Below are 72,089 nucleotides of genomic sequence, written 5' to 3'. Positions count from 1 at the left end.
GGGAATTATGCAGTCTCATGTCTTTTAGGCAGCCATAATATATGTGAAATGTGCAATGCCATCCTGTTTAACTAGGCATCATATATTTGAATGATATCTTGCCCATCCTTTTCTTCATTACATTTCCATTTGTCGACAATGTTTGTACATTAAACTACTCTTCCTGTGAATCAGCCATTTGGGTGGAAGATGGAAAAATCTGGAGTGAAAACAAGGCCTTCAGAGCAGACAGTGCTACCTGTCGAAGCAGATCTCTTGTTGGGTCCCGATAGCTCCTCAGAGATGGATTCAGAGACAGATGACCAGTCCTATTCCCCCACTGAGATGTATGCTCTAACTTGGCACGGTTATACTGCTCATATCATGCATACGGTGTCTTGCATTGCATAGTTTAGACATCATATACACAATATTTCAACACCATGTTCTTAGTTCAAACATCATATCGAATGCCCTCTCTTTAGCATATAAATCACATATGTGAATTAAATGATGCGATCCTGATTACTTAGATAACATGTAGGTGAATTATGTCATGCGATCCTGTTTAGTTATTCATCATATCTTTGAATTATGTTATGCTATGCTATCCAGTTTAGATAGACATCATATATGTGAAATTATGTCATGCTATCCGTTTTAGTTAAACAATATACATGTGAATTATTTCATGCCCTCTTTTTTCCACACTATCTATTGCATCTGTCTCTCATACAATGTCTGTACATTCAACTATGTTTCCTGTTTATCAGCCATTTGAATTGGAGCGGGTGATGCCAGTATCTAGTGGACTAAAAACACGGTCTTCAAATAAAACAGTGCTACCTCCTGGTGGAGATAGCACCCCGGTTGTACATGCACAAGAACCAGCCCTACCACACATAACCCAAACTCTCGCATATTGCACCCCTACTGCGATGGACATAGAACTAGCTTCACCCAATCTAACCCCAACCCCAGCCGATAGTAACACAGTTCCTGTTGACACAGCACCATCTCCACCACAGAGCTCCCAAACAAGAGCATTTAGTAAGGCAACTCCAGTGCCCAAAGGGCCAGTAGTATCATGGCGAACCCCAACTCCACTAGTTAGTACGCCTATTCCTGTGGAGGAAGGACAACCAGCTAGTTGTAGTTTAGCATCTATCGCATTTGATGTTGTTAAATCATATGTGTGTATCTTCCCATCTTGGAAATATCATACTGAAGATGAAGGAAAATGCCAGTTGCAGGTGTTTGTCTAGGATTTATGTGTAAGTAATGTTATTCATGGCAATTACTTTGCTTCGTCCCATACATCCTACCTCCATGATGGTTATAATACAACAAATTTTCCCATTTTTCTCTATAGAGAAGGACCGATTTGGAAACGCAGGATGAGGTAACCTATGCTAATACCTCTGCTATCTTCAAGAATGCTTGGTGGCAGTATCGGAATTACCTGAAGAAAACGTACTTCACCGGCAAAGAAACTCATCAAATTCCCTTACGTTCTCCTAAGACACATTTACTGGACGATGACTGTGAACGCCTTGTTCTGTACTGGTCCCGAACCAAGAATGTGGTAAGGTCTATGAGCTCATTTTCTATTTTTAAGTATTATATTCTTGCATCTTACTGTACTCTGTTCATGTAGAACAAGTGCGTAAACCTGAAGAACAACTGTTCTAATTTAAGATTCCATTGCTATCATAGTTCAAAAAAGCGCTAGGCGTTAATTGTGCGTTTTGCCACCGCCTTGTGCTTTATTGACCAAAGCGCATGCTTATGCGCAGTTATGCACAGATTATGCGTAGTTATGCGCAATGCGTTTTGCCAACGCCTAGAGCCTAGGCGCCCTTAAGCGCTCGCTTAGGCGCGCCTTTTTAACTATGATTGCTTTGCTCTTGTATCACTGTATTTACTCATACAAACTTATTTTTAAATTGAAGGATCCAATCGAAACTCCAATGGCACAGCAGGTATGCTCACGCATGTTTCTTTAACAGGTTTGATCTTATAAATAGCTCTGTTGATTTCAATTTCAGTTGTGTATACAATTGACTTTCATATAATGCACATTACTAGAATCACAATATAGCCAATAGTGTTGTTGTACATGTAGACCCATGGTACTCATCTGAAATCTTGTTGTGCCGTGTAGTTTCCCACGCTTTGTATTCTTTCACTGCTGCTTTTTCTTGAACTGGTATGATTTGAACCGTGTCTCTATTTTGATTTGGCAAGACAATGCAGTGACCATAGGACATAGATATATGTTTGTTTGATGCTTTTATTATGTACTAGACTTGGTAGTTTAATCTTGTCCACCTTACTACTGAACTGGTTCACCGAAATGAGTTTCATATACTAGTACATGCTAAACTTGTTATGTGTCTGCTTGTTTGTTATTTTAGAATGCTGGCAGAATATTGGGGAAGAGTGCCTTATTAAGTAATGTAAAGGAAGTAGTGCAGATAAGGTTCAGGATAGTGACACATCCTTGTTGGTCTCCAACAAAGCTGATAAAATAGCTAAGGAAGACTATCTTGAAGACAGCGAGACAACCCCAAAGTCCTGTCTTGGTTTAGTGTTCGAGTTACTGGCCAGTACCGCTTGCACAAGCTATTCAAACTCACTGTCCGAGTCAGTTCGGTTTCTTGAGTACCAACTACAAGTTGAAAGACATCGATCAGCTGTGCTGCAACAAGAAGCGGAAGGACTGCGGAAGTGCCTAGAGCATTCAGATGCATACTTTTTGGTGCAACAACAAGCGTTGGAGGATTTTAGCGCCAAACAGGACAAAGCTAATCAGCTTGCTAAGCTTATTGCCAGCATGGTGGATACCCAGGATAACGTTTCTTGAGCTCTTCTGAAGTTGTTTCAGTTATGCTCTTGTTTTGTTGCTGCGTTTATTTGCACTGGTGGCCAATTTTTACGGCCAGTGTATGTAATGTGCTGCTTTGTTCCCTATATTTGCACTGGTGGCGAACTTTGATGCCCAGTGGATGTAATATGTGTAATAGCGGTAATAGGCTAGCGTTAATTGCTTGCTTATTTATTTCCTTATTGTCTTGTTTTGTTGTTTGCTTGTAGTCACAATTGCCTATTTTTGGTAACTAGGCGAAAATAATCATGGCAACACACAGACTGTTGTAACCATGGGCCTCATGCAGGCCGTATGATCCATGGGCCTTCTTCTGGCCGTAGGATCTATCGACCTTCTATACAGGCCTTAGGGTCCACGGGCCTTCTACGGGCCGTAGGGTCCATGGGCCTTCTGCGGGCCGTAGGGTCCATGGGCCTTCTACGGGCCATACGATCCATGGGCCTTCTATGGGCCGTACTATCCATGGGCCTCATACGGGTCGTAGGATCCATGGGCCTTCTACGGGGCGTATCATCATTTCGCTAATCATGGGCCGTACTATTCATGGACCATAACGGGCCGTTAATAGGCCGTATTTGATAACTCTATGAAAATAGCCCAACTGGTTTTTTTTGACATGAAAATGGCACAATGTATTAACGGTCCGCAAACGGGCCGACTGTAACGACAGGCTGAATTTGGCCCACAAGCAGAAAATGACAGTAACAGGCCGTATGTAATCGAATGCTGCAAATGAGCCCAAGAATCAATGGGCCCTGAGAAGGCCAAAAGACAACTTGGGCTGGAAACGGCCCAATGGAATAACAGGCCGTTAATGGGTATAACGTGATACACTGTTTATTATGGGCCAGTTTCACCACGGGTCATTAATGGGCCAAGAGTTACAAAGGGCCTCATATGGGCCGAAAGAAGTCATGGGCCACACATGGGCCGGAAGTTAAAACGGGCTGGAATCATATTGGACGACCCAGATGACGCTACTGGGCCTAATTCGGATAGGGCGTAACGGGCCCTGGGTTAGCGGCCTGTAAATGGGCTATATGCGAACAAGCCGTTAACAGGCTTTCCGTGTTCCGGCCCGCCACCTTTTGACCAAGTCAAACAGGCCGGCCTTTTCACAGGAATGGGCCTCTGTTGGGCCGTGCCATGTGTCACCGTATCATAGCGCCTTCGGTCCAATGAGCAGATGACATATGTCCCAGCGGTGAGCCGACACGTGTTTCCTCCAGCCAATGATGATTTTACATGTGGAAAATCCTCATTGGTCGGGGCTGTTAACGGGTTATCGAATCCAAAACCCGACCCGATAGCTTAACGGCGTTCCGTTACAGTGGATGCCACGTGTCGGTCACCCTTGACGAAAGCACTTATGTGACGCGTGATTTATCGTCATGGAAGTGGACACTTCCGTGATGATAATTTTGGTAATGTCATGGAACACTTCTATGACAACATAGGTATGACTATCTAGATTCCGTCATAAATTTGTCATGGATGTACATGCATGACAGAAAACGCGACCTACTGTGACAAACATGTATCATCACGGAAGTGTATTTTTTTGTAGTGCATGGAGGAGATGGAGATGGACCTCGTCGGGCCGCCTGAGCCTCCCGAGGCCCGGGGTCCCGAGGGCTCATGAGGATCGGCTCCTTCACCCCGCATCGTCAGCTACTCCGACCCTCGCTCTCCAAAAGTATCAGGTGACTTCTTTTTAGTTTTTGCTTCAGCTGGGAGTGCCCCCAGGGATGCATCATTCCCAGCTGGCATGTATCCATTTTGTTATGTCCTCTGCCTACCTTGTTGGGGGCGCCCCTTGGGCTGCATCATCCCCAAGCTGCTCGGGCCTGACCCCGTGGCGGTTTCTTTTTCCGCATCTATCAAAATGGATTTGCTCCTTCATGCTTAACCTACCCATGATTATCGTCTGCTGCCTACCGCGGACCTCTCCACTCTCATGCAAAGCGCTTGCACGTTAAAAGGGGGGCGCCTGAGCATCGCGACTCATGGGATCTTACTGGCTCTCCAGCCCTCACCCCTGGCCTTGACCCACGGCATCGCGACCTGTCATACTAGTGGCGGTTGAGCTCGCTCGAGGGCCGGGACCTAAGGACGTAGATCATTTGCATTCTAACCACCTTGCAGGAACATATCATTGATAAAGGCCGAGAGCCAGGCGCAACCGCCTCGAGGTAGGGCCTCGTGAGTCCTGCGCTGGCTCACGGGTGCCCAGATACACCTCTCCTAGCCCTACCGTGCCGGCCACATGTCAGGGCGGGGCTGTACACGCCCGGGGGCTCCTCCCGGAGGGGAGCCCCCATCCCACGCACCAGTGGAAGCACCATGCTCCGCGCTGGCTGACGACACTACCGAGGAGCGGCTATACCCGTACACATACAGAAGCACTATGCTCCGTGCTGGTGATAAACAACTGAGGGTGGCAGCTGTATCAACCTCAGGGAGCCCAGAGCTCAGTGTCTGGCACCATCGCAAAGCCTCCCCTCGGGAGTGCCGCTCGAGGGTGATGGACACGGGGGCCATGCCCGAGCGCATGCCACCTAGCCAGGTCCCTCGGACCTGGTCATCGCGCGCCCCTCCCCGAGCGGAGCCAAGGTATGAAGACTCGTTTGAGCGTCAAGGGAGACTCCTGAGCATCACGACTCAGGAGCCTAACTGGTCATGTAGCCCCTCACTCCTTAGTTCCGAAAGGCTAATGGCAGTTGAGGTATGCACGGGGCCGGGCCCTGCCGACGTAGAACGACAAATCCTCTCCTTCACTCCTCTTATTTGTTGTTCGTGCGTCAAGGGGAACTCTTGAGCATCACGACTCAGGAGCCTAACTTGTCACGTAGCCCCTCACTCCTTAGTCCCGTCCTGGTGATCCGGTCGGGGCTAACGGCGGCTGAGGTATGCGCGGGGTCGGGCTCTGCCGACGTAGAACACAAGCAAATAGGAAGGAAATCGCAAGGTCTAGCAAATCTAGAAGCAAATATTACAGACCGTAGGTTGTTCTCACAGTACCAGACACAAATTTAAACGCCTCCACGAGGCATGGTGCATGTTGCAGGAATCAAAGTAGGGAAAAAGCCGCGAGAAGATCACCCCTGGGCCGCACCACCGCTCGTGGTGGAGTCGCGCTTGTCAGCCCCACCCCCTGGAGCTGCGGAGCCGGCAGCGCCTCGCTTGGGCGCGGTGTTGAAGGCATGGAACTTCGACAACAGGGCCTCCTCTTGGCCCTTGACGGCTTCTGCAGCAGTGACGGAGCGCCTGGCGTCCATGGGCTCTAGTAGGTCATCAAAGTTGGCATCAGGATTGCGGAGGTAGACGTGGTTGAGGATCCCCGTCAGCGCTGTGTAAGAGAGGACGCGAACCTCGACTTCAGCCATGGGGCCGATGCCGATCACGACCTCCTCAAGTGCCTCGACGAGAAAGGGAACCATCTTAGCAGGACCTTCCTCGGCTCCGGCCAGTGGCTTCTCCAGGCCCCCGTCGTAGAGCGTTTTCAGTGCTACACAGGCCCTCTCCTCGTAGAGCGTGAAGGCCATGCGGTCTTCGGCCAGGATCTTCACCTTGCCATCCAGTTCGGCCCTCTCCACCTTCAGCGCCTGCTCCAGCGTCTTCAGCCGGTCACGGTCGGCTGATAGTTCGGTGTCGCGCTCCTTGACAGCAGCCTCCCGAGCTTTCATCCCCTCCTCCTTCACTTGGCGGTCGCGGATCTCCTTGGCGAGCTCATCATGCAGCCCCTGCAATTCGCCCTCCAGCGTCTTGCAGTGGCCCTTGGCGGTAGAGGCGTCCTTCAACGCCTCGTCACGAGCGGCCATAGCCTAGGAGGTGGCTCGCTTCTCCTCCTCGGAAGCTGCCACAGCCTGGCTCAGCACCACTCGGACGGAGGCGTCGGAGCCAGCCCAGCTGGAGACTAACTCCAGGCGCCCGACCACCAGGCGAGGGTCCGCGCTCCGGAGATCCTCCTGCAGCCGGCTCAGTTCGTTGGCAGCATGGTCCAAGGAGGCATAGGAAGCAGAGGAGACGGGAGCTGGTGGAATAGGAGGAGAGGACGGCAGCGTGATCATGGCTTGGGAGGAAGGGAACCCCTGAGCCTTGGCCACCTCGGCGACATCATCAAGTGCAGGCACCTCCAGAGTCAGCGGGGCCACGGGGCTGACTCGTCGTCAGAGCGTCCTTGCTGGCCTCATGAGGATGAACGAGCAGGGGACATGCGGGCCCCGCTACCTCCCTTTCTCACAAGTGAGGACGCGGCCGCGGCCGAGGGGCCCGTCCCAGGCGGGGTCGCCGCATCTCCCTTCAGCCTCTTCGCCGCGGGCAGCAGCCTGTCCAACGGAAGATGTCAGGTCTGGACAACAAAAGACAGGAGCAAGGCGGAATTCGAACACTTACTGATTGACCGCTGCTGGATCCCAACGGACCCCGGCCAAGCTTGAAGCCTGAAAGCCTCTTGCGGGGCTCAGCCTCGGGTGGCCCAGTCACAGGAGAAGGCGCGCCTGAGGGGCTGGAGCTGACTTTGGCCGATGCAGGGGCCGGGGTAGACCCTCGGGGGATCAGCCTGGACCTGTCCTTCCTCGGGATCAGGGGCGCGTCCTCCCCCTCTCGCCTGGTGTCAGCCTCGTCGTCGTCAGGCAAGGAGCGGAGGGCCCTGGACCTGCGCCGGGGGGAAGTCTGCCCCGTCCCCTCAAAGGTCGCCTCCGAGTCACGCTCCTTATCCTCGTCGCCATCTTCCTCCTCTTCTCCACTGGATTTAGCGGAGGACAGGTTCACCGTCGCCGCCTGACCCTCAGGATCCTCCGCTGGCACCAGGCCGACCCCGTCAAAGGTGGGCATGGAGTCCACCACCAGCTCCCAGTCATCACGGAGGAACAAAGGGACCGGAGCACCCGTCGGGCCTGCCACTTTCTCTCCAACCAAGCAGCGTAGGGCCGTGGTCAGATCCTCGTCGCTCAGGGCGTCCAGGCTCAGGAGGAGGATGACATCTGCATCCGCGAGCCTCCACAGCAGGCGCAAGTGCGCCTGAAGAGGGGCCACCCAGTGCGACAGAAACTCCCTCAGGAGCGAGGCCCCGGTCAGCTTCGCTGCCCTCAGACTGCCCGGCCTCAGGTCGGCATTCATCTTCTCCAACACCCGCTTCGCCTGCCGGTCGTCGAGCTTCGTGCGGGACCATGCCTCAACGGCCTCGGGCTACTTTGTCAGCACCTCCACCAGGGGGTCGCAGCGCCTGGCGTCCACCATGACCCACTTTCTCCGGAAGCCCTCGGCCCTCTTCCCGGCCTTCGAGATAGCGTTGGACATGGAGTACGCGACAAAGCTCGCACATGCCGAGATGTTGCCGCCGGAGACCCAGAGGGAGAAGAAGTGGCGCAGCAAGGCCACGGAGGGTGCCACCCCGACATGCACCTCATAGTAGTAGGCGAAGATCGACAAGAGGAGGATGGAGTTGGGGTGGATGTGCAGAGCATGCAACTGATACTGGTGAAGGACGGCAAGGAAGAACTCAGAGAAGGGAGGAACCAGACCAGCGATGACGGCGTTCATGAAGAGGGGATAGAAGGTGCTCCCTTGTCCTCCAGCTGGGCGGAACCAAGATGGAACTCGGTCTCCCCTATCTCGTTGATCTGCGCCGCCACCATCCGGCGTGTGAGGGCGAGATTCTTCTCCGTCACATTGGGAGAGGCCAGGGCCGGCGAGTACCAGGCTGATGCAGCCCCAGCCGGAGTCTTGCGGGGGGCCATAGTTCGCCGGAGGAGAAAGAATGCGGCGGATCTGGAGATTTTGGAGGCAGTCAAGCAGTTGCCGAGGCAGCATGGGGAAGCGGAGACGCCCACGTCCAATCAACCGCCACGCGGCGCCCAAGGCCGCAGGCTGATGGGGCCCGTGGCGCTCCGCACTTGCCCCTTTGCTTCTCTGCTAAGCCAAGTCCGAGCGCGCCTTGGGCCCGGGGGCTACTGTCGGCGTTCTGGGAATGGGGGTCCCCAGACTTGCCTGCCTGTGGCCTGCGGTGTGGCTCAAGTGATGGCCCAGTACGGCCCGTCTTCATCAATACAAGACTCAGGACCCTCGCGAGGGGCCTGTTGGAAATATGCCCTAGAGGCAATAATAAAATGGTTATTATTATATTTCTTTGTTCATGATAATAGTCTATTATTCATGCTATAATTGTGTTATCCGGAAATCGTAATACACGTGTGAATACATAGACCACAACGTGTCCCTAGTGAGCCTCTAGTTGACTAGCTCGTTGATCAACAGATAGTCATGGTTTCCTGACCATGGACATTGGATGTCATTGATAACGTGATCACATCATTGGGAGAATGATGTGATGGACAAGACCCAATCCTAAGCATAGCTCAAAGACCGTGTAGTTCGTTTAGCTAGAGCTTTTCCAAATGTCAAGTATCATTTCCTTAGACCATGAGATTGTGCAACTCCCGGATACCGTAGGAGTGCTTTGGGTGTGCCAAACGTCACAACGTAACTGGGTGACTATAAAGGTGCACTACGGGTATCTCCGAAAGTGTCTGTTGGGTTGGCACGAATCAAGACTGGGATTTGTCACTCCGTATGACGGAGAGGTATCTCCGGGCCCACTCGGTAATGCATCATCATAATGAGCTCAATGTGACCAAGTGTCTGGTCACGGGATCATGCATTACAGTACGAGTAAAGTGACTTGCTAGTAACGAGGTTAAACGAGGTATTGGGATACCAACGATCGAATCTCGGGCAAGTAACATACCGATTGACAAAGGGAATTGTATACGGGATTGATTGAATCCTCGACATCGTGGTTCATCCGATGAGATCATCGAGGAGCATGTGGGAACCAACATGGGTATCCAGACCCCGCTGTTGGTTATTGACCGGAGAGTTGTCTCGGTCATGTCTGCGTGTCTCCCGAACCCGTAGGGTCTACACACTTAAGGTTCGGTGACACTAGGGTTGTAGAGATATCAGTATGCAGTAACCCGAAAGTTGTTCGGAGTCCCGGATGAGATCCCGGACTTCACGAGGAGTTCCGGAATGGTCCGGAGGTAAAGAATTATATATAGGAAGTCAGTTTCGGCCATCGGGAAAGTTTCGGGGGTCACCGGAATTGTACCGGGACCACCGAAAGGGTCCCGGGGGTCCACCGGGTGGGGCCACCTATCCCAGAGGGACCCATGGGCTGAAGTGGTAGGGGAACCAGCCCCTGGTGGGCTGGTGCGCCCCCCTTGGGCCCCCCTACGCCTAGGGTTGGAAACCCTAGGGGTGGGGGCACCTCCACTTGGCTTGGGGGGCAAGCCACCCCCTTGGCCGCCGCCCCCCTTGGAGACTGCATCTCCTAGGGACGGCGCCCCCCTAGGGGGCCTATATAAAGAGCGGGGGAGGGAGGGCAGCCGCACCCATGATCTTGGCGCCTCCCTCTCCCTCTGCTACACCTCTCCCTCTCGTAGAAGCTTGGTGAAGCCCTACCGAGATCGCTGCTGCATCCACCACCATGCCGTCGTGCTGCTGGATCTTCATCAACCTCTCCTTCCCCCTTGTTGGATCAAGAAGGAGGAGACGTCTTCCCAACCGTATGTGTGTTGAACGCGGAGGTGCTGTCCGTTCAGCTCTAGGATCATCGGTGATTTGGATCACGACGAGTACGACTCCCTCAACCCCGTTCTCTTGAACGCTTCCGCTCGATCTACAAGGGTATGTAGATGCACTCCTCTCTCTCGTTGCTAGATGAACTCATAGATTGATCTTGGTGAAAGCGTAGATTTTTTTTATTTTCTGCAACGTTCCCCAACAGGGCCAAGCCTCGCGGGGCGGACGACACAAGGCTTCCTCAGGGACAGCCTCGCCAGGCAGGATCGTGAGGAGGCAGAGAGACCAAGGAAGGGTACCACACGAGGTGCTCATGACGCAAGCCATGATGATCGAGACCAGCGGGTGCCAGGCGGGCGCCGACCGACGCAGTGTCCTTGTTTCCTCTTTGGTGCAAAGGGGGCAAGCACAGATGTGGAGTACCGAGGCATCAGGCAAAGGTTGCCATTTCAATGCAATAAGACCAAGACCAGCGGAGCAGCAGGATGGAGGTCACCGTGGAGCCCAAGACGGCGTCATCACCAGTGGTTTTGGCAGCCGAAGACCAACTTTGGTCAGGATACCTTGTACTAGATGTTCCCCTTTGAAATGGCCATTGTTAGCGCCCTTCCCGCTCAATATTTGGGAAGAGGCCCAGGGCCTCAATAAATGGAGTTAGCCACCACAGAGTAGGGGGATCCGGATCCGAATCCAGATTTTGGGAAGACTAGAGAGAGAGAGAGGCGATTGAACTCACCCAAGCAGTTCATCGCACCAGCTCAAGAACACCTCTCGCGAGGCCGTTCTCCCCCTGTACTGTTCATGATCACCCCCTGAGGCAATCCACCACACCACACACTAGAGTAGGGTGTTACACCACAAAGGTGGCCTGAACCAGTATAAATCTCGTGTCCCTTGTTTTGTTCATTGTTTCCAGCTTAGATCTCACGAGATGATTGGACGTGGATAGATAGGAGAGAGATCTTCGTGCGCACCCCAGAGTTCAAACCTCAAGGGTCTGCCGGAACCCAACATTCGACACTTATTCCTCTAATGATAATTTTGACCAATGTCCAGTGATCCACTCCTAGATCACTCTTGTACCCCCTTGCCAGACACATGGCAAGGCACACATCAGGTGCGGTACACATCATGTCATACTGTATAGAGCTATGGCTAAGGCATAGGGGAAGACCTTCGCCTTTCTCTTTCTTCTGCCGTGGTCGAGCTTTGAGTCTTACTCAACTTCACACCTTAAAACTCTAGCAAAGAACTCCTTCTTTGTCTGATCTATTTTATACTCCTTCAAAATCATGTCAAGATATCTTCTCTGTGAAAGTCTTATCAGGAGTCTTGATCTATCTCCAGAAATCTTGTTACCCAATATGTAAGCAGCTCTACCGAGGTCTTTGATACGTCTCCAATGTATCTATAATTTTTGATTGTTCCATGCTATTATATTATCCGTTTTGGATGTTTATGGGCTTTACTATACACTTCTATATCATTTTTGGGACTAACCTACTAACTGGAGGCCCAACCCAAATTGCTTCTTTTTTTGCCTATTTCTGTGTTTTGAAGAAAAGGAATATCAAACGGAGTCCAAACGGAATGAAACCTTCGGGAGCGTTCTTTTCAGAACAAATGCCAACCAGGAGACTTGGATGGATGTCAAGGAACAAACGAGGCGACCACAAGGGTGCCTGGCGCGCCCCCTGGGGGTGGGCGTGCCCCCCACCCTTGTGGGCCCCTCGTTGCTCCACCAACATACTTCCTTCGCCTATATATACTCCCGTACCCTGAAAACATCGGAGAGCACCACGAAAACCTAATTCCACCGCCGCAACCTTCTGTATCCACGAGATCCCATCTTGGAGCCTTCGCCGGTGCTCCGCCGGAGGGGGAATCGACCACGAAGGGCCTCTACATCATCTCCAAGGCCTCTCCGATGAGTTGTGAGTAGTTTACCATAGACCTTCGGGTCCATAGTTATTAGCTAGATGGCTTCTTCTCTCTCTTTGAATCTCAATACAAAGTTCTCCTCGATCTTCTTGGAGATCTATTCAATGTAACTCTTTTTGTGGTGTGTTTGTCGAGATCTGATGAATTGTGTGTTTATGATTAAGTTTATCTATGAGAAATATTTGAATCTCCTCTGAATTCTTTTATGTGTGATTAAGTTATCTTTGCAAGTCTCTTCGAATTATCAGTTTGGTTTGGCCTACTAGATTGATCTTTCTTGTAATGGGAGAAGTGCTTAGCTTTGGGTTCAATCTTGCAGTGTCATTTCCCAGTGATAGCAGGGGCAGCAAGGCACGTATTGTATTGTTGCCATCGAGGATAAAAAGATGGGGTTTATATCATATTGCATGAGTTTATCCCTCTACATCATGTCCTCTTTCTTAATGCGTTACTTTGTTCTTCATGAACTTAATACTCTAGATGCATGCTGGATAGCGGTCGATGTGTGGAGTAATAGTAGTAGATGCAGGCAGGAGTCAGTCTACTTGTCACGGACGTGATGTCTATAAACATGATCATGCCTAAATAATCTCATAATTATGCACTTCTCTATCAATTGCTTGACATTAATTTGTTCACCCACCGTAATACTTATGCTATCTTGAGAGAAGCCACTAGTGAAACATATGGCCCCCAGGTCTATCTTTTATCATATTAGTTTTCAATCTACTTTTATTTGCATCTTTTATTTTCCAATCAATATCATAAAAATACCAAAAATATTTATCTTATCTTATTATCTTTATCAGATCTCCCTTTTGCAAGTTACCGTGAAGGGATTGACAACCCCTTTATCGCCTTTGTTGTGAGGTTCTTGTTTGTTTGTGTAGGTGCGTGGGACTTTTGAGGAGCCTCCTACTGGATTGATACCTTGGTTCTCAAAAATTGAGGGAAATACCTATGCTACTTTGCTGCATCACCCTTTCCTCTTCAAGGAAAAAACCAACGCATGCTCAAGAGGTAGCAGTCTTCCTTTGAAAAAAATCCTTTCAAACAACCCTTTATGCTTTCCAGAATTTCTACATCATTTCCGATCAACAATATGTCGTCCACATATACTTATCAAAAATGTTGTAGTGCTCTCACTCACCTTCTTGTAAATACAAGTTTCTTGCAAACTTTGTATAAACCCAAAAGCTTTGATCACCTCATCAAAGTGTATGTTCCAACTCCGAGATGCTTGCTCTAGTCCATAGAAGGATCACTAGATCTTGCATACCTTTTATAATCCTTAGGATCGACAAAACCTTCTGGTTGTATCACATACAACCTTTCCTCATGGAAACCTGTCAAGGAAACTTTGTTTTGACATCCATCTGCCAGATTTCGTAATTGAAAATGCAGCAACTGCTAACATAATTGCAACAGAATTTATCATCGCTATGAGTGAGAAAGTCTCATCATAGTCAACTCCTTGAACTTGTCTGAAACTTCTTTGCGACAAGTCGAGGTTCATAAATGGTGACATTACCATTAGCATCTGTCTTCTTCTTAAAGATCCATTTATTCTCAATGGCTTAGCGATGATTAGGCAAGTCCAGCAAAGTCCATACGTTGTTCTCATACATGGATCCTATCTCGGCTTTCATGGCTCCTAGCCATTTGTTGGAATCTGGGCCCACCATCGCTTCTCCATAGCTCGTAGGTTCACCGTTGTCCAATAACATGAATTCTAAGACATGGTTACAATACCACTCAGAAGTTGTACGTACCCTTGTCGACCTACGAGGTTTGACACTAACTTGATCCGAAGCTTCATTATCATCATCATTAGCTTCCTCTTCGACTGACGTAGGTGCCATAGAAACATCTTTCTGTGCTACGCTACTCTCTGGTTGAAGTAAATGTTCAACAACCTCATCAAGTTCTATCTTCCTCCCAGTCAATTCTTTAGAGAGAAACACTTTCTCGAGAAAGGACCCGTTCTTAGCGACAAACACTTTGCGCTCAGATCTGAGATAGAAAGTATACCCAACCATCTCCTTTAGGTATCCTATGCAGATGCTTTTGTCTGCTTTGGGTTCGAGCCCCAAACCTTAAGAAATGACAACTTAGGTTTCTTGCCAAACCACAATTCATATGGGGTCGTATCAGTGGATTTAGATGGTGCCCTATTTAAAGTGATGTAGTTATCTCTAACGCATAACCCCGAAACAAGAGTGGTAGATTGGCAAGAGACATCATAGAACGCACCATATCTAATAATGTACGATTACAACGTTCAGACACACCATTACGCTGGGGTGTTGTCACGTCCCTAGCCTTGCTATGCACTTGAACTATCTTGGTTGCTGCATCATGTTTAAACTTCATTTAAACTTGAAATGGGGATGTCCAAAACCCTAGCACCAAATGGAATTCAAATAGGTTCAACCTAAAAGTATTTTCAATGAACCTGAAATGCCCTTCATAAATTTTCATCATTTTTGTTTTGGTCCAGAACCTCTGCCAAAAATGGTGCACACTTTTCTAGGACACTATGGGTTATTGAATTAAATCATACAGTATTTGTACTTGGACATTTAAATGCTATAAATTATTTTAAATGTCCAAATAATCATGAACTAAAATGATGGCTGTTGGAAATATTCCAAAACAGTGCTCTCAAGCAGTTACATGATTTTTGAATAGGTTCTGGTATTTTTAATAAAGCCAAACATCTGCAGAAAAATAGAAAACAGAAAATAAAAGAGAGAGAGAGAAGGACTACCTGGCGCTCACCTGGCAGCCCACTTACCTGGCCTTCTACTGTAGCAGCCCAGCCCACCACCGCAGCCATCCCTGTCGTCTTCCTCCTCAGACAGTAGGACGCAGGCGCGTGGCCGGAGCGCGCGGGCACACGCCCAGGCCACCTCCTGCCTCTCCGCCTGTCTCCATGTCGCCCTGAGGATGCCACGCACCCCCCTGGACCGCTCTCACTCTCTCCCGTGCCTTCTTCTCTCTTCTCTGGCTCTCTCACTCACGCGACCGAGAACCGCCGTCGCCGCCGCTCGTCGCAGTCGTAGCCACCACCGTCGTTCCACCCCACCAGAGTGACCAAAGGCTCCGCCTTGACGCCCCCGACCTCTCCATGGAGCTACGCAACGCCGGGAGCCCTGCATCGCCGCCCATGCCGTCTTCCCCATCTCCGGCCGCCCGAGATCGCCGGCGCCCGCTCGCCACCTCCGACGTCTCCCCCGAGCCGCTGGGCCCTCCAATCGACCCCCTGTAAGCCCCCCATCGTTCACCCCTACCCCCGTTCTCTTTTGCTCGCTCTGGCCGCCGATTCCATCAAGGCCGAAACCCACCGCCGCACGAGCTCGATGCCGGCGTCACTCCGGTGACCATTTGGTCACGCACCAGCGTCCAACGAACTCGAGGCTGCACACAGAGCATGGCTAGCGCGTTAGTTGGTTCGTTTGCGCACTGCAACACCAAACCCGCAACTCACCCGAGCGCCGGCTGCCTCCCAAACGCTCGCCGGCGTCGTTCCCGGCCACCGCACGCTCAACCACCCGCACCGCTGGACGCGGAGCACTCCAAGATCTCCGTAGAGCCTAGTCGCTCACCAAACCATCGCCGAACGGCGATTTCCGAAGCTCGCCGCCGTGTACTGTGGTCACCGGCGACTCATCGCCGACGTATCTGACGTGGCGTCGTCATTAGCTGCTAATGGCCACGCTAATCACCCCCTTGAGCCACTGCCAAGTGGGCCCATGTACCTGCTTAGGTTAGCCTACTTTCCCTGCTAGTTTAGTGCTAATCCCGTGGACCCCATGTGTCAGCTCCGACTTTTGCCTAGTCAGCGTTGACCAGGCCCACCTGTCAGTGACCCTAACCAGCCGTTAGTCACTGACCAGTCCCACTGGTCAGGTTTGACCTGAGTCAACCTTGTTGACTGCTGACATCACGGTGACGTCACCCTGACGCAATAAAGCATTTTCTGGATTTAAGTTATTCAGGAAATTCCAGAAAATGCCCAAAACTTCTAAAATCCATAGAAATTAAACCGTAACTCCAAATGAAATAAATTATATATGAAAAATGATCAGAAAAATCCAATCTATCCATCTGTACTGGTTTCATGCATGGTAGAACAACTTATAGCTGCTGTTTAGCACAAATCATATAAATGGCATTTAAATATCCACATATGGAGTTTGAATTTGAATCTTGGATTCAAACCAACTTCATTTAATCTGGTTGCCAGTTGCATTAGCTCAAACCACAGCATATTGCCATGTCACACTCATGCATCATATTGTTGCATTGCATTGATTGTGTTCCTTCTGCGTTGCCGGTGTTTGTCCCCTCTCAGTAGACGACGTACCGACGATGAGTTCGATGACACCGATGAAGGGCTATACTATCTTCAGAAGTGCCAGGCAAGCAAAACCCCCTTGTTCATTCTGATACAATCCTACTCTCTCGCTCCTACTCTCTTTTACTGCATTAGGACAACAACGATTCAACTGTTACTTGCTGCGGTAGCTGAACCCCTTTATCCTCTGCATGACCTGTCATTGCCACAGTAAATAGATGAAACCCACTAGCATGAGTAGGAGTTGTTTGAGCCCTGATGTGCCTACTCATTCATGCTTGTTGTCATGCCTGCTACTGCTTAGAGTTGAGTCAGGTCTGATTCATCCGGGATGAATCAGAGGTGTGTTAACATGTCCTACTGTGTGTGAGCTAAGTGTGTGAACACGATTTGGTAAAGGTAGCGGTGAGAGGCCATGTAGGAGTACATGGTGGGTTGTCTCATTGCAGACGTCCTCAGGAACTGAGTTCTGTGTTTGTGATCCATGAAATAGTTACTACCATGCATTGGGCCCGAAACCAATGGACCCTCTCGGCTTCTTAATCACCCTTGTCCTCTGTCCAGGAGTTGCAAGTAGTTTCTGGTGTTTGTAGTATGCTGGAGGCCGTGGGCAGTGCTGACCGGAGGGGTGGGCTGTGATGCGGTAGGCATGTGGCACGGTGTACCGAGCGCCCGTTTGGTGTCTCGGGAACCCTGCACACATCGTTTGGGGCTATGAGCGAAACCCCAGCCGGATCTCCTCATGGATGGAACCCGAATAGGCGATAAACCTGGACTAGAGACTTGAGTGTTTAGGTAGGCCGTGGCCGACACCCACGTTGGGCTTCCACTTGAAGGTTGCCGAGTACATGTCGTGTAAACGGCGGTAAGTGGTGAGAGCGTGTGTGAAGAAGTACACCCCTGCAGGGTTAACATCATCTATTCGAATAGCCGTGTCCACGGTAAAGGACTTCTGGGTTGCCTGTACAGTTCATAGACAAGTGAAAGTGGATACTTTAAAATGCGCAAGATAAGCGTGAGTGCTATGGATGGCGTTCTCGTAGGGAGACGGGAGCGGGCCCATAGTGGTGTATTGGTTGGTGAATATGTGGACTCGTGTGCGCCACCTCAAGAGTCGCTTGCAGTCGTAGTTTAGGATAGCCACCGTGTCAAAGCTGGCTTGCTGCAGTTAAACCCCACCATCCCCTTGTTGATAATGATGCATATGTAGTTAGTTCTGATGTAAGTCTTGCTGGGTACATTTGTACTCACGTTTGCCTATTTTATGTTTTTGCAGAGAGACTTCAGTCTCGCTAGTAGTTCCGCGTGGACTTCGACGTTTAGCTTGTTACCTCAGCTACGATCTTGTGCCCTCGGCAGGATCTGGTAGATAGTCAGGCTTCTCAGCCTTTTTCATTTGTAGATGTCTGTACTCAGACATGTTAAGCTTCCGCTTGTGCTTGACTTGTATGCTCTGAATGTTGGGTCGTGAGACCCATGTTTGTAATATCTCGCTCCTCGGAGCCTATTGAATAAATACTTGAGTTGTAGAGTCATGTTGTGATGCCATGTTGTATTTGCACATATCGAGCATATTGTGTGTATGTTATTGAAATGCTTGGTATGTGTGGGATCTGACTATCTAGTTGTTTATCCTTAGTAGCCTCTCTTACCGGGAAATGTCTCCTAGTGTTTCCACTGAGCCATGGTAGCTTGCTACTGCTCCGGAACACTTAGGCTGGCCGGCATGTGTCCTTCTTCGTTCCTGTGTCTGTCCCTTCGGGGAAATGTCACGCGATGAATACCGGAGTCCTGTTAGCCCGCTACAGCCCGGTTCACCGGAGTCCTGCTAGCCCAGTGCTACAGCCTGGATTCACTCGCTAATGACCAACACGTTCGATGTTGGGTCATGGATGCCTGTCCCTGTAAGTTTATGCCACTTTGGGTTTACGACTAGCCATGTCAGCCCGGGCTCCTTATCATATGGATGCTAGCGACACTGTCATATACATGTGCCAAAAGGCGCAAACGGTCCCGGGCAAAGGTAAGGCAACACCCGTGGGAATACCGTGCGTGAGGCCGCAAAGTGATATGAGGTGTTACATGCTAGATCGATGTGGCATTGAGTCGGGGTCCTGACAGCTTTGGTATCAGAGCCTGACTGCCTGTAGGATTACCAAGCCAAACTGGTCGAAGTTGAGTCTAGAAATTCTTTAGTTATATAAGGGAATTGATTGTGGGATGGAACGTAAGGCTCTTTTTACTCCTTATACCTCATGGCCTTCTGATCTGAGTCAACCTCTTCTCTTACGGGGATTAAGAACTAGGCCTTCTCATCTATCTATCAGGATGACGTGTTACTAATCCATAGACTTTTAAGATTGTTGGTTTTAAGCCTCAGTTCAGTCTCTACTACTTCCATGTGTTAACTATTGATCTCAAAACCTTGATATTGTGCTTCTGGGTGGTTACGCCACCATTTTTGTAGCATGTCTCAAATCCTTTTGAGCATTTACAGCCGTTATGCTGTCCGAGTCATCCTAGGTTTCTAAACAGTCTGATGCATTTGCAAATCCCTTCTTCCCGTTCCCGATGTCCCTTTGGTCAGATTAATCACACAAATTAGTGAGTTGAGGTACTTTATTGCCTCGACACATATGTTGGAGTTAATATTATGACCCTAGGTGTTTTAGGGGATCATCTAGTGGTCTAGCCATGATCTGTGTTTCCAGTGTGATGATTCTGGCCGTCATTATCGAAAGCATCCCGTGATGCCATTTAGTTAGCAGGCCTTCTATTTCTGGGTTCTGAACCCGAGATTCACCCCATTTACCTCATGTTGATAGTGCTTGCTAGTTCCTTTAGGAAATTAGTAACCTTTGCATTAGTCCTCGAGGTCCATGGTATTTTCCTTCTTCCAAATACTATGAACCACTTATGGCAGTAGTTTGTTGGATCAAAAGATCATAACAGGAGTGCTCTCGATGGGTTCTCTATTCTATATTGCGACTCTGCCAGTTCAACTTTTCTGCATGGGTTATCCGGAAGAAATTTGTTGAACTTGGTTCAACATACTAATCTATGCATCCACAACTCAGAAAACCGTATGTTCCTTTGAGTTGTCCCGCTTTAGTTGTCTTCCGACCCTCGTCTACCAATTGATAGTCAAGAGTATGCGTGCATTCATTCATTGATGCCTGTTACTCTTGTGGTCCGTCAAGCCATTCTAGTTCAGAATGACTAGGAGAAAGAAACTCCAGTACCTCATCCATTTCTAGGATTGGGTCAAAGCAGTTGTCTTCCGCAGATCAAATGCAATCCAGCTTTTGAATTCTATTCTACCCTGGAGTATCACCCGCTTTATGTCAGGATTTTCATGGGAATTGCTCCAGCTCTTGTGAATTCTTGACGCAGTGATACTTCTCGCCATCATTACTCATTCCTCGGTTCCGTGTTGTCACAACCGGAATACCGACAAGTGAATCGTGATGTGTGAAATCAATACTCATAGCAACCTTGTTGCTTGGTAGTTAAAGGACAATAATTTCATCCTTAGCATGTTGGTTATTGAATCATCATCCTAAGGTTGATCGTGCTACCTAGTCCTTATTCCAGGTGCACTTTTTCAATCAATGAGTTAGGACAGTGTCAATCCTTGCTTGTTTGATCACATCGTCTTGCCCTGAAAAGCAAGATTGTTCTCGAGCTTAGTAACATATAGGTGGATAGTGATTTTCCGAATATCTTCTCGGAAGTATCACAAGGTCGTCACCTGACCGCTATGTTGAGTTCGTGATCAAGTTGGTTTGCATGTAACCACCCTTTCTCCAAGAATCTATGTTGGGTACCCCTGAGCTAGTTGGTTAAGCTGAACAACAACTTGGAGAGTTGGAAGATGAAAGCTTGTCCAACTTAGTTCATCTTAAGGGATATCTTGTGTGTGTGTGTGTTGAAGGTAGATGATATCTTCATTGATTGATCCTCATGGTCAACTGTTGGATCTATTGTCTTACCAAAATTTTGATTTGAGTGTGGGCTATCCTCAAACCAAATCAGAACCAACGATGTTCCTAATGTTGTCTTACTCGTGGTTGCTCCCTCGAGCATACACCATTATATCCCTGGGTCTGACCAATGCTATCACTTGTTCACATGATTATGGAATTCCATCTTCATGGAAACCTAGATGAATTGTTGTTGAGCCCATCAGCAACACCACTACCCTCTCCATGATTTTGTTGAACCTTAAGCTAGTGTTGGAAACTTTTGAAAGCATTTCTTCATGTTAGTTCATGAAGCATATGTTCGGATGAAAGAGGTGATTTCCTCTAATTCATGTGCATTTGATGCAAGTTGCCGCCGTCGATTTGAGAAAGTCAATGTTGCTTCCTTTGGAATCATCTCAAATCAGTCATGCATACGTGCGAAGTATTCTGTGGTTCGGAGACTTGCAACCTCCATTCTATATGTGTCCCTAGCACACCAAGCCACTGATTGATTTGTTCAAGGTTAATAAGTTCTAAGTGCTAGTCCCGAAGGTACCAGACAGATTTGTACAAGATTTCGTTATCCTCGATGATGGTTCCCCACCTTAACTTGATAGTGTTTTATTATAAGACTACCACGTGGTCATGCTTGTCTGGGACAACGTGTCCACATGTTGTAGCATAACCAGCTCATGTTTTGGAGCTTGCTATTGTAGTTCATTCCCCGAGAATCTCGCAACGCCATCTCGTCAATTTGTGTTGCAAACTTTCATTTTTCTTTCTAGACTCGATGAGTCTGGACTGTTATGACACCAACCAGATCTGAATCTCTGGCAGATATGATGGTTGGAGCATTTTTTCCAAGAACTATAATATTGGTCCCTCTGTAACCGGTAAAGAGGATGTCGTGGCCAACACGTCCAGTCGGAAGACCTATTACTGTAGTATCTTGATTGAGGAAGTTGGCCACCTCCCCATAAGGATTTCGTAGGATTTACTCCCTAGTTGTTCCTTATGGATTTTTGTGTTCCCGAAGTCCGACCTTTTACTTGATGTTCTAGATATCAAACCATATCTATGAATGAGATACACTAGCACATCAAGGAGAACATTAGAGGCGGAGTGCTAAATGTCTCTCGGTCGATTATCCAGATCTTGCGACCTTGGCATTACTAAGGTGAAATCTGAGAAGGTGTTATCTTCCTTTGCATCTGCATCTTCCACCAGTATTCATCATGGTAGTATGATGTGCTGCCAGGATCCTCGCTTCGGAAATTAGTAAAACCTTGATGAATATGGAAATGCTCAAGTTCTTGAGGGCACGCACAAGCGCTAGGTGTTATTATCGGCACTAACTGGGATTGCTCTCAGTTTCCTCGGTTATGCTATAACCTTTCAAACAGTGGACTCACTCTCTACTGTTGGGCTTCTCCCCAGTTACTAAAATCATCCCTTGTGTTGTCTTCAACAAGGTAATCCACATCATCCGTTCTAATCCGGGTATGCCATTCTACCGAACCCCTCCAAATGATCGCTCGAGAATTGCCTTAGGCTGGTATAAAGAGTTTCAATGGTCGCTAAATCAAAGGTAATTCTTTTTGCCACTTAAGGGGATATTTCTACTAGTCACCTTTCCTAAGGTGCCCCGTTATGGGATCATGGCAACTATTTTCCTTGCTACTTTGAAACCCTCGTCAGATTGTTTCTTCCGCCCTTCCTGATGTGTGTTTTGCCTCTCAGCTCAAGAGATGTTTCTATGTCTCATCCTGTGAGTTGATTTTGTGATCATTAGGATGATCCATCCTTGTAGAGTGTCCCTGTCCTCGTGTTGGATGAAGATCTCGAAAGCAAAGACATCAAGATCAATATGAAGCAATGAATCAACATCTTTGAGAAGGACAGTTGGATCGTGAAGATCGTGTTAGCTTTGTGTCCCCTCTGTCTTCTTACCTCACGTCTTGAATCTCGGGCCGAGATTCTTGTTTAGTGGGGGAGAGTTGTCACGTCCCTAGCCTTGCTATGCACTTGGACTATCTTGGTTGCTGCATCATGTTTAAACTTCATTTAAACTTGAAATGGGGATGTCCAAAATCCTAGCACCAAATGGAATTCAAATAGGTTCAACCTAAAAATATTTTCAGTGAACCTGAAATGCCCTTCATAAATTTTCATCATTTTTGTTTTGGTCCAGAACCTCTGCCAAAAATGGTGCACACTTTTCTAGGACATATTGGGCTCTGAATTAAATCATACAGTATTTGTACTTGGACATTTAAATGCTATAAATTATTTTAAATGTCCAAATAATCATGAACTGAAATGATGGCTGTTGGAAATATTCCAAAACAGTGCTCTCAAGCAGTTACATGATTTTTGAATAGGTTCTGGTATTTTTAATAAAGCCAAACATCTGCAGAAAAATAGAAAACAGAAAATAAAAGAGAGAGAGAGAGAGAAGGACTACCTGGCGCTCACCTGGCAGCCCACTTACCTGGCCTTCTACTGTAGCAGCCCAGCCCACCACCGCAGCCATCCCTGTCATCTTCCTCCTCGGACAGTAGGATGCAGGCGCGTGGCCGGAGCGCGCGGGCACACGCCCAGGCCACCTCCTGCCTCTCCGCCTGTCTCCCCGTCGCCCTGAGGATGCCACGCACCCCCCTGGACCGCTCTCACTCTCTCCCGTGCCTTCTTCTCTCTTCTCTGGCTCTCTCACTCACGCGACCGAGAACCGCCGTCGCCGCAGCTCGTTGCAGTCATAGCCACCACCGTCGTTCCACCCCACCAGAGTGACCAAAGGCTCCGCCTCGACGCCCCCGACCTCTCCATGGAGCTACGCAACGCCGGGAGCCCTGCATCGCCGCCCACGCCGTCTTCCCCATCTCCGGCCGCCCGAGATCGCCGGCGCCCGCTCGCCACCTCCGACGTCTCCCCCGAGCCGTTGGGCCCTCCAATCGACCCCCTGTAAGCCCCGTCATCGTTCACCCCTACCCCATTCTCTTTTGCTCGCTCTGGCCGCCGATTCCATCAAGGCCGAAACCCACCGCCGCACGAGCTCGACGCCGGCGTCACTCCGGTGACCATTTGGTCGCGCACCAGCGTCCAACAAACTCGAGGCTGCACATAGAGCATGGCTAGCGCCTTAGTTGGTTCGTTTGCGCGCTGCAGCACCAAACCCGCAACTCACCCGAGCGCCGGCCGCCGCCCAAACGCTCGCCGGCGTCGTTCCCGGCCACCGCATGCTCAACCACCCGCACCGCTGGACGCGGAGCACTCCAAGCTCTCCGTAGAGCCTAGTCGCGCACCAAACCATCGCCGAACGGCGATTTCCGAAGCTCGCCGCCGTGTACTGTGGTCACCGGCGACTCATCGCCGGCGTATCTGACGTGGCATCGTCATTAGCTGCTAATGGCCGTGCTAATCACCCCCTTGAGCCACTGCCAAGTGGGCCCATGTACCTACTTAGGTTAGCCTAATCTCCCTGCTAGTTTAGCACTAATCCCGTGGACCCCATGTGTCAGCTCTGACTTTTGCCTAGTCAGCGTTGACCAGGCCCACCTGTTAGTGACCCTAACCAGCCGTTAGTCACTGACCAGTGGGTCCCACTGGTCAGGTTTGACCTGAGTCAACCTTGTTGACTGCTGACATCATGGTGACGTCACCCTGACGCAATAAAGCATTTTTTGGATTTAAGTTATTCAGGAAATTCTAGAAAATGCCCAAAACTTCTAAAATCCATAGAAATTAAACCGTAACTCCAAATGAAATAAATTATATATGAAAAATGATCAGAAAAATCCAATATATCCATCTGTACTAGTTTTATGCATGTTAGAACAACTTATAGCTGCTTTTTAGCACAAATCATATAAATGGCATTTAAATATCCACATATGGAGTTTGAATTTGAATCTTGGATTCAAACCAACTTCATTTAATCTGGTTGCCAGTTGCATTAGCTCAAACCACAGCATATTGCCATGTCACACTCATGCATCATATTGTTGCATTGCATTGATTGTGTTCCTTCTGCGTTGCCGGTGTTTGTCCCCTCTCAGTAGACGACATTACCGACGATGAGTTCGATGACACCGATGAAGGGCTATACTATCTTCAAAAGTGCCAGGCAAGCAAAACCCCCTTGTTCATTCCAATACAATCCTACTCTCTCGCTCCTGCTCTCTTTTACTGCATTAGGACAACAACGATTCAACTGTTACTTGTTGCGGTAGCTGAACCCCTTTATACTCTGCATGACCTATCATTGCCACAGTAAATAGATGAAACCCACTAGCATGAGTAGGAGTTATTTGAGCCCTGATGTGCCTACTCATTCATGCTTGTTGTCATGCCTGCTACTGCTTAGAGTTGAGTCAGGTCTGATTCATCCGGGATGAATCAGAGGTGTGTGAACATGTCCTACTGTGTGTGAGCTAAGTGTGTGAACACGATTTGGTAAAGGTAGCGGTGAGAGGCCATGTAGGAGTACATGGTGGGTTGTCTCATTGCAGCCGGCCTCAGGAACTGAGTTCTGTGTTTGTGATCCATGAAACAGTTACTACCATGCATTGGGCCCGAAACCAATGGACCCTCTCGGCTTCTTAATCACCCTTGTCCTCTGTCCAGGAGTTGCAAGTAGTTTCTGGTGTTTGTAGTATGCTGGAGGCCGTGGGCAGCGCTGACTGGAGGGGTGGGCTGTGATGCGGCAGGCACGTGGCACGGTGTACCGAGCGCCCGTTTGGTGTCTCGGGAACCCTGCACACATCGTTTGGGGCTGTGAGCGAAACCCCGGCCGGATCTCCTCATGGATGGAACCCGAATAGGCGATAAACCTGGACTAGAGACTTGAGTGTTTAGGTAGGCCGTGGCCGACACCCACGTTGGGCTTCCGCTTGAAGGTTGCCGAGTACATGTCGTGTAAACAGCGGTAAGTGGTGAGAGCGTGTGTGAAGAAGTACACCCCTGTAGGGTTAACATCATCTATTCAAATAGCTGTGTCCATGGTAAAGGACTTCTGGGTTGCCTGTACAGTTCATAGACAAGTGAAAGTGGATACTTTAAAATGCGCAAGATACGCGTGAGTGATATGGATGGCGTTCTCGTAGGGAGACGAGAGCGGGTCCATAGTGGTGTATTGGTTGGTGAATATGTGGACTCATGTGCGCCACCTCAAGAGTCGCTTGCAGTCGTAGTTTAGGATAGCCACCGTGTCAAAGCTGGCTTGCTGCAGTTAAACCCCACCATCCCCTTGTTGATAATGATGCATATGTAGTTAGATCTGATGTAAGTCTTGCTGGTTACATTTGTACTCACATTTGCCTATTTTATGTTTTTGCAGAGAGAGACTTCAGTCTCACTAGTAGTTCCGCTTGGACTTCGACGTTTAGCTTGTTACCTCAGGTACGATCTTGTGCCCTCGACAGGATCTGATAGACAGTCAGGCTTCTCAGCCTTTTTCTTTTGTAGATGTCTGTACTTAGACATGTTAAGCTTTCGCTTGTGCTTGACTTGTATGCTCTGAATGTTGGGTCGTGAGACCCATGATTGTAATATCTCGCTCCTCGGAGCCTACTGAATAATACTTGAGTTGTAGAGTCATGTTGTGATGCCATGTTGTATTTGCACATATCGAGCATATTGTGTGTATGTTATTGAAATGCTTGGTATGTGTGGGATCTGACTATCTAGTTGTTTATCCTTAGTAGCCTCTCTTACCGGGAAATGTCTCCTAGTGTTTCCACTGAGCCATGGTAGCTTGCTACTGCTCCGGAACACTTAGGCTGGACGACATGTGTCCTTCTTCGTTCCTGTGTCTGTCCCTTCGGGGAAATGTCACGCGATGAATACCGGAGTACTGTTAGCCCGCTACAGCCCGGTTCACCGGAGTCCTGCTAGCCCAGTGCTACAGCCTGGATTCACTCGCTGATGACCGACACGTTCGATGTTGGGTCATGGATGCCTGTCACTGTAAGTTTATGCCACTTTGGGTTTACGACTAGCCATGTCAGCCCGGGCTCCTTATCATATGGATGCTAGCGACACTGTCATATACATGTGCCAAAAGGCGCAAACGGTCCCGGGCAAAGGTAAGGCGACACCCGTGGGAATACCGTGCGTGAGGCCGCAAAGTGATATGAGGTGTTACATGCTAGATCGATGTGGCATTGAGTCAGGGTCCTGACAGGTGTTCCAGGTGGCGTCAACTGTGAAACAATTCAACATTGTCTTAAGTGATTGGCAAACTCGTAACTCAGATATTCTCCCCTTCGATTAGATCATAGGAATTTGATCTTCTTGTTACGATGATTCTCAACTTCACTCTGAAATTGTTTGAACTTTTCGAATGTTTTAGACTTATGCTTCATCAAGTAAATATACCCATATCTATTTACATCATCGGTGAAGGTGAGAAAGTAATGATATCCATCACGCACGTCAACACTCATCGAGCCGCACACATCAGTATGTATGCTTTCCAACAAGTCAATTGCCCATTCCATTGTTCCAGAAAAAGAAACGGGGTTTTAGTCACCTTGCCCATGAGGCATGGTTCGCATGTGTCAAGTGATTCAAAATCAAGTGATTCCAAAAGTCCATCAGCATGGAGTTTCTTCATGCGCTTTACACCAATATTACCTAAGCGGCAGCACCACAAGAAAGTGGTATTATCATTATCAACTCTACATCTTTTGGTCTCAATGTTATGAACATGTGCATCACTACGATCGAGATACAATAAACCATTCACACTAGGTGCAGGACCGTAGAAGGTATTATTCATGTAAATAGAATAACCATTATTCTCTGATTTAAATGAACAATCGTATTGCAATAAACACGATCTAATCATGTTCATGCTCAACGCAGACACCAAATAACATTTATCTAGGTTCAAGACCAATCCCGAAGGTAGAGGGAGCATGCGATGGTGATCACATCAACCTTGGAAACACTTCCAACACACATCATCACCTTGCCCTTAGCTAGTCTCCGTTTATTCCGTAGCCCCTATTTTGAGTTACCAGTATTAGCAAATGAACCAGTATCTAATACCCAGGTGCTACTAGGAGTACTACTAAGGTACACATCAATAACACGTATATCAAATATACTTTTGTTGAACTTGTCAGCCTTCTCATCTACCAAGTATTTGGGGTAATTCCGCTACCAGTGACCATTCCCCTTACAATAGAAGCACTTAGTTGTTGGGAAACGTAGCATGCAATTTTAAAAAAAAATCCTATGCTCACGCAAAATCTGTCTAGGAGATGCATCGCAACGAGAGGGGGAGAGTGTGTCCACGTACCCTCGTAGACCGAAAGCAGAAGAGTTTGCTCAATGTGGTTGATGTAGTCGAACGTCTTCTCATTTCGACCGGTCGAGTACCGAACGTACAACACCTCCGACTTCTGCGCATGATCAGCACGTTGACGTCCCTCGAGCTCTTGATCCAGCAAAGGGTCAAAGGAGTAGATGAGTTCCATCAACACGATGGCGTGGTGATGGTGATGGTGATATGATTCGCGCAGGGCTTCGCCTAAGAACCACAAGAAATATGACCAGAGGTGTAAACTGTGGAGGGGGCGCTGCACACGACTTGGAGCAATTGGTGTGTCTCATAGGGACGCCCCCCGTATATAAAGGAGGGAGGGAGAAGAGGCCGGCCTAGGTGCGCCCCAAGTGGGGAGGAGTCCCACTTGGACTCCTAGTCCAATTTGCCCCCTTCCTTTTACCGGAGGGGGAAAGGGGAAAGGAGAGGGAGTAGGAGAAGGAAGGGGGGGGGGCGCCGCCCCCACCCCTTGTCCAATTCGGTTTCCCCCTGGTGGGGGCATGCCAGCCCCTTGTGGGCCGGTGTGCCTCCCTCCTATGGCCCATATGGCCCATATCTTCCACTGGGGGGTTTCGGTAACCCCTCCGGTACTTCGATATGTACCCGATACACTCTGGAACCCATCCGGTGTCTGAATACTACCTTCCAATATATCAATATTTACCTCTCCACCATTTCGAGACTCATGGTCATGTCCGTGATCTCATATGGGACTTGCTACGTCTTGAGCTTGCATTGGTATTCCCCGAAGAGGAAAGGGTGATGCAGCAAGTATAGCGTAAGTATTTCCCTCAGTTTTGAGAACCAAGGTATCAATCTAGTAGGAGTTCCTCAAAAGTCCCACGCACCTACACAAACAAACTGAGAACTCGCAACCAACGCGATAAAGGGGTTGTCAATCCCTTCACGGCCACTTGCGAAAGTGTGATCTGATAGAGATAATATGATAAGATAAATATATTTTTGGTATTTTATTATATAGATGCAAAAAGTAAAGATGCAAATAAAAGTAGTTTGGAAGCAAATATGATAGGAGATAGACCCGGGGGCCATAGGTTTCACTAGAGGCTTCTCTCGAGATAGCATAAGTATTACGGTGGGTGAACAAATTACTGTCGAGCAATTGATAGAAAAGGGAATAATTATGAGATTATCTAGGCATAATCATGTATATAGGCATCACGTCCATAACAAGTAGACCGACTCCTGCCTACGTCTACTACTATGACTCCACACATCGACCGACTCCTGCCTGCATCTAGAGTATTAAGTTCATAAGAACAGAGTAACGCCTTAAGCAAGATGACATGATGTAGAGGGATAAACTCATGCAATATGATATAAACCCCATCTTTTTATCCTCGATGGCAACAATAAAATATGTGTCTTGCAACCCTTTCTGTCACTGGGTAAGAACACCGCAAGATTGAACGCAAAGCTAAGCACTTCTCCCATGGCAAGAAAGATCAATCTAGTAGGCCAAACCAAACCGATAATTCAAAGAGATTTGCAAAGATAACTCAATTATATAAAAGAATTAAGAGAAGATTCAATTATTATCCATAGATAAACTTGATCATAAACCCACAATTCATCGGATCTCGACAAACACACCGCAAAAAGAGATTACATCGAATAGATCTCCACAAGAGAGGCGAGAACATTGTATTGAGATCCAAAAAGAGAGAAGAAGCCATCTAGCTAATAACTATGGACCCGTAGGTCTGTGGTAAACTACTCACAACTCATCGGAGGGGCAAGGATGTTGATGTAGAGGCCCTCCATGGTCGATTCCCCCTCCGGCAGAATGCCAGCGAAGGCTCCAAGATGGGATCTCGCGGATACAGAAGGTTACAGCGGTGTAAATTGTGTTTCGGGTGCTCCTTAGGATGTTTTCGGGGTACGTAGGTATATATAGGAGGAAGAAGTACGTCGGTGGCCGCCCGAGGGGCCCACGAGACAGGGGGGCGTGCCCTACAGGGGGGCGCCCTCCTATCTCGTGGCCGCCTCGACTGCTTCTTGGCTTGCACTCCAAGTCCTATGGATCACGTTCGTTCCAAAAATCACGCTCCTGAAGGTTTCATTACGTTTGGACTCTGTTTGATATTCCTTTTCTTCGAAACACTGAAATAGGCAGAAAAAACAGAAATACCGGCCGGGCCTCCGGTTAGTAGGTTAGTCCCAAAAATGATATAAATGTGTAAAATAAAGCCCATAAACATCCAAAAGGGGTAATATAATAGCATGGAACAATAAAAAATTATAGATACGTTGGAGATGTATCAAGCATCCCCAAGCTTAATTCCTGCTCGTCCTCGATTAGGTAAATGATAAAAAAGAAATTTTTGATGTGGAATTCTACCTAGCATAATTCTCAATGTAATTTTCTTTATTATGGCATGAATGTTCAGATCCAAATGATTCAAAATAAAAGCTTATAAAACATAAAAATAATAATGCTTCAAAGCATACTAACAAACAATAACGTCCTATCAAAATAGCATAGCCAAAGAAAGCTTATCCCTACAAAATCATATAGTTAGGCCATGCTTCATTTTCATTACACAAAATACTCCCATCATGCACAACTCCGATGACGAGCCGAGCAATTGCTTCATACTTTTTAACGCGCTTCAGCTTTTTCAACTCTTATGCAATACATGAGCGCAAGCCATGGACATAGCACTATGGTGGTATATGGTGGTTGTGAGGCCAATAAAGGGAGAAGATAGTCTCACATCAACTAGGCGTATTAACGGGCTATATGGAGATGCCCATTAATAGATATCAATGTGAGTGAGTAGGGATTGCCATGCAACGGATGCACTAGAGCTATAAATATATGAAAGCTCAACAAAAAGAAACTAAGTGGGTGTGCATCCAACTTGCTTGCTCACGAAGACCTAGGGCATTTTGAGGAAGCCCATCATTGGAATATACAAGCCAAGTTCTATAATGAAAAATTCCCACTTAGTATATGAAAAATGACAACATAGGAGACTCTATATCATGAAGATCATGGTGCTACTTTGAAGCACAAGTGTGGAAAAAGAGATAGTAGCATTGCCCCTTCTCTCTTTTTCTCTCATTTTATTTTTTTCTATTTTTCTTTTTTTCTCTTTTTTTTCTTTGGCCTCTTTTTTTTTTCTTTTTGGCATTTCTCTTTTTTTTTTATTTTCTCATTTTTTTCTTTTTGTAAAGTCCGAAGTCTCATCCCGACTTGTGGGGGAATCATAGCCTTCATCATCCTTTCCTCACTAGGACAATGCTCTAATAATGAAGATCATCACACTTATATGGATTTACAACTCAAGAATTACAACTCAAAGCTAGAACAAGATATGAATCTATATGAATGCCTCCGGCGGTGTACCGGGATATGCAATGAATCAAGAGCGACATGTATGAAAATTATGAAGGTGGCCTTGCCACAAATACGATGTCAACTACATGATCATGCAAAAGAGCAATATGACAATGATGGAATGTGTCATAATAAACGGAACGGTGGAAAGTTGCATGACAATATATCTCAGAATGGCTATGGAAATTCCATAATAGGTAGGTATGGTCGCCGTTTTAAGGAAGGTAAATAAAGGGTTCATGCTACCGGCGAAAGTTGCGTGGTAATAAAGGCTAGAAAAGTAAAAGGATGAGTGTGCATATGTCCATGGACTCACATTAGTCAAAAAAGAACTCATATACTTATTGCAAAAGTCTACTTCGCCCTAAGCAAAGTACTACTACGCATGCCCCAAGAGGGATAGATTGGTAGGAAAAGACCATCGCTCGTCCCCGACTGCCACTCATAAGGAAGACAATCAAAAGAGCACCTCATGCAACAAATTTGTGACACAACTTTTACCATACGTGCATGCTACGGGACTTGCCAACTTCAACAAAAGTATTTCTCAATTTAATAATTACCCACTAGCATGACCCTAACATTACTACCTTTATATCTCAAAACAATTATCAAGCATCAAGTTGATCATAGCATCCAATTCTTTTTCTATGATAGTTTTTATTATACCCAACTTGGATGCTCATCATTCTAGGACCAAATTATAACCATAGAAAATACCATGCTGTTCTAAAAGACTCTCAAAATAATATAAGTGAAGCATGAGAGACTAGAAATTCCTTCAAAATTAAGACACCACCGTGCTCTAAAAGATATAAGTGAAGCACTAGAGCAAAAACTATCAAGCTCAAAAGATATAAGTGAAGCACATAGAGTATTCTAGCAAATTCTAATCAAGTAGGCTTCTCCCAAAATGTGTGTACAGCAAGGATGATTGTGGTAAACTAAAAAGCAAAGACTAATATAATACACGACGCTCCAAGCAAAACACAATTCATGTGGCGAATAAAAATATAGCTTCAAGTAAAGTTACCAATGAACAAAGACGAAAGAGGGGATGCCTTCCCGGGGCATCCCCAAGCTTAGGCTCTTGCCGCTCCTTATTCTGTAGTCCATAAAAGCTTTACTAAACTTGAAAACTTCACAACACAAAACTCAACAGGAAATCTTATAAGCTCCGTTAGTGAAAGAAAACAAAACCACCACATAAGGTACTGCAATTAACTCATTCTTTATTTATTTTGGTGTTAAACCTACTGTATTCCAAATTCTCTATGGTTTATAAACTATTTTACTAGCCATAGATGCATCAAAATAAGCAAACAACACACGAAAAACAGAATCTGTCAAAAACAGACCAGTCTATAGCAATCTGTAACTAACGCAAACTTCTGGAACTCTAAAAATCGTACCAAAATAGGAAGTACTGGAAAATTTGTCTATTGACCAGCAGAAAAAAGAATCAATGCAAAAGCATGTTTCTGTGATTTATTGAATTTTTTTTGTGAGCGTAAAGTTTCTGTTTTTCAGCAGAATCAAATCAACTATCATCATAATTTATCCTATAGGTTATATTTGTCACAAACACTAATTAAAATATAAAAACGCATCTAAACAGATAGTAGATGCAAGATTTATTACTAAACAGGAGCAAAAACAAAAAACACAAAGAAAATTGGGTTGCCTCCCAACTAGCGCTATCGTTTAACGCCCCTAGCTAGGCATAAAAGCGAAGATAGATCTAACGAGTGCCATCTTTGGCACTTGATTCATAAGTAGCCCGCATGATAGATTCATAAGGTAATTTGAATTTCTTTCTTGGAAAGTGCTCCATGCCTTTCTTTAATGGAAATTGGAATCTAATATTCCCTTCCTTCATATTAATAATCGCGCCAATCGTTCTAAGGAAAGGTCTACCAAGAATAATAGGGCAAGAAAGATTGCAATATATATCAAGAACGATAAAATCTACGGGCACCAAATTTCTATTTTCAATAATGAGAACATCATTGATCCTTCCCATTGGCTTTTTAATGGTGGAATCCGCAAGGTGCAAATTTAACGAGCAATCATCAAGATCATGGAAACCTAGAATATCACATAAAGTTTTCGGAATTGTGGAAACACTAGCACCCAAATCACACAAAGCAAAACACTCATAATCTTTTATTCTAATCTTTATAGTAGGTTCCCACCCATCATTAAGTTTTCTAGGTATAGAAACTTCCAAATTAAGTTTTTCATCATAAGATTGCAACAAAGCATCAACGATATGTTTGGTAAAAGCTTTATTTTGACTATAAGCATGAGGAGAATTAACAATGGATTGCAACAAGGAAATACAACCTTTTAAAGAAAAATTATCATAATTAAATTCCTTGAAATCCAAAAGAGTAGGTTCAATGTTATTTGAAGTTGTGACTTCTCCGATCTTACTTTTACCAATTTGAGCATCAAGATCTAAAGACTCCAAATTCTTGGGACGCCTTCTAGGCAAAGTTGATTCATCATCAGTCCCATAATCATCAAAATTCATATTGCAAAACATAGATCTAAGAGGAGACGCATCAATAAATTTAAGATCTTCATCATTATTTTCATGGAAACTAGAAGAACACGCTTTTATAAAGCTATCTTTCTTAGCACGCAATCTAGCGGTTCTTTCCTTACACTCATCAATGGAAATTCTCATTAGTTTGATAGACTCATTGATATCATGCTTAGGAGAAGAAGATCTAAGTTTAAGAGAATCAACATCAAGCGAAAGTCTATCAATGTTCCTAGCCAAATCATCAACTTTGAGCAATTTTTCTTCAAGCAAAGCATTAAAATTCTTTTGAGAAATCATAAATTCTTCCACACTATTCTCAAAATAAGAGGGCATCTTATTAAAATTACCATAAGAATTATTGTAGGAATTTCCATAATTATTAGAGGAATTACTAGGGAACGGTCTAGCATTAAAATTTCCTCTATAGGCATTGTTTCCAAAATTATTCCTACCAACAAAATTCACATCCATAGATTCATTATTATTCTCAATCAAAGAAGACAAAGGCATATCATTGGGATCAAGAGGAGTATTTTTAGTAGCAAACAAATTCATGAGTTCATCCATCTTTCCACTCAAAACATTGATTTCTTCTATAGCATGCACTTTTTTACTAGAAGATCTTTCGGTGTGCCATTGAGAATAATTAGCCACAATATTATCAAGAAGTTTTGTAGCATCTCCTAATGTGATTTCCATGGCAACAAGTAATCCACACACAAGCAAACGGGAAAAGGCAAGCGAAAAGAGAGGAGGAGATTGGGAAAGAGAGGGTGAATAAAACAGCAAGGGTGAAGTGGGGGAGAGGAAAACGAGAGGCAAATGGAAAATAATGTAAATGTGAGGGAGATGGGTTTGTGATAGGTACTTGGTATGTCTTGACTTGAGCGAAGACCTCCCCGGCAACGGCGCCAGAAATCCTTCTTGCTACGTCTTGAGCTTGCGTTGGTTTTCCCCGAAGAGGAGAGGGTGATGCAGCAAGTGTAGCGTAAGTATTTCCCTCAGTTTTGAGAACCAAGGTATCAATCCAGTAGGAGGCTCCTCAAAAGTCCCATGCACCTACACAAACAAACTGAGAACTCGCAACCAACGCGATAAAGGGGTTGTCAATCCCTTCACGGCCACTTGCGAAAGTGAGATAATATGATAAGATAAATATATTTTTGGTATTTTATGATATAGATACAAAAAGTAAAGATGCAAATAAAAGTAGATTGGAAGCAAATATGATAGGAGATAGACCCGGGGGCCATAGGTTTCGCTAGAGGCTTCTCTCGAGATAGCATAAGTATTACGGTGGGTGAACAAATTACTGTCGAGCAATTGATAGAAAAGCGAATAATTATGAGATTATCTAGGCATGATCATGTATATAGGCATCACGTCCATAACAAGTAGACCGACTCCTGCCTGCATCTACTACTATTACTCCACACATCGACCGACTCCTGCCTGCATCTAGAGTATTAAGTTCATAAGAACAGAGTAACACCTTAAGCAAGATGACATGATGTAGAGGGATAAACTCATGCAATATGATATAAACCCCATCTTTTTATCCTCGATGGCAACAATACAATACGTGTCTTGCAACCCTTTCTGTCACTGGGTAAGAACACCGCAAGATTGAACCCAAAGCTAAGCACTTCTCCCATGGCAAGAAAGATCAATCTAGTAGGCCAAACCAAACCGATTATTTGAAGAGACTTGCAAAGATAACTCAATCATATAAAAGAATTCAGAGAAGATTCACTTATTATCCATAGATAAACTTGATCATAAACCCACAATTCATTGGATCTCGACAAACACACCGCAAAAAGAGATTACATCGAATAGATCTCCACAAGAGAGGGGGAGAACATTGTATTGAGATCCAAAAAGAGAGAAGAAGCCATCTAGCTAATAACTATGGACCCGTAGGTCTGTGGTAAACTACTCACAACTCATCGGAGGGGCAAGGATGTTGATGTAGAGGCCCTCCGTGGTCGATTCCCCCTCCGACAGAACGCCGATGAAGGCTCCAAGATGGGATCTCGCGGATACAGAAGGTTACGATGGTGGAAATTGTGTTTCGGGTGCTCCTTGGATGTTTTCAGGGTACGTAGGTATATATAGGAGGAAGAAGTACGTCGGTGGCCACCCGAGGGGCCCACGAGACAGTGGGGCGCGCCCTATAGGTGGGGGGGGCGCCCTCCTATCTCGTGGCTGCCTCGGCTGCTTCTTGGCTTGCACTCCAAGTCCTGTGGATCACGTTAATTCCAAAAATCACACTCCCGAAGGTTTCATTCCGTTTGGACTCCGTTTGATATTCCTTTTCTTCGAAACACTGAAATAGGCAAAAAAAACAGCAATACGGGCTAGGCCTTCGGTTAGTAGGTTAGTCCCCAAAAGGATATAAATGTGTAAAATAAAGCCCATAAACATCCAAAAGGGGTAATATAATAGCATGGAACAATCAAAAATTATAAATACGTTGGAGACATATCAGGAGTCCGAACAACCTTTGGTCACCAAAACACATAACTCATATATCATCATCGAACGTTAAGCGTGCGGACCCTACATGTTCAAGAACTATGTAGACATGACCGAGACACCTCTCTGGTCAATAACCAACAACAGAACCTGGCTGCTCATATTGGTTCCCACATATTCTATGAAGATCTTTATCGCTCAAACCGCTATGTCAACATACATTATTCCCTTTGTCATCGTATGTTACTTCCCCGAGATCCTATCATCGGTATCTCCATACCTAGTTCAATCTCGTTACCGGCAAGTCTCTTTACTCGTTCTGTTATACATCATCCTGCAACTAACTCATTAGTCACATTGCTTGCAAGGCTTCATATGATGTGTATTACCGGGAGGGCCCAGAGATACCTCTTCGATACTCAGAGTGACAAATCCTAATCTCGATCTATGCCAACCCAACAAACACCTTCGAAGATACCTATAGAGCATCTTTATAATCACCCAGTTACGTTGTGACGTTTGGTAGCACACAAGGCATTCCTACGGTGTCCGGGAGTTGGATAATCTCATAGTCGGAGGAATATGTATTTGACATGAAGAAAGCAGTAGCAATAAAACTGAATGATCATTATGCTAAGCTAACGGATGGGTCTTGAACATCACATCATTCCACTAATGATGTGATCCCGTTCATCAAATGACAACTCATGTCCATGGCTAGGAAACTTAACCATCTTTGATCAATGAGCTAGTCAAGTATAGGCATACTAGGGACACAGTGTTTTGTCTATGTATTCACACATGTATCAAAAGTTTCTGGTTAATACAATTCTAGCATGAATAATAAACATTTGTCATGAACAAGGAAATATAAAATAAAAACTTTATTATTGCCTCTAGGGCATATTTCCTTCAGTCTCCCACTTGCACTAAAGTCAATAATCTAGATTACATTGTAATGAATCTAACACCCATGGAGTCTTGGTGCTGATCATGTTTTTCTCGTGGAAGAGGCTTAGTCAACGGGTCTGCCACATTCAGATATGTATGTATTTTGAAAATCTCTATGTCTCCCTCCTTGACCAAATCTTGGATGGAGTTGAAGCGTCTCTTGATGTGTTTGGTCTTTTTGTGAAATCTGGATTCCTTCGCCAAGGCAATTTCTCCAGTATTGTCACAAAAAAATTTCATGGGACCCGACGCACTAGGTATTACACCTAGATTGGATATGAACTCCTTATTCCAGACTCCTTCATTTGCTGCTTCCGAAGCAGCTATGTACTCTTCTTCACACGTAGATCCCGCCACGACGCTCTGCTTGGAACTACACCAACTAACAGCTCCACCATTCAATAAAAATACGTATCCGGTTTGTGACTTAGAGTCATCCGGATCGGTGTCAAAGCTAGCGTCGACGTAACCACTTACGACAAGCTCTTTGTCACCTCCGTAAATGAGAAACATATCCCTAGTCCTTTTCAGGTACTTCAGGATGTTCTTGACCGCTGTCTAGTGATCCACTCCTGGATTACTTTGGTACCACCCTACAAAACTTATAGCAAGGCACACATCAGGTCTTGTACACAGCATAGCATACATGATATAACCTATGGTTGAGGCATAGGGAATGACTTTCATTTTCTCTCTATCTTCTAAAGTGGTCGGGCATTGAGTCTAACTCAATTTCACACCTTGTAACATAGGCAAGAACCCTTTCTTTGACTGATCCATTTTGAACTTCTTCAAAACTTTATAAAGGTATGTGCTTTGTGAAAGTCCTATCAAGCTTCTTGATCTATCCCTATAGATCTTAATGCCCAATATATAAGCAGCTTCACTAAGGTCTTTCATTGAGAAACTCTTATTCAAGTATCCTTTTATGCTATTTAGAAATTCTACATCATTTCCAATCAACAATATGTCATCCACATATAATATTAGAAACTAGTGGTCTTGTTAACCATCAACACTTGATGCTCCTTCTTGATTTCTACCTCCGCAGCCTTTAGCATTGTGAAGAGCTCGGGAATAGTCTTTTCCATCCCTTGCATATTGTAGTTCATCACGAATCCTTTATAGCTTGGTGGCAGTGACTGAAGAACTCTATGAATGACACAATCATCTGGAAGATTAACTGCCAGCTGAGTCAAGTGATTATGTACCCAGACATTCTGAGTATGTGCTCACTAGCAGAACTATTCTCCTCCATCTTGAAGCTATAGAACTTGTTGGAGACTTCATATCTCTCAACTCGGGCATTTGCTTGAAATATTAACTTCAACTACTAGAACATCTCATATGGTCCATGACGTTCAAAATGTCTTTGAAGTCCCGATTCTAAGCCGTAAAGCATGGCACACTGAACTAATGAGTAGTCATCAGATCGAGCTTGACAGACGTTCACAATGTCAGCTTTTGCTCCTACAGCAGGCCTTTCACCCAATGGTGCATCAAGGACATAATTCTTGTGTGAAAAATGGGGATAATACTCAAGTTACAGACACAGTCCTTGTAGTTGCTACCATTATCTTTCAACTTAGCTTTCTCTAGGAACACATTAAAAATTAAGGGAACTATAGCACGGGCCGTTGATCTACAACATAGATATGCAAAAACTATCCGGACTAAGTTCATGATAAATTAAGTTCAGATTATCATATTACTTAAGAACTCCCACTTAGATAGACATCCCTCAAGTCATCTAAATGATACATGATCCAAATCAACTAAACCATGTCCGATCATCACGTGAGATGGAGTAGTCATCAATGGTGAACATCTCTATGTTTATCATATCCACTATATGATTCACGTTCGACCTTTCGGTCTCCAGTGTTCCAGGGCCATGTCTGTACATGCTAGGCTCGTCAAGTTTAACCCGAGTATTCCGCATGTGCAAAACTGGCTTGCACCCATTGTATTTGAATGTAGACTTATCACACCCAATCATCACGTGGTGTCTCAACATGAAGAACTTTCACAATGGTGCATACTCGAGGCGAACACTTATACCTTGAAATTTTAGTAAGGGATCATCTTATAATGCTACCACCATACTAAGAAAAATAAGATGCATAAAGATAAACATCAAATGCAATCAAAATATGTGACATGATATGGCCATCATCATCATGTGCTTTCGATCTCCATCACAAAAGCACCGTCATGATCTCCATCGTCACCGGCTTGACACCTTGATCTCCATCGTAGAGTCGTTGTCATTTGGCCAACTATTGCTTCTACGACTATCGCTACCGCTTAGTGGTAAAGTAAAGCAATTATATGGCGTTTGTATTTCATACAATAAAACAACAACCATAAGGCTCATGCCAGTTGTCATTAACGTCAAGAGAATATGATCATCTCAAACAACAACGTATATCACATCATGTCTTGACCATATCACATCACAACATCCCTGCAAAAACAAGTTAGACGTCCTCTACTTTGTTGTTGCAAGTTTTACATGGCTGCTACAGGCTTCCAGCAAGAACCGTACTTACCTACGGCACAAAAACCACAACGGTGATTTATCAAGTTTGCTGTTTTAACCTTCACAAGGACCGGTCACAGTCAAATTCGACTCAACTAAAGTTGGGGAAACAAACATCCGCTAGCCACCTTTATGCAAAACTAGTTGCATCTCTGTCCGTGGAACCGGTCTCATGAACATGGTCATGTAAGGCTGGTCCGGGCGGCTTCATCCAACAATATCAATGAATCAAAATAAGACATTGGTGGTAAGCAGTATGACGATCACCACCCACAACTCTTTGTGTTCTAAACGTGCATATCATCTACGCATAGATCTGTCTCGGATGCCACCGTTGGGAAACGTAGCATGCAATTTCAAAAAAATTCCTACGCTCACACAAGATCTATCTAGTAGATGCATAGCAACGAGAGGGGGAGAGTGTGTCCACGTACTCTCGTAGACCGAAAGCGGAAGCGTTTGCTCAACGCGGTTGATGTAGTTGAACATCTCCTTGTTCTGACCGATCGAGTACCGAATGTACGATAGCTCCGAGTTCTGCACACGTTCAGCGTGATGACATCCCTCGAGCTCTTGATCCAGCAGAGGATCAAAGGAGTAGATGAGTTCCGTCAGCACGACGGTGTGGTGATGGTGATGGTGATGTGATTCGCACAGGGCTTCACCTAAGCACCGCAAGAATATGACCGGAGGCGTAAACTATGGAGCGGGGCGCCGCACACGGCTTGGAGCAATTGGTGTGTCTCATAGGGGCGCCTGATGTCCGCTAGAACTACGTCGGTATTTCCCCAAAGAGGAAGGGATGATGCAGTATAGTGATGGTAGGTATTTCCCTCAGTGATGAGACCAAGGTTATCGAACCAGTAGGAGAACCTCCTCACATCACGTAAATTGCACCTGCACACAAATAACAAATACTTGCAACCCGACGTGTTAAAGGGATTGTCAATCCCTTCCGGGTGCGGCGCCTCAAGATAGGCAAATAACGTGAGGTAAAAGTGGTAGATTGGATAAATAGGTCGTGAAACAAATAAATTGCAGCAAGGTATTTTTGTATTTTTGGTTTAATAGATCTAAAACTAAATGCAAGCGAAAATAGATCGCAAAGGCAAATATGATGAAAAGAGACCAGGGGGCCGTAGGTTTCACTAGTGGCTTCTCTCGAGAAAAATAGCAAACGGTACAATTACTGTTGGGCAATTGATAGAACTTCAAATAATCATGACGATATCCAGGCAATGATCATTATACAGGCATCACGTCCAAGATTAGTAGACCGACTCCTTCCTGCATCTACTACTATTACTCCACACATCGACCACTATCCAGCATGCATCTAGTGTATTAAGTTCATGAGAAAACAGAGTAATGCAATAAGAATGATGACAGGATGTAGATGAGATCCGTTTATCTTTTGCGGCAGTTATAGATCTCATCTTGTTATCCTTAGTAGCAATGATACATATGTGTCGGTTCCCCTTCTGCCACTGGGACCAAGCACCGTAAGATCGAACCCACTACAAAGCACCTCTTCCCATTGCAAGATAAATATATCAAGTTAGCCAAATAAAACCCAAATATCGGAGAAGAAATACGAGGCTATAGGCAATCATGTATATAAGAGATCAAATAAGACTCAAATAACTTTCTTGGATAAAAACATAGATCTGATCATAAACTCAAAGTTCATCGATCCCAACAAACACACCGCAAAAGGACTTACATCATATGGATCTCCAAGAGACCATTGTATTGATAATCAAGAGAGGGAGATAGAGAGGATCCATCTAGCTACTAACTATGGACTCGTACGTCTACAAAGAACTACTCACACATCATAGGAGAGGCACCAATGGAAGTGGTGAACCCCTCCATGACGGTGTCTAGATTGGATCTGGTGGTTCTGGACTCTATGGCGGCTGGATCAATATTTCGGAAACTCCCCTGGGGTTTCTGGAATATTGGGGTATTTATAGACCGAAGAGGCGGCTCAGGGGGCACCCGAGGTGGGCAGCACCCACCTGGGCGCGCCTGGGCCTCCTGGCGCGCCCTGGTGGGTGCTGCTCCCGTCGAGCAACATCCTAGGTGCTTCCTTGGCCCACTGGCTTTCTTGTGGCCCAAAAAAATCCTCCAGGAGTTTTGTTTGCATTTGGACTCAGTTTGATATTGATTTCATGCGATGTAAAAAACATGCAGAAAACAACAACTGGCACTGGGCACTATGTCAATAGGTTAGTACCAAAAAAATTATATAAAATGACTATAAAATGATTGTAAAATATCCAAGAATGATAATATAACAACATGGAACAATAAAAAATTATAGATACGTTGGAGACATATCAGCATCCCCAAGCTTAATTCCTGCTCGTCCTCGAGTAGGTAAATGATAAAAACAGAATTTTTGATGTGAAATGCTGCCTAACATGTTCATCACATTTATTTTCTTTATAGCATGGACATATGGACTTTTATATGATTCAAAGCAATAGTCTAGTTTTGACATGAAGATTTTAATACTCAAGCATACAACAAGCAACCATGTCTTTCAAAATATCAACACTAAAGCAAGTTATCCCTAGCCCATTATGCTCAACCATTGATCCATTCATGAAACACACTCGAATATTACCTACTCCCAATGCTCAAATATGATCATAGTGCCCCATAGTTGGTGCTTTATAAGAGAAGATGGAGACTCAAATTCAAAATAAAAATTGCATAAGTAAAAGAAAGTCCCTTCGCGAAGGGAAGTAGTGATTTGTAGAGATGCCAGAGCTCAAAGCTTAAATTGAGAGATAAAATTATTTTTGAGAGGCATACTTTTCCTACCAACGAAAATGACTTGGAGCATCCCAACACATTCCATGCTAGAAACATCATAGGTGGTCCCCAAACAGAAAATAAAGTTTATTCCTTTTTCCACCATAACTTTCACTTTCCATGGCTAACCGTATCCACGGGTGCCCTCTATACGAACACTTTCCAAGGAATTTATTATTTGACAACATAAAGTAAATTCATTATTCATTTCGGGACTTGGTATCCCTAGTACATTTGCTGTACTATCATGCAATGACAAGTGAATAAACACTCATCGTGAGAATAACACATCTAGCATGGAAAATATTGGCTACCCTTTACCGCCTCACGAGTTGTAGAGCACACAAAAGGTAAATTTATTTTGAACATTAGAGATGGCACATGCAAATTTTCTTAGAACAGCATGGAAATACCGCATATAGGTAGGTATAGTGGACTCATATGGCAAAACTAGTTTAAAGGGTTTTGGATGCACAAGTAGTGATCATACTTAGTGCAAAATGAAGGCTAGCAAAAAGATTGAGAAGCGACCAACCAAAAAGCAAAAAATCTCGTACCCAAGCATTAAGCATAAGTAACACCGAATAATGCACCATAAGTAGGAAATAAATTTCATTGCATAACTATTGACTTTTGTGCTTGCATAGGGAATCTCAAACCTTAACATTAATATTCTTACTAGAGCACAATTACTCATCAACATGACTCACATATCATATCATCATATCTCAAAACCATTACTAAGAATCAAGTTTATTTTGTCCAATGATCTTCATGAAAGTTTTTATTATATCATCCTTGGATATCTATCACTTTGGAACTATTTTCATATGTTGCTTTTGATAAGCTCAAACAGATATAAGTGAAGATCATGAGCATACTTTCTTTCTTTCTCTCAAAATAATCTAAGTGAAGCAAGAGAGAATTTATACAAAGTTTTCTAACTTCCAAATAAATCTAAGTGAAGCATGAGAGCATTTCTTCAAAAATAACAAAGCACACCATGCTCAAAAAGATATAAGTGAAGCACTAGAGCAAGTTTATGGCTCTAAAAATTTAAGTGAAGCATAGGAGCAAGCATATCATAATTTTTAGCTCTCTCAAAAGGGTGTGTCCAGCAAGGATTAAACACTTAAAACACTAAGCAAAAAAGCAAAAACTCATATCATACAAGACGCTTCAAGCAAAACTCATATCATGTGACGAATAAAAATATAGTTTCAAGTAAAATACCGATGGTTGCTAGAAGAAAGCGGGGATGCCACTCGGGGCATCCCCAAGCTTAGTTGCTTGCTACTTATTTGAATATTATCTTCGGGTGCCTCGGGCATCCCCAATCTTATCCTTTTGCCTATCCTTATTCCTTCATTCATCGTAAGATAACCCAAAACTTGAAAACTTCAATCACACAAAACTCAAACAAAACCTCCGTGAGATCCGTTAGTATAAGAAACCAAACCACTACTATAAGTACTGTAGAAAACCTATTCTTATTTTGTTCTTGCATTATATATACTGTATTCCAACTGTTCTATGGCAAAAAGTCATCAAAGAAAACCATAGAATCATCAAAACAAGCACACAACGCAAAGAAAACAGAATCTGTCAAAAACAGAACAGCCTGTAGAAATCTGAATATTTTGAATACTTCTGTAACTCCAAAAATTATGAAATAACATGGTGGACGTGTGGAATTTGTCTATTAATCCTATTAAAAAAGAATCAACTTAAAAACACTCTTCTGTAAAAAATGACAAATTATCTCATGAGCACAAAAGTTTCTCATTTTCAGCAAGATGAAATAAACTTTCACCCAAGTCTTCCCAAAGGCCTTGCTTGGCACAAACACTAATTAAGACACAAAAACACAATCATAACAGTAGCATAATTGTTCTAACACACAAGAACAGAAAGTAAAAAGAAAAAATAAATTTTATTCATTGGGTTGCCTCCCAACAAGCGCTATTGTTTTATGCCCCTAGCTAGGCATAAGATTTTATTAATACTCACACGAAAGATAAGAATTGAAACACTAAAAGAGCATCATAAAATATGCGACAAACACACTTAATTCTAACATAATTCCTATGTATATGCATCTTATAAATAGATCAAGTTTGCCAAACAAAACCCAAATATCAGAGAAGAAATACGAGGATATAAGCAATCATGCATATAAGAGATCAAAGAAGACTCAAATAACTTTCTTGGATAAAAACATAGATCTGATCATAAGCTCAAAGTTCATCGGATCCCAACAAACACACCGCAAAAGGACTTACATCATATGGATCTCTAAGAGACCATTGTATTGATAATCAAGAGAGGGAGAGGAAGACATCCAGCTACTAACTACAGACTCGTAAGTCTACAAAGAACTACCCACGCATCATAGGAGAGGCACCACTGGAAGTGGTGAACCCCTACACGATGGTGTCTAGATTGGATCTGGTGGTTCTGGACTCTGCGGGGGCTGGATCAATATTTCGTCGACTCACCTAGAGTTTCTGGAATATTGGGGTATTTATAGAGCGAAGAGGCGGTTCAGGGGGCAACCGAGGTGGGCAGCACCCACCTGGGCGCGCCTAGGCCTCCTGGCGCCCTCTGGTGGGTGCTGCTCCCCTCAAACAGTCCCTAGGTGCTTCCTTGGCCACTGGCTTTCTTCTGGATCAAAAAATCCTCCAGGAGTTTCGTTGCGTTTGGACTCCATTTGATATTGATTTCCTGCGATGTAAGAAACATGCAGAAAACAGCAACTGGCACTAGGCACTATGTCAATAGGTTAGTACCAAAAAATGATATAAAATGACTATAAAGTGATTGTAAAACATCCAAGAATTATAATAGAATAGCATGGAACAATAAAAAATTATAGATACGTTGGATACGTATCAATGCCCCCCGGTATATAAAGCAGGGAGGGAGAGGAGGGTGACCTAGGCGCGCCCCAAGTGGGGAGGAGTCGCACTTGGACTCCTAGTCCACTTTGCCCCCTTCCTTTTACTAGAGGGGGAAAGGGGGAAGGAGAGGGAGTAGGAGAAGGAAAGGGGGGCGCCGCCCCCAACCCTTGTCCAACTCGGTTTCCCCAAGGTGGAGGCGCGCCAGCCCCTTGTGGGCTGGTGTGCCTCCCTCCTATGGCCCATATGGCCCATATCTTCCACCGGGGGGTTCCGGTAACCCCTTTGGTACTCCAGTATGTACCCGATACACTCCAGAACCCTTTCGGTGTCTGAATACTACCTTCCAATATATCAATATTTACCACTCGACCATTTCGAGATTCCTTGTCATGTCTATGATCTCATCTGGGACTCCGAACAAGCTTCGGTCACCAAAACACATAACTCATATAATACATATCGTCATCGAACGTTAAGCATGCGGACCCTACAGGTTCGAGAACTATGTAGACATGACCGAGACACCTCTCCGGTCAATAACCAACAGCAAAACCTGGATGCTCATATTGGTTCCGACATATTCTACTAAGATCTTTATCGGTTGAACCGCTATGTCAACATACGTTATTCCCTTTGTCACTGGTATGTTACTTGCCCGAGATTCGATCGTCGGTATCCCCATACGTAGTTCAATCTAGTTATCAGAAAGTCTCTTTACTCATTTCGTAATACATCATCCCGCAACTAACTCATGAGTCCCATTGCTTTCAAGGCTTCATATGATGTGTATTACCGAGAGGGCTCAGAGATACCTCTCCGATACTTGGAGTGACAAATCCTAATCTCGATCTATGCCAACCCAACAAACACCTTCAGAGATACCTGTAGAGCATCTTTATAGTCACCCAGTTATGTTGTGACGTTTGATAGCACACAAGGTGTTGGCGATATAACTATTGGGTATGACCGGCCCAGGAGAGGCAGGGTGATACCACTAGCGGTGCACAATGAGAAGGCCCTAGAAGATGTTGAAGATGGCAGTTCATGAAGCAAGCTTACTGAAGGCCCAAGACCCGGAGGAGACTTGAGGCACACGGGCAGAAACCACCGTATGTTTAACTTGTATGCTAAGGAAAGTTTAGTTCGGTCACCGAGCCGGATACATTCTGTATGAGCCGGCCAGGACTCTGTAAGCCGCCAGGCATCAGCCTATGTATATGAAGGGGTGACTTGGTGGCAGGGTAGGGCAAGAAACAACAAGTCGAGAACTAGGTCAAGCATATTCGCTCCCTGGTAATCGAAACCCAAGCAATACAACCTAAAGAGGAGTAGGCCTTTACCTCGTTACGAGGGGCCAAACATGGGTAAACTCTTTGTGTCCCTTGTCCCATTTTAATCCCTTCAAGCTAACAACATTGCGATGGCTCCACACCTAAGTCCTTGTGCTAGGGCATCTGCCATGACAGTTCCACGACAGTTGGCGCCCACCATGGGGCCAGCGCATGGTGGTTTTGAGTTCTTGAAGGGCAGCTTCGCAGGGCTCAAGGGATACGCTGTGGGCCGGATGACCAAGAGTCATCATGGCAAGCTCTACATAGACGACATAGGCTCGGGCCTCGAGGCCGGCTCAATTGAGTATGGGTATCGGGTCCCCTTCGGCGGAATTCATGTCTTCATCGACAAGATTGGTGAGCCGGAAGCTGAGCCGGACACCTGCACCGACATCATCGAGACGGCTCGGCACGCGTGGCCCATCAAGGTTCAAGCCGCCCAGAAGCATGTCTTTGTTGGCTTTACTCAAGGAGTGGGTCTGGAAGGAGGATCTGACTCCGGTGGTGAGACGGCAGTCTACTCAAGCGAGGAGTCCTCGTCTGGAGAGACCGATTCCATGTATCAGGTTCAAGATGGTGGGTTGGGGGGCTATTACGATGGTGGTAGTATTCCAGACCACTACAAGCCGCCAAACTGGGTTATGATCTTCATTGCTGGTACACAGCCGGGGCAGAATTCTTCAACTGCGGCGGCAATGATCTCTGGTTCAGTGACGACAATGGCAGCGGGGGCAGGAGGCCCTATGCGCCTGCCAGCTCATGTTTGATTTGATCTGTTGGAGGCTCTGGCGACGTTGTTGATGGTAGAGGTAACCCCGGAGAACCAGACGCAACATAGCACGGACGTGGCAAAGTTACGTGATGAGGTAGCCCAAGCCAAGGAGGATCTAAACACCGAGAACACCCGGATGGCGATGGAGCGAGCCGCCTTGCAGAGGGAGGCAGAATGGCTTCAGGCAGAGAGCTTTCACTTGAGCTTGGAGCAGGACGCATCAAACGCTGTCTTTAATAGAAGGCATGTGAGCAGTTTACCTCCGGTTTATGATGCGAGGAATCTTTTCAACACGCCGGGGGAAGGAACCAACGACCCGCCTGGTGTGGATCGGGTTGTTGAGGCGTCGGCGGCTGGAGCACCAGTTTAGCCTCGTGATGCAAACTGTCGGTGTCAAAATCGGCGGTTCTCGGATAGTGTGTCCCGAACTATGCGTCTAAGGCTAATGGTAACAGGAGGTGGGGGACACGATGTTTACCCAGGTTCGGGCCCTCTCTATGGAGGTAATACCCTACTTCCTGCTTGATTGATCTTGATGATATGAGTATTACAAGAGTTGATCTACCATGAGATCGTAGAGGCTAAACCCTAGAAGCTAGCCTATGATTATGATTGTTGTTATCCTATGGACTAAACCCTCCGGTTTATATAGACACCGGAGGGGTCTAGGGTTACACAGAGTCGGTTACAGAGAAGGGAATCTACACATCCGAATTGCCAAGCCTGCCTTCCACGCTAAGGAGAGTCCCACCCGGACACGGGACGAAGTCTTCTATCTTGTATCTTCATAGTCCAACAGTCCGACCAATGTATATAGTACGGCTATCCGAGGACCCCCTAATCCAGGACTCCCTCAGTAGCCCCTGAACTAGGCTTCAATGACGATGAGTCCGGCGCACAGATTTTCTTCGGCATTGCAAGGCGGGTTCCTTCTCTGAATAATCCAAAGTAGATCTTGAACACAAGAATCGTGTCCAGCTCTGCAAAACAAATTCCACATACCACCGTAGAGAGTATAATATTCCGCAAGTCTAATCTGCCGACAACTTCTCCATAGCGTGACATCACGCCGCGGCCCGGTCATTATTCGAACCGTTTTCTCAACCTGCTACTACACGTCTTGCGAGGTGGTTTTATTGGCACATATTGTCGAAGCAGAGACCATGTCCCCTTATCACGAGATTCTCATCAATACGGGCGTGGGTAACCCAACCGTGCCATTAGCACGGCGCTTGGGGAATAAGCAAGTTTCTAGGGCAAGTGGGGAGGCGCATGATTTCTGCTGCCTTTATAAAGAGATAAGGACTCCCCTTTTACACCCACGCCTTCTTCTTCCTCTTCTCATCCATTCTCGAGATCCAACGCCCAAGCTTTCGCCTTCTCCACCAAAACATTCCGAATATGTCCGGAGCGGGAGGCAAGTGGATGGCCTCCTCTGTTAAGAAGGAGGACATCAAGAAGCTCCGGGAGGCCGGATACTTGTCCAAATACACCACGCATAGACTTCCGGCCCAGGGGCAGATCATCCCTACCCCAGAGTCCCAGGAAAGGGTAGTGTTCCTCTCTCACTTTGTCCGCAGGCTGGGATTCCCCCTCCACCCGTTCGTCCGTGGACTGATGTTCTACTACGAGCTGGACTTCCATGATTTCGCCTCCAACTCCATCCTCAACATCTCAGCATTTATTGTCATGTGCGAGGCCTTTCTCCGCATCACACCTCACTTTGGCCTATGGCTAAAGACCTTCAACATGAAGCCAAAGGTGGTGAGCGGCCAACAAGTGGAGTGCGGAGGAGCCATGGTGGGCAAGATGCCCAATGTCACCTGGCCCAAAGGCTCCTTTGTGGAGACTGTGAAGGGGTGGCAATCGGGATGGTTCTACATCACCGAGCCGTGCGACACCAACTGGGCGGCGACCCTCGAATTCCGATCCGGCATCCCCATGCGGCTCACCTCCTGGTAAGAGAATGGCTTAGCCTGGGGTTCAGCGAAAGAACTGACCGGACTTCAGGCATGCGTCCAAAACATGATAAGCAAGAAAATCAAGCATGTCAACGTGATCCAAGTTATGCTCTGCCGCCGGATTCTTCCGAGCCAGAGATGGACTTGTAATTTGTGGGAGTTCGACCCGGCTGAACACCAGATGCTGCTAGAGCTCTTCGGCATGACGCACGAAGACGTCTGGAAGGTGCTCTTCAAGGCCAACGAGGTACCACCGCCCACAACCGAAGATCGCGGGCTCAGCGCAAAACGGCGAGCTAATCCAGTTAGTTTTCACATTTGCAAGATATGTCTTTTACTAGCACATCCGCGGGAGGAACCTAAGCCTCCATGTCGATCTTTCGGGCCTGGGTAACGATTGCGGAGCAGATTAACTGTCTGGCTCCGCTACCTGAAGATCCAGAATCACCTCTTCTGACGAGGATGCTGTTTCCAGCACGCTATGAGGTGCCGGAGAAGAAGGCCAAGAAGACGGCCACGGGGACCAGAGATGGTCTCCGATGCAAGGGTGCTTCGGACATGACGTTTGAAGATACCGAGATGCTCTCCTCCACCAAAGAGGACGTGGAGGAGGATGAGGAAACCCACCCCCCCCTACTGGGCGGGAGAAAGAAGAGGAAGGCCTCCACACATGGGGAGGTCGAGGCGTCCAAGAAGGGAAAAACCTTCCTTCCGGACTACTCCGCCTCAGCCACCACTAGCGGCGAGGAGTGGGAGCCCAGTGTCAAGCCCCTGGCCAAATCATAAGTATCTAGACACAATAGTATTTCCGATCTTTTTGCTCTATCGCTTCTTATTGTGCCAGACATGCACCTGCAGCCCGGCCAAATCCAACATCGAGATATCCTCCTCTTCGGAGGGATCACTGGACCCGTCGGTGATGAACATCGAGTCTCTTCCGATGGCCTCCTCCACTAAGGCCGGGACAACACTGAGGTGCTATCTCGAAGGATACCAGGCCAAGGGGAAACCGTTCCGGAGACGCCGGAGGGTGAAACCCCGGTTGCCAAACACATGGGGGAAAAGGCCCCCACGGACACCGATGATGGGGGCCGCAGCCAGTTTGGCCCCCAGCCAAATACGGCTCCGGAAACCCAAGCGGTTCCGGATTCAGGTAGGCAGCCTCTCACTAACAAGGGGGGCGAGCCGCCTGTACTGATGACCTCTGTCCATCCAGAGGCACCTGACAGCTTGCTGGAAGCGCTTCGCGGCGCTTCCATTGATGAAGAACACTGTACTCTTATGAGTATGGTGATCGAGAAGGTCTAGTCTGCCAAAAGCGGATTGACCGAAGCTTGTGCTAGCCTTCTAACATGCTTTGAGGCAAGTAATAAAATTGTGAGAGAATATGACATTGTAGATAGTAGCCCCTGATGCTCTGTTTGGTGTTCGGAAAGAAAAACCGAATAGAGGATCAAATAATATTCGCAGGAGTCTAACATAAGATGTCTATGTGAATAAGTAGGCGTCGCTGCTGGCCGCTGCCGCTCGTACTGTGGAGGTCTCTGGACTAAAGCAGAACTTGGAGCGGACCGAGAGAGAGCTCGGCTTCGTGAAGAGGCAGCTGGAGGAAAACCAAGGTATGTAATACCCTGCCTGTATACTTATGAAGGATAAATGCTTCATGCTGATTAAAGCATCATGAACTTTTGCAGGGGCCACGACTGAGGTGGCGTCCCTTAAGAAGTCATTAGCCGATGCCGAAGACAAGGCGGCCAAGGAACGTGCCGCATGCGGGAAGCAAGAGGCACGAGTCAACGAGGTCCGGCAAGAGCTTCAAGATGTCATCAAGAAGTACAAGTCCTTGGAGCGTGACTCTAAGACTCAAGAGTCCGAGCTTGCGAAGGCCCTTCAGAATGCGCAAGTCGCCCGAGCCAAAGCCCAGAGGGCCCTCCAGGAGTTTCAGGCGGCCAAGAAGATTGCGGCGGGTAAGGCTTTTGTTATGCAAAGCAAGCATGTGAAGGATACATTCTTTTTTATTTACCCGAATTTGGAGTTCTCCAGGAGCGTTTGCGGATCTGCCACGCAGCATCTTAGATGCCGCAGAGTTCTACCGAGCCAAAGAAGGGAGCTCAACGGAGAAGCTGTTCTCGTCTCAATACCTTGGGCTAGAACATTCGATGCCCTTGAGCGACCAGCTGAAACAACTGGTCGAGCTACACAAGGCAGCCGAATTGGCCATGAAGGACCTCATAGTCCGGTTATGGCCTGCTGAGCCCATGCCCAACAGCTACTTCGGACTCGTGAAGCGGCTTATGAGTTCCTGCCCATGACTTGAATTCATAAAGCGGTCGGTTTGCATTGAAGGTGCGAAATGGCCTTTGCCCATGCGAAGATGCATTGGATGAAGATGGACGCCACGATGCTGATGAGCAAGGGGGCGCCGAAGGGCAAGGAGCACCGCCGACCCGAAATATATTATGACAGTGTCCTGAAGGGATCTCGCCTTGTGGCGGAGCAATGTACAAAGGATGTAATCTTTGAATGAATGCATTCATTTTATCATGTAATATGAAACAAGTTCAATGTGCAATATAATGCTTGTTGATTTAAAATTTTACCTCCTGTGCGGCCGTTTATAAAATCTGAGAGTTGGCCAGTTGTCGGCTTCTGCCCCCACGTAACTAGTACATGGGTGTTGAGGATAAATCTAAACACTCTTTATACAAGTTTTTGGTCCTTTAAGGAGGTGTTTAGCGCAACGAACAAGGCAATCGGACTATACGGCTTTATCACCCTCACTTGGCCATAGGAGTTCTATAATTTTAAAATTTTGGCATAGCCCCTGGTATTCGGAAGGCCGAACTTGGGGCGCTATACACGCCTAAATCAGACAAAAACCGATTCCTCGCATAAAGCATAAAAGATCTTTAAGGATTTGAAACCTCTCGAACAGCGACCAGGTCTCGCCGCATCATGACAGCCGGTTTTCAGCTTTCTCTACCGAGGTGCTCGTCCGGAAGAACCGGGACACAATCGCAATAGTTCTCCCTTTACTACCCTAGCCGATATAGCGGAACGTAGGGTAGCAAGCACAGGAGCCGGGCAACCCAACTATTGACCCAAGACATGATTCGGAGCCGATGCATATAATGCTATAAGTTCGGGGTGCCGAACTATACTATAAAAGTGTTCGGACTTTCTTGCCGTGTTATGGGCTACACTGAAGCCCCTAGCAAACTATGCGTACCAAAATGTACGGGTGAAATTTATAATAAATAAACAAACAAGAAAAAAATTTACGTAATAAGCTGATGCTGCAAATTATTTTTCATTGTTATTGGATTAATACGTCGAGGCGAATGTATACAAGTAGTGCGATAAGCAAATAGGGTTGTTTGACATGCCGTGACCAAGAGCGAGCTGTGTGCGGGTATGCAAAACATGTATAGCGATTGTTAGCAAAGACCACCTGGGAATTCCCTTGTACGTCAAAGCCCCTTGCCTTCTTGGTGTATCCGTCCCGCTATGGGTCCGATGATCAGGTTATCATAAAAGCCTCAAGAAGAGAAAAACCTGAAAGGAGAAGAAAGAGTGAGAGTGTGCGGATCCAGGGCGGTTTAGCCGCATTGTGGACCGTAGTCTTGTTGTGCCTCCGTTCATGCCCATGGTATTTTAAGTGCGTAATTATGTACGCGCGACACAAATTTCACCGCCTGACTGGGACTAGGACTGAGGCCAAATTGCTAGGTGAGCTCTGGATGAGCCGGAAGGTCCTGTTGCAGAGTAGTTCAGACTCTCTTGACAGTGTCCAGGGGCTTTATTGCCGAATTTAGGGTCTGCCTAAGAAGGCTGCTCTGTACTCCTGCTGCAAGGGTCGCGGTGTGCTCCTCCGTACGGAGGGAGCGCTCTGTATTACCATTGACTGTTATAACACCGCGAGGTCTGGGCATCTTGAGCTTGAGGTAAGCATAGTGTGGCACCGCATTGAATCGAGCGAATGCGGTTCGTCCAAGTAGTGCATGATAACCACTATGGAAGGGGACGATGTCAAAGATTAACTCTTCGATTTGGAAATTATCCGGGGATGCGAAGACCACTTCTAGTGTGATTGAGCCTGTACAGCAGGCCTCTACACCTGGTATGACACCTTTAAAGGTGGTTTTGGTGGGCTCGATCCTTGAGGGATCGATACCCATTTTGCGCACTGTATCCTAATAAAGCAGGTTCATGCTGCTGCCACCGTCCATGAGGACTCATGTGAGGTGGAATCCATTGATAATGGGGTCAAGGACCAGTGCAGCTAAACCGCCATGACGAATACTAGTCGGATGGTCCCTGCGATCGAAGGTGATCGGACAAGAGGACCATGGGTTGAACTTTGGGGCGACTGGCTCCATCGCGTAGATGTCCCTTAGTGCGCGTTTCCGCTCCCGCTTGGGAATATGGGTGGTGTATATCATATTCACCGTTTTGACTTGAGGAGGAAATTTCTTCTGTCCCCCTGTGTTCTGTGGACGAGGCTCCTCGTCGTCATCACTGTGCGACCCCTTTTCAGCATTTAACTTGCCGGCCTATTTAAATACCCAACATTCTCTGTTGGTATGGTTGGCTGGTTTATTAGGGGTGCCATGGATTCGACACGGACGATCCAGTATGCGGTCCAGACTAGATGGGCCCGAGTTGTTTCTTTTAAATGACTTTTTCCGCTGACCGGGCCTGGAGCCACTGAATCCGGCATTGACGGCCGTGTCTTTGGCGTTATCGCCATTATTTCGACGCTTGTGTCTGTTGCGTCGGGGCTTGCCATTGCTATCTCTAGCGTCTAAAGTGCCAGGTTTTCTTGATGTGCTGTTGCTACGAGCTAACCAGCTATCCTCGCCCACGCAAAAGTGGGTCATGAGTGTTGTAAGGGCTACCATGGACTTCAGCTTCTCTTGGCCGAGGTGCCGGGCGAGCCACTCGTCACGGATATTATGCTTAAAGGCCTCTAGGGCTTCAGCATCCGGACAGTCGACGCTTTGGTTCTTCTTAGTTAAGAACCAAGTCCAGAATTTCCTAGCTGACTCTTCGGGCTGTTGGGTTATATGACTTAAGTCATCAGCATCCGGAGGTCGTACATAAGTGTCCTGAAAGTTTTCAAGGAATGCGTCTTCCAGGTTCTTCCAACTGCCAATGGAGTTTTCGGGTAGACTTTTCAACCAGTGCCGAGCAGGTCCCTTGAGTTTTAGCGGGAGATACTTGATGGCATGGAGATCATCGCCGCAGGCCATGTGAATGTGGAGAAGCAAGTCTTCAATCGATGCCGCGGGATCTGCTGTCCCATCATTTGGTTCGATGTTTACGAGTTTAAACCCTTCTTGGAATTCATGTTCCATTACTTCGTCAGTGAAGCATAGGGGGTGTGCGGCGCCTCTATGCCGGGATACCTCACGACGTAGGTCGGATGGAGCTAGTCTGCTATATTCGGCTCGGATGGATTTGTATTGAGTATATCCGACGTGACAGTCATCGTGGTGCGTTGGGGCGCGCCCCCGCGATCCATAGATCGATCTGGGCTGTCCTGCTTTGTTTTCCAATTCATATCACAGGTCATGTGTGTATCCCCGAGCCTTTGTGTTTCCATTTGTTCGGTGACGGGGTGCGGGCTGGTGTTCGGACTGATACACCGCTTTATCTCGGCTAGGCGGTGGTCGGTCAGCCGCATCATGTGTTGGTAGTATGGGCTCTAGTGCCTCGTCCTCAAATTGAGGTAGGAACCTGCGCCTTGGGTAACTTTTGGTTGGGCGCTCGAGTCCGTATTCCTCGGTAGCTAGGACCTTAGTCCATCTATCAGTGAGCAGATCATGATCAGCTTGAAGCTGCTGTTTTTTTTTCTTCAGGCTCTTTGCAGTGACTGTAAGCCGGCGCTTGAAGCGCTCCTGCTCGACGGGATCCTCAGGCACGGTAAATTATTCATCGCCGAGGCTCACCTCATCTTCGGAGAGGGGCATGTAGTTATCGTCCTCCGAGTCTTCATTAATGGCCTGTTCATCGGGGCTGACTTGGCCATCCTCCCGTCCGTCATGTTTGAAGCTTGGCTGGGAGGGTCGTTTTCGTCTTCGGCATCATCCGGAGTGCTATTGTCTCTTGTGCCGGTATTGCTGTTTTTAGCATGGCGTGGTTTAGAGCGGCGCCGCTGACGTCGGTGCTTCGGCTGCTTCTCAGGAAGATTATCCTCCACTGCATCCTTTTGATCCTCGCCATTGTTTTCTTTGGGTGTGTCCACCATATATATGTCATACGATGAGGTGGCTGTCTAGCGCCCTATGGGAGGTGGTTCCTGTTCTTCTCCGGCATCATCGTCTATACCGTCGATGTCTTCAGAGTCGAAGTCGAGAATGTCGTTTAGGTCTTTGACAGTGGCTATTAAGTGGGTGGTGGGTAGGTAATGAATTTCCTCGTCGTCCACTTCCCACTCAAGACAGACATAGTTCGGCCAAGAGTCTCCTGATAAGGAGAGAGATTTTAATGAGTTTAACATGTCACCCAAGGGCGAGTGTTGGAAGATGTCCGTGGTGCTGAACTCCAAGATCACCCCCAGTCAGATCCGCGGGCGTGGATACACGCGGTTCGGAACCTATGGCCGGAGACGAGTCCAAGGGTCCGATGATACATACCTTGTTGGAGGTTGAATCTGTGTTCGGCTCCAGCACCGTTGAGTGTGCGGCTTCTGCAGCGGGGTCCATCCTCCCGTCCTCGGATGGCACAATTTGCACTAGATCTAAGGCCATGGCAGCTATAGGTGCTGTCTCCTGAACACCGTTTGATGGCAGATCTAGGTCATGCTCATCGTGGCTGTAGGGTGCATCTGTCATGGGTTCGAATCCATCGAAGATCAAGTATCGTGGATGTCGGTGGTGTAGTTCAAGCTTCCAAACCTGACCGGATGGCCAGGGGCGTAGCTGTCGATCTGCTCCAGATAGCCAAGCGATTTGGCCCGCAGTGCGAAGCCGCCCAATACGAAGATCTGTTCGGGGAGGAAAATCTCACCATGGACCGCGTCATTGTAGATGATTGAAGGATCCATTCAACCCTATGGTGACGACACAGTAGAACTCTCAATGAAAGCACCAATGTCGGTGTCAAAACCGGCGGTTCTCGGGTAGGGGGTCCCAAACTGTGCGTCTAAGGCTAATGGTAACAGGAGGCGGGGGACATGATGTTTACCCAGGTTCGGGCCCTCTCTATGGAGGTAATACCCTACTTCCTGCTTGATTGATCTTGATGATATGAGTATTACAAGAGTTGATCTTCCACGAGATCGTAGAGGCTAAACCCTAGAAGCTGGCCTATGATTATGTTTGTTGTTGTCCTACGGACTAAACCCTCTGGTTTATATAGACACCGGAGGGGGCTAGGGTTACACAGAGTCGGTTACAGAGAAGGGAATCTACACATCTGAATTTCCAAGCTTGCCTTCCACGCCAAGGAGAGTCCCACCCGGACATGGGTTGAAGTCTTCTATCTTGTATCTTCATAGTCCAATAGTCTGGCCAATGCATATAGTTCGGCTATCCGAGGACCCCCTAATCCAGGACTCCCTCACAGACCCCCCAGAGGCATGGATTGAGAGCTATGAGATGGCTATGGAGATGCGGGATGTTAGCGATGCTTCATGTGTTAAGTATTTCACCATGATGTTGGATGGGCCGGCTCGTACTTGGTTGAAAAACCTGCCCGCTAACTCCATTGGGTCATGGGCAGAGGTTAAGAGGCGATTTATTCAAAGTTTTAAAGACACATGCAAGCAGCCTATGTCGACTCTGGATTTGGATTCTTGTGTCCAAGGTGAAGGTGAATCAACAACCAATTGGGTGCACCAGATCTCAGCTGTTATACACTCATCGGACAATATCAACGCCGGTTCAGCAGTCCTGATGTTAGAGAAGAATAGCCGTTTTCTTGCCCTTCAGCAGAAATTGGGATGGCTTAAGAATAATTGCAATGATATGTGGGAGCTCATGGTAGCTCTCATCAAATATGCCGACTCTGATAGCATGAAAGATCCTGAGTCTGATGAGGAGAAGGTTGGAAATGGGAAGAAAAGTGGCAATGCAAAGGGATAACATAAAACAACGAGTCAAGGTGGCAATGTTAAGCGTAAGGTGGACAACAGTTTAGACTTTGTGGCTAAAACCAATACGTAGCATAGTAACCAGCATCGTAAGGGTAAGACGCAAGCGCTTCGGTTTGGAGGGCAAAAATCCAGCCTTGAGGCCATGATGAATCAGCCTTGTCCGAAGCACGGAACCCAGGATAAGCTGGCCAGTCGTCTGTGGAAGGATTGCTTCATCATGAGAAAGTATAGAAACTCTAAATTTTTCCAGAACAATCATGGCCCGCACAATGGTTCAGGTTCTGGCTCTCACGGGCTTGGTTTTGGAGGTGGCGGTTCAAGCTCTGGCTTTCAAGGCCAGGGTAATCAAGGTGGTTTTAATCAGCAATTTGGCCAAGGGAACCACCAGCAGTAGTCTGGTTATCAAAATAATCCGAAGCAGCTGAATAGTGGTCAATATCATGTGTTCACCACAAGCCTGTGCAAGCGAGATCAGAAAATCCATAAGTGGGTGGTGAACTCAGTGAGCCGGCAGTACCTCGTTATTTGAGGTGGTCTAAGCAGCCTATTGTATGGAACCGGGAGGATCACCCGCCCCGAGTTGACAATCCAGGTCAGTTGGCATTGGTGGTGGCTCCACAGGTAGGAGGGTATAAGATTACAAAGGTGCTCATGGATGGGGGCAGCAGTATCAATATCCTTCACTATGAGACTTTTCATCGTATGAATTTGACTGACAAAGATCTTAAGATGTCTTCTACTGTTTTCCATGGGGTGGTGCCTGGTAAGTCGGTGTATTGAGTGGGTAAGATAACCCTGGAGGTGGCCTTTGGAGACAATCATGACTCAAAGCTGAGAAATTGACCTTTGAAGTGGTTAAGATCAAAAGCCCATACCATGGTTTGTTTGGGCGGCCGACTTACACCAAGTTTATAGCGCGGCCGTGTTATGTTTATTTGCAGCTTAAAATGCCGGGCAATAAAGGCACCATCACGGTGCATGGTGATAGGAAGATTGCTCTGGACTGTGAAGAGGGTGATGCTGCCTATGCTGAGTCGGCCTATGCTACTGAGGAGTTAAAGTTTTATAAAGATAATGTTGACCCGACAGATATGACGCCTTTGAAGAAGCCAACTACAGAAAATGACCCCTTGTTGAAGTTCAAGTCGGCAGATGACACTAAGTTGGTTGATTTTGTGCTCAGCGACTCGTCCAAGCAGTCCAACGTCAGTGCTAACATGGATCCAAAATAGGAAAGCACGCTCATTGAGTTCATTCATGAGAACCGGGACATCTTTGCATGGAAACCTTCTAACATGCCAGGTGTACTGAGGGAACTTGCTGATCATACTCTTAATGTTGATCCAAAGTTTAAACCAGTCAAGCAATTCCTTTGCCATTTTAATGAAGAAAGGAGTAAGGCAATTGGTGAAGAAGTGGTCCGGCTCTTGGCGGCGGGGTTCATCATTGAAGTTTTTCATCCCCAGTGGTTGCCTAACCCAGTGCTGGTACTTAATAAAAACGACACTTGGCGTATGTGTGTGGATTATACATATCTTAATAAGGCATGTCCAACTGACCCCTTTGTTCTCCCTCGTATTGATTAGATTATTGATGCTACGGCGGTTGTGAGCGTTTGATCTTTTTGGATACTTATTCTGGTTACCATCAGATCAAGATGGCGGTTAAGGACAAGGAGAAGACAACTTTCATCACTCCCTTTGGAGCCTTCTTCTATGTGTATATGCCTTTTGGGCTCAAGAGTGCCTAGGCGACTTACCAACGGTGTGTTCAGAATTGCCTTCATGACCAGATTGGACGCAATGTTCATGCATATGTGGACGATATTGTTATGAAATCCAGGAAGAAGGAGACTTTGATAGATGATCTGAGAGAGACCTTTGACAATCTCCGGGTCTATAAAATGATGCTTAACCCGGCCAAGTGTGTCTTTGGCATGCCAGCAGGCAAGTTATTGGGTTTCCTGGTTTTTGAGAGGGGCGTTGAAGCCAACCCGGAGAAAATCAAGGCTATCACTTCTTTGGCTAAGCCAGCATGTATCAATGATGTCCAGTGTTTGGCGGGTCGTATCGCGGCTTTGAGCCGGTTTATAAGCCGCTTGGGAGAGAAGGCTATCCCTTTGTATCAAATGATGAAAAAGACTGATAACTTTGTCTGGAGCGATGGTGCTAGTGAGGCGTTTGATGCGCTTAAGAGACAGTTGGCTGAGCCGTCGATTCTTGCAGCTCCTATTGAGAAGGAGTCCTTGCTTTTATATGTGGCTGCAAACAATAGAGCTGTTAGTGTGGCAGTTGTGGTTGAAAGGAAGGAGTCAGGCAAGGAGTACCCTGTTCAAAAGCCGATTTGTTATGTTAGTGAGGTGCTCATTTAGTCTAAGCAGAGATACCCACATTGGCAGAAATTGGCTTACGTCATGTTCATGGCCAGTCACAAGTTGAAGCAATATTTCCTTGGTCATCCCATCACTATGGTTAGTTCTGCTCCCTTGGGGGATATTATTCAAAACAGAGAAGCCACATGTCGTGTAGCTAAGTGGGCCATTGATCTTGGACCCCATAATCTCATAGTCGGAGGAATATGTATTTGACATGAAGAAAGTAGTAGCAATAAAACTGAACGATCATTATGCTAAGCTAACAGATGGGGCATGTCCATCACATCATTCCACTAATGATGAGATCACGTTCATCAAATGACAACTCATGTCCATGGCTAGGAAACTTAACCATCTTTGATCAACGATCTAGTCAAGTAGATGTATACTAGGGACATGGTGTTTTGTCTATGTATTCACACATATATCAAGTTTCCGGTTAATACAGTTCTAGTATGAATAATAAACATTTATCATGAATAAAGAAATATAAAATAACAACTTTATTATTGCCTCTAGGGCACATTTCCTTCATTAGTCTTGGGTTTAGGTTCAACCTTGGGTTTCTTCACTGGAGCAGCAATTGGCTTGCCATTGACGAAGTTTCCCTTCTTTCTCTTACCCTTCTTGAAACCAGTGGTCTTGTTAACCATCAATACTTGATGCTCCTTCTTGATTTCTACCTTTGTGGCCTTAAGCACCGCAAATTTCTCCGGGATCATCTCCACCCCTTGCATGTTATAGTTCATCACGAAGCTCTAGTAGCTTGGTGATAGTGAGTGGAGAACCATGTCAATCACTATCTTATCTGGAAGATTAACTCCCACTTGATTCAAGCGATTGTAGCACCCAGACATTTTGAGCACATGATCACTTGCTGAGCTATTCTCCTCCATCTTGTAGGCAAAGAACTTGTCAGAGGTCTCATACCTCTCAACACGGGCATGAGCCTGAAATACCAATTTCAGCTCTTGGAACATCTCATATGTTCCATGGTGGTCAAAACGTCTTTGAAGCCACGATTTTGAGCTATAAATGATGGCACACTAAACTATGAAGTAGTCATCCAAATGTGTCTGCTAGATGTTCACAACATCCATAGACGATACTAGAGGGGTTGGCACACCCTATAGTGCATCAAGGGCATAAGCCTTCTGTGTAGCAGTGAGGAAAATCCTCAGACTACGACCCTAGTCCGCCTAATTGCTTACAATATCTTTCAACTTAGTATTTCTCTAGGAACATATTAAAACAAGTATCTATAGCGCAAGCTATTGATCTACAACATAATTTTGCAAAGACAACTTTAGACTATTTTTCATTATAATGAGTTCATTTAATCATATTACTTAAGAACCCCCACTCAAATCAACATCCCTCCGGTCATCCGAGTGCAACATGATCTAAATTCACCAACCCAAGTCCGATCATCACGTGAGATGAGGTGGTTTCAATGGTGACCATCTCCATGTTGCTCATATCTACTATATGACTCATGTTCGACATTTCGGTCTCTTGTGTTCCAAGGCCATGTATATACTTGCTAGGCTCGTCAAGTTTAACCCAAGTGTTCTGCATGTGCAAAACTGGCTTGCACCCGTTGTATGCGAACATAGAGTCTATCACACCTGATCATCTTGTGGTGCTTCGAAATGACGAACCTTCACAACGGTGCGCACTTGGGGAGAACACAATTTTATCTTGAAATTTTAGTGATGGATCACCTTATAATGCTATTGTCGTCCTAAGCAAATAATATGCATAAAAGGATTAACATCACATGCAAATCATAAGTGACATGATATGGCCATGAACTTGTGCTTTTGATCTCCATCTCCAAAGCACCGACATGATCTCCATCGTCACCGGCATGACACCATGATCTCCATCATCGTGTTGCCATCGGGGTTGTCACGCCAACCATGCTTCTACTACTATTGCTACCGCTTAGCGCACTACAAAAAAATACACTTCCGTGATGATAAGTGTTTGTCACAGTAGGTCACGTTTTCTGTCATGCATGTACATCCATGACGATTTTATGACAGAATCAAGATAGTCATACCTATGATGTCGTAGAAGTGTTCCATGACATTACCAAAATTATCATCACGGAAGTGTCCACTTCCATGATGATAAATCGCACGTCATAGAAGTGCTTTCGTCAAGGGTGACCGACACGTGGCATCCATCATAATGGAACGCCGTTAAACTATCAGGTCTGGTTTTGGATCCGATAACCTGTTAACAGCCCCGACCAATGGGGATTTTCCACGTGTAAAATCAGCATTGGCTGGAGGAAACACGTGTCGGCTCACTGTTGGGACAGATGTCATCCACTCATTGGACCGAAGGCGCCTATGATACATCGACACATTGCACGTCCCAATAGAGGCCCATTCGTGTGAAAAGGCCGGCCCGTTTGACTTGGTCAAAAGGTGGCGGGCTGGCCCACGGAAAGCCTGTTAACGACATGTTTCCATATAGCCCATTTACAGTCCGCTAACCCAGGGCCCGTGACTACCTATCCGAATTAGGCCCAGTAGCGTCATATGGGCCGTCCAATATGATTCCAGCCCGTTTTAACTCCCGGCCCAAGTATGGCCCATGATGTCTTTCGGCCCATATGAGGCCCTTTGTAACTCTTGGCCCATTAACGGCCCGTGGTGAAACTAGCCTGTAATGAACAGTGTATCACTTTATTCCCATTAACTGCCCATTATTCCATTGGGTCGTTTCAAGCCCATGTTATCTTTTGGCCTTCTCAGGGCCTATTTATTCCTGGGCTCATTTCCAACATTCGGTTACTTATGGCCCATTACTGTAATTTTCTGCTTGTGGGCCAAATTCAGCCCGTGGATACAGTCGGCTCGTTTGTGGCCCGTTATTACGTTGGGCCCTTTTCATAGCGTCATCAAATACGGCCGATTAACGACAGCCCATTATGGTTGGCCCATGAATGGACGATTCCAACTCTAGCCCATTTACAACCATAATGCGTCTGTTACTGGCCAATGTTTGGCCAATCGATCATACGGCCCGTAGAAGGCCCATTGTGTCTACGGCCCGAAGAAGGCCCATTGTGTCTACGGCCCTTAGAAGGCCCATTGTTTCTACTCCCCGTAGGAGGCCCATTGTTTCTACGGCCCATAGAAGGCCCATTGTTTCTACGGCCCGTAGGAGGCCCAGTGTCACTACTGTAAATATGTAGCCCATGGTTATTGTGGCCTAGTTTTAAAAAATAGGTTATTGCGGCCACTAGCAAACCGTGGAAAAAGAGTTGCACTCACTACAAGCAAACAAATAAACAAGACAACAAGGAAATATATAAGCAAGCAACTTCGCTAGGCTATCACGGCTATTACACATATTATATCCACTAGGCATCAAAGTTTGCCACCAGTGCACATATTGGGACCAAAGCAGCATATCATATACACTGGTTGTGAAAGTTGGCGACCAGCACAAATAAACGCCACAGCAAAACAAGTCCAGAACTGAAACCACTTCAGAAGATCTCAAGAAACAATATCCTGGGTACCCATAATGCTGGCAAGATGCTTAGAAATCTTATTAACTTTCTCTTGTTTGGCGCTTAAATCCTCCAGCGCTTGCTGTTGCACCAGAAAGTATGCATCTGAATTCTGTAGGGACTTCCTCAGTCCTTCAGCATCCTATCGCAACACATCTAATCAATGTCTTTCAACTTGAAGTTGAGACTCAAGAAGACGAACTGATTCAGGCAGCGAGTTCGAAGAGCTTGTGCCAGTAGTAGTGGCCAGTAACTTGAACACTACATCAAGACAAGACTTTTGGGTTCTCTCACTATCATCAAGATAGTTTTTATCAGCTTTCTTGGAGACCAACAGGGATGTCTCACTATCTTGAACCTTATCTGCATAACTTCCTTTACCATTGCATAATGGGGTACTGTTCTCCAATATTTTGTCCACATTCTAAAAGAGAAACAAGCAGACACATCACATGTTTACCATGTTGTATATGAAACTCATTTTGGTAAATGAGTTCAGTAGTAAAGTGGATAGGATAACAACATGAAACAAACATGTATCTATGTACCATGGTCGCTTTATGGTCTATATCATTCTAGTTTTTGTTGCCAAATCAAGATAGAGACACAGTTCAAATAATATTTGTTCAAGACAAAGCAGAATAGACAGAATATAAGTGTGGGAAACTATAGAGCAACAACAACACTTGTAATGGGCATGACATGAGAACATAACTGTTTATTCAATTGAAACTGAAATCAACATAGAGCAAGTTACAATAGCAAACCAGTTAAAGAAACAAGTTTAAAACATACCTGTTGCGCCATTGGAGTTTTAATTCCATCCTTCAAATTTGAAAATAGTTGGTATGAGTAAATACAATGATGCAAGAGCAAAGGAGTATCAACCATAGCTACAGAACCTCACCTGAGAACAAATCTTCTTCTCCTTTAAGCATTGAGCTGGGATTCGGAGTGGTGGTCCTCGTGCTTTGGGCACTGCAGTTCCCTTACTAACTGCTTCTGTTTGGGTGCTCTATGGTGGAGATGGTGCTGTGTTAGCTGGAACTGGGTTACTATCTGCCAGGGTTGGGGTTAGAAGGGGTGTAGCTGGTTCTCTGTCCAACTGGGTAGGGGTACAATCTACGAGAGTCTGGGTTATGTGTGGTGGGGCTGGTTCTTGGGCAAGTACAACCATGGTTCTATCTGAAGACCGTGTTGTTACTCCCTTAGATACTGCTGATGTCTACTACACAACCTTCTTTTTGTAAACGTTGTTGGGCCTGCAAGTGCACATGTTTGTAGGACAGTACCAAATTTCCCTCTCAAGTGGATGACCTAAGGTTTATCAATCCGTATGAGGCGTAGGATGAAGATGGTCTCTCTCAAACAACCCTGCAACCAAATAATAAAGAGTCTCTTGTGTGCCCAACACACCCAATACAATGGAAAATTGTATATGTGCACTAGTTCGGCGAAGAGATGGTGATACAAGTGCAAAATAGATAGTAGATATGGGTATTTGTAATCTGAAATTATAAAAAAAGCAAGGTAACAAGTGGTAAAAGTGAGCACAAACGGTATTGCAATGATAGGAAACAAGGCATAGGGTTCATACTTTCACTAGTGCAAGTTCTCTCAACAATAATAACATAGATAGATCATATAACAAGCCCTCAACATGCAACAAATAGTCACTCCAAAGCCACTAATAGCGGAGAACAAACGTAGAGATTATTGTAGGGTACGAAACCACCTCAAAGTTATTCTTTCGGATCAATCTATTCAAGAGTTCGTAGTAAAATAACATGAAGCTATTCTTTCCGCTCAATCCATCATAGAGTTCATACTAGAATAACACCTTAAGACACAAATCAACCAAAACCCTAATGTCACCTAGATACTCCATTGTCACCTCAAGTATCCGTGGGCATGATTATACGATATGCGTTACACAATCTCAAATTCATCCAACCAACACAAAGTACTTCAAAGAGTGCCCCAAAGTTTCTACCGGAGAATCAAGAAAACGTGTGCAAACCCCTATGCATAGGTTCATGGGCGGAACCCGCAAGTTGGTCACCAAAACATATATCAAGTGGCATGTGATATCCCATTGTCACCACAGATAATCACGGCAAGACATACATCAAGTGTTCTCAAATCAAAGATTCAATCTGATAAGATAACTTCAAAGAGGAAACTTAATCCATTACAAGAGAGTAGAGGGGGAGAAACATCATAAGATCCAACTATAATAGCAAAGCTCGGGATACATCAAGATCGTGCCTTAGAGGGAACACGAGAGAGAACACGAGAGAGAGAGAGATCAAACACATAGCTACTGGTACATACCCTCAGCCTCGAGGGTGAACTACTCCCTCCTCATCATGGATAGCGCCAGGATGATGAAGATGGCCACCGGTGATGGATTCCACCTCCGGCAGGGTGCCGAAATGGGCTCCTGAGAGGTTTTTGGTGGCTACAGAGTCTTGCGGCGGCGGAACTCCCAATCTATCTCTATATTCGATGTTTTTAGGGTACGTAGGCTTATATAGGTGAAAGAAGTCGGTAGGGGGGGTGCTCGAGGGGCCCACGAGACAGGGGGCGCGCCCAGTAGGGGGGGAGCGCCCTCCTATCTCGTGGCCTCCTCGAGGCTCTTCTAACGTGAACTCCAAGTCTCCTGGGTGATATTCTTCCCAAAAATCACGCTGCCGAAGGTTTCATTCCGTTTGGACTCCTTTTGATATTCCTTTTCTTCGAAATACTGAAACAGGCAATAAAACATCAATATGGGTTGGGCCTCCGGTTAATAGGTTAGTCCCAAAAGTAATATAAAAGTGTATAATAAAGCCCATAATCATTCAAAAGAGGTAATATAATAGCATGAATGCTTCATAAATTATAGATACGTTGGAGACGTATCAGCATCCCCAAGCTTAATTCCTACTCGTCCTCGAGTAGGTAAATGATAAAGAAAGAATTTATGAAGTGTGAATGCTAGAGGTGCACAAGTTTGATTAATGATAATTTCAATCACCTTTACTAGCATTATTATATGTCATAATAGTAGTTAATCTCATAAAACTTTTCATGATCAAGTAACAAGCTATTCACATGTTAAAGCATATACCATAAACTTTCTTGAAAACTAGCAAACTACATTCTTAGTCATCAAACAATTGCAATTCATCCTATTTTCAAGAAGGGTCTATGTCAGAGCTTTGATTTAGCAAAATTCACATACTCAACCATCATATAGTCTTCTACAATTGCTAACACTCACGCAATACTTGTGGTTACGAAGTTTTAATCAGACACAGAGAAAGATAGGGGCTTATAATGTTGCCTCCAAACGTATTCACCTTTGGGTGATGTCAACAATAATAGTTCATGCTAACGTACATCTAATTGGATATATATATCAGGATCACCCCAACCCAAAGTGCTTGCCAAAGGATAAAATGAAAAAGGGAAAGGTGAAGATCACCTTGACTCTTGCATAAAGTAAAAGACATAAAGTAAAAGATAGGCCCTTCGCAGAGGGAAGCAGAGGTTGTCATGCACTTTTAGGGTTGGATACACAAAATCTTAATGCGAAAGAACGTCACTTTATATTGCCCCTTGTATATGGACCTTTATTATGCAGTCTGTTGCTTTTATTGCTTCCATAACAAGTTCGTACAAAGCTTATTTTCTCCGCACTAATAAGTCATGTAAATTTAGAGAGCAATTTTTATTGCTTGCACCGATGACAACTTACTTGAAGGATCTTACTCAATCCATAGGTAGGTATGGTGGACTCTCATGGCAAAACTGGGTTTAAGGATATTTGGAAGCACAAGTAGTATCTCTACTTGGTGCTAGGAATTTTTTTCTATCATGAGGAGGAAAGGCAAACTCAACATGTGTGAATGATCCATGACAATATACTTTAACTGAGATGTGAGAAAACATAACCCATTACGTTGTCTTCCTTGTCCAACATCAACTCTTTAGCATGTCATACATAATGAGTTCTCACAATTATAAAATATGTCTATGATAATATATTTATATGTGAAATCTCTCTTCCTTCAATATTCTTTCATGAATTGTTCAAATGACTAATACAATGCTTGCTAATCGTCAATAAATTTACAACCTCTACTTCTTAGATGTGAAGTCATTAATCCCCATGGGATAAGCAAATGAAACATATATAAATTCAGATTTATGACATTCAACACATTCAACCATTTACTCATAGGATATAAGAGAAGCACACGAGTAAATGACAAACTACTCCAAAAAGATATAAGGGAAGATCAATGAGTAGCTAAATAATTATGCAACTATATGAAGACTCTCTCTCATTTAAGAATTTCAGATCTTGGTATTGTATTCAAGCAGCAAGCAAAACAAAATAAAATGACATTGCAAGGATAGCACAACTCAAGTGAAGAAGCAAAAACTTAGGCTCAACTGATACTAACCGATAGTTGTTGAAGAAGAAAGGTGGGATGCCTACCGGGGCATCCCCAAGCTTAGATGCTTGAGACTTCTTGAAATATTATCTTGGGGTGCCTTGGGCATCCCCAAGCTTGAACTTTTGTGTCTCCTTAATTCCTCTCATATCATGGTTTCTCTATTTATCAAAAGCTTCATCCACACCAAACTCAACAAGAACTCGTGAGATAGGTTAGTATAAACCAATGCAAAACCTTATCATTTTCTACTGTAACAAATCACTAAAATTATTATTCAACATTGCATAATAAATGTCTCTGCATATTTAACACTCCTATCCTCAAATAGAATCATTAAACAAGCAAACATATGCAAAACAATGCAAACATAACAGCAATCTGCCAAAATAGTACAGTCTGTAAAGAATGCAAGAGTGTCAATACTTCCCTAACTCCAAAAATTATGAGAGAAAATTCCCACTGCAATAAATTTATCATATCTTAATATGCAATAAGATTCAACATTATACCATTCTCTTACTTTTCTAGGGAATCTTTGCAACAGTGGTAAACTTTCTGTTTTCAAACAGCAACATGTATACAAGCAAAATAAGCATGGTAAAGGCTATGCTTGACATTTTTATTGAAAATAAAGTTGCAAAACATTATTCTAACTAACATCAAGCAAATAGTAACAAAATAAAATGATGCTCCAAGCAACACACATATCATGTGGCGAATAAAAATATAGCTCCAAGTAAAGTTACCGATGAACGAAGACGAAAGAGAGGATGCCTTCCGGGGCATCCCCAAGCTTAGGCTCTTGGTTGTCCTTGAATATTACCTTGGGGTAACTTGGGCATACCCAAGATTAGGCTGTTGCCACTCCTTATTCCATAGTCCATCGAATCTTTACCCAAAACTTGAAAACTTCAACCACATAAAATTCAAAACAAAACTCGTAAGCTCCGTTAGTATAAGAAAATAAAACCACCACTTAGGTATTGTAATGAACTCATTCTAAATTCATATTGGTGTCATATCTACTGTATTACAACTTATATATGGTTCATACCACTTAATACTAGCCATATATTCATCAAAATAAGCAAACAACACATAGAAAACAGAATCTGTCAAAAACAGAACAATATGTAGTAATCTGTATCAAACGTATACTTCTGGAATTCAAAAAATTCTGAAATAAATTTCTGGACCTTAGAAATTGGTCTATTAATCATCTTCAAAAAGAATCAACCTAAAAGAATTTTCCAGTGTAAAATGGCAGCTAATCTCGTGAGCGCAAAAGTTTCTGTTTTTTACAGCAAGATCACATAAACTTCACCCAAGTCTTCCCAAAGGTTCTACTTGGAACTTTATTGAAACAAAAGCAATACAACATGATTAATACAGTATCATAATCAAGTGAACACACAAAAAAGTAAGGATAAATATTGGGTTGTCTCCCAACAAGCGCTATTCTTTAATGCCTTTTTAGCTAGGCATGATGATGGCAATGATGCTCACATAAAAGATAAGAATAGAAACATAACGGGAGCATCATGAAGCATATTACTATCACATTTAAGCCTAACCCACTTCCTATGCATAGGTATTTTGTGAGCAAACAACTTATGGGAACAATAATCAACAAGCATAGGAAGGTAAAACAAGCATAGCTTCAAGATTTTAAGCACATAGAGAGGAAACTTAACATTATTGCAATTCCTACAAGCATAAGTTCCTCCCTCATAATAATTTTCAGTAGCATCATGAATGAATTCAACAATATAACCAGCACCTAAAGCATTCTTTTCATGATCTACAAGCATAGAAAATTTATCACTCTCCTCATAAGCAAAATTCTTCTCATTCGGAATAGTGAGAGCATCATAAGAGACTTGAACACTAAAAATTGTTTCCACATTAAAAGAGTAATGTTCAGAAAATGGGTAATCATAATCATGACAAGATTTATAAATATAATCATCACTAATTTTTATATCATAAGTTTCATCACAATAATCATCATAAGTAGCAACTTTGTTCTCATCATAATCGATTGAAACCTCTCCCAAGATAGTGGAATCATCACTAAATAAAGTTGACACTCTTCTAAATACACTTTCATAAATATTATAAGATTCAACATCCTACAAAATAGTGGGATCACTACTTCCTAAAGTTGACACTCTTCCAAACCCACTTTCATCAACATAATCATCATAGGTACAAGGCATGCTATCATCATAACAACTTTGCATATCAAAACTTGGGATGCTAAAAATATCATCTTCATTAAACATAGCATCCCCAAGCTTGGGACAAACATTAATTTCAGCAAATATATCCTCAAATATTTCATACTCATCAAACATAGCTTCCCCAAGCTTGGGCCCTTTCATATCATAAGCATAATCGCTCTCATCGTTAAAAATATGGATAGCACCAATAGTAAAGCAATTATCATCATCACAATGAGTAGTAGGAGCAACATCATTTGGGAGGGATACCTTTCTACCTTTGTTGCTCCTTTTCTTTTTCTTCTTCACACTATGTGTGGGTTCAACCTTCCTCTTTGAGCTCCTTATTGATGAGATTGGTTGAATAGAAAGCTCCTCCTCGTTACCTGATTCAACATAAGAAATAATAGGAGGATATTGGGAAGTCTCTTCCCTTTCATTAGTATTCTCATCATCTTCTATTTGCTTTCTTTTCTTTAGGTAATTGGCAATATAAGCATTTTCAATGCAATTCGCCGCACAAAACATATAAATCGTCTCTAGATCAATATCAAGGAAATGCTTAAGATTAAATTTTGGAATAAGCTTAGTTGCACGCTTCAATTCTTCATAGCCCAAAAGCAATCTAAGTTCATTGTAATGAGCAAGGGAGATCAAATCATCACAATTTTTGGACACGATTCGATCATGAAACAAGTTGCATTAGAGATGTAAATGATCTTGTTCGTTGCAAAATTCACAACGGTAAAGATATCTTAAATTCTCAACACTCTTGTCTAGCCTTTCTTGCAACCCTTTAGTTTCTAAATACTTATGCCTCTTGCAATATCTATTTTCTCTATTTAGTGTGTCCATGCAAACCCAATCTACTCCACAAAAATCAACATGCTTATAAGAGACATTTTCATCATAACTAATGCAATCATCATTAGTACTATGGATATTCAAAGAGTTCATACTAACAACATTGCAATCATGCTCATCATTCAAATATTTAGTATCAAACATTCTATAGATTTCTTCTTCTAGCACTTGAGCACAATTTTCCTTTTCATCATACTCACGAAAGATATTAAAAAGACGAAGCGTATGAGACAAACTTAACTCCATTTTTTTGTAGTTTTCTTTTATAAACTAAACTAGTGATAAAACAAGAAACAAAAAGATTAGATTGCAAAATCTAAAGATATACCTTCAAGCACTCACCTCCCCAGCAACGGTGCCAGAAAAGAGCTTAGTTGACGGGGTGTGAGTGCCACTTACCTAGCCTCCCCGGCAACGGTGCCAGAAAAGAGCTTGATGTCTACTACACAACCTTCTTCTTGTAGATGTTGTTTGGCCTGCAAGTGCACAGGTTTGTAGGACAGTAGAAAATTTCCCTCAAGTGGATGACCTAAGGTTTATCAATTCATAGGAGGCGTAGGATGAAGATGGTCTCTCTCAAACAACCATGCAACCAAATAACAAAGAGTCTCTTGTGTCCCCAACACACCCAATACAATGACAAATTATATAGGTGCACTAGGTCAGCGAAGAGATGGTGATACAAGTGCAAAATAGATAAAAGATGTGGGTATTTGTAATTGAAATTATAAAAACAGCAAGGTAACAAGTGGTAAAAGTGAGCACAAACGGTATTGCAATGATAGGAAACAAGGCCTAGGGTTCATACTTTCACTAGTGCAAGTTCTCTCAA

This window comes from Triticum aestivum, chromosome 6B (assembly GCF_018294505.1).
Source record: "Triticum aestivum cultivar Chinese Spring chromosome 6B, IWGSC CS RefSeq v2.1, whole genome shotgun sequence".
Taxonomy (NCBI): Eukaryota; Viridiplantae; Streptophyta; class Magnoliopsida; order Poales; family Poaceae; genus Triticum; species Triticum aestivum.
This window is presented reverse-complemented; position numbering follows the sequence as displayed.